Here is a 62,142-nt window from a genome sequence, read left to right as displayed (position 1 = left end):
GGAATATACCGCGTTTACCCTACTTCAGGTTTAGATTAGGTGCATCCAAAAAAAGGTGTTTTTTTAATTATATGTTTTTTGGGGTGTAGATTAAGAATCTGAAATCCCTTTTTGGCAGTCAGAATTGGAAATTTTTAATGGAACCTGTTCCTAACTCACTGGACCTAAGTCACCTAACCTGCGAGGTTTTCGTTGATTGGCTAGGTTTTTCCGGCTGCCGGATGGACTCCAAGGTCCAAACATAAAAAAACCTATTGGCTAGGTTGTTCCGGCCGCCAGACGGACTCCAAACATAGAAAAAACCTAGCCGATCAATGAAAACCTTGCAGGTTAGGTCCAGCTAGGAACAGGTTCCATTAAAAATTCCCGATACCAACTGCCAAAAACGGATTACAGATTCTTAATCTACATCCCAAAAAACATATAATTAAAAAAACACCCTTTTTTGGATGCACTTAATCTAAAGTAATAACTAGATTTCTAAGAATTTTCCAGAAGAAAATCTGCTCAAACCTCCAAGATTGAAAAATTACATATAAAGCATAAACTTGATAAAGCGTACTGCGGGCTGCTGGGGCTATACTGAGGCTACTGAGTACTACTTTACTGGGTAATACTTGTAAGCTGAAGTCGATGCCCTTGACCTTGAGTCCTGCGGCCTGTCTACAGACAAGTGGCCATAGTGGCAAAGCAGAGAGTTTTTTAGACTCTCCCTCAAGTTCATTTTTGAGTCCTATAAGTAGACAAGTAAAGTATCATGGGTAGATACCGGCATTATCATACTTAAGAAATTGGTTTAAATCTTGAGTTAGTGAAAAAATTAAAAATGAACTGATTCCAAAAAAGCTCCGGTTTGCCACTATGAAAGTGGCTGGCTGAGAGTGTTAACATGTTGACTACGAAGTGGTACATATGCATACCACGAAATGTATTTCTCCAGGGTGTAGTGGTACATAATTCAGGTTGCCTAAAATTGGGCAAATCCAAGAACAAAAAAGGCTTATAACTCAAAATATACTATAGTTTATTTGTAGGTGCCACTATAAAAATTCCATTCATTTTCTTTTTGCAGTATTTAAAATTTAATTAGGAAGTACCCCTATCATAAATATTAGCCAGCCAAGGCAGTTGAGAAAAACTAAATCACGGAATTTGTCTGGAAAAATGACCGTCTGGCAACCCTGTATAAAAACAGTACAAAAAATGAAATAATGGTACAAGATGAAGCAATCGTAGTCAATGTGTGAACACAACGCAATTGCAATCTGTACAACAAGGAAACCAGATCTGTACAATTAATTGTACAAAGCTTGAAGAGGGAAGCAAGGAGTAAAAATCAACTGGGTCTAAATGCAGCATGATCACATCTCTATGTTTTTAAAAAACCATGAAGTGTTAAACCACAGAAGCTGGCAATCAAATGTTGACAACTGTCAATCAAATATCAGCTCTGTCCAGCAGTCAAAATCAAAGTATTGCAAATGCAGTAAAGACAGTACTTACTAAATATACCAAAACTTTCTAAATTAGCAGATATACAATGAATTTCTGTAGAATTAATCAATTACTACAGTAAAGCCCAATTCTGTTACAAGTAGGAAAATTAGTACTTCAGTCAGGAAAGTAATATTTCCAGTTAGGATAAGCCATTCCAGAAATTAAGATCAAATGTTGAAAACATCTGATGAGCAGTTATTCCTGTAAAATTTAAAAATATTTTAGTTTGCAAATACACATATCATTTGTATTTAACATACTGTAAAATGGGGTAACTTAGACCACTTTTTTTTTAATAAATGATGCCATTTTTTTACTAGCTAAATTAAACTTGAATTGAAACATGCAAAATACAGGTCTATACTCTATCTTCACTCACCATAAATTGCTGGCTCCTGCCTCTCATAGTCATTATGTAATTTCAAAAAAAAGTGATGGTCTTTGTTACCCCAGCTCTTGGGGTAACTTAGACTGGGTGGTAAAATCAATTATATTTTTTGGTAAAATAACTCAAAGTAACTCCAGGTTTTGGTGCATTGTAGTAGAACTCTTCTAGTTACATATGCAAATGACAAACTTGAGGAAAGTGTCATAGTTTGCAAATGGGGGGCACTGCTCCATAATGAGGAAAATGTGACTACCTAATGGCAGCCCTGATGGGTAAATATTGACTGGCTTGGAAATTAAGTTGAAATTACCATATATAAGACTCTGTAGAGTCTGAAACATAAAGAAAAAACATAAATAGGCTGTCAAACATAAAATATGTTATATATGGTAATTTTATATCAACTTCCAAGCTGGTCTATGTTACCCCATCAGGACTGACATTAGGTGGTCTAAGTTACCCCATTTGGGGGCGGCACCCCCCATTTGCAAACTATGACACTTTGCTAAAATTTGTCATTTCCATATGTAACTAGAAGAGTTCTACTACAATGCATCAAAACCTAGAGTTATTTTACCAAAAAAGAATAGAAAAATTGGAGGGGGTACTCTGACAGGCTTTAAATAATAGCTCTTTTTTTCGTGGGTCACATTTTTAATTTTTTAACCTATTAGATATGCAAACTTTTTAAATCTTTCTATTGTGTTATGTAGCCTCAGTATTAGGCCTTTAATGCCCATTGACAAAATTTTTCTATGTCAAATAGTTTTTGAGTTGTAAGTAACAACATAAGATCTAATAAGCAAAAAGTAACACTTTTGTTACGAACGTAACACCTCTGGCTAGAGGCGGGAAAATGATGCGTTGTGAAAAAAAAAGTCGCACTAATCAAAACTGGCACCGCGTAGATTAAGGGTAGGTCGCAAATTTTTTTTCCGCGTTAATCAAAACCGTGCTAATCAAGGGATTGCTGTACTTATGGACTTGTTGCAATGCCCTGAAATGTAGATAACATACTCAAAACTGTTTCATGATAACCACTGGTAGGTTGTTGATAACATATGATAACAAACAATATGACCCACTGGTAGGTTGTTGCTGAGTTCCATAAAATTCCATTTGCTGCGAAATGACACTTGGGTGGGCCATTTGTTAACATGTTCAGTGCAGGACGACCCACGGGTGGGTGACAGGGTCTTTTTTCCGGATAAATTCTGCGATTGTTTTTTTACAATTGCGTTTGTCGACAAAAATTAATGATGGCAGTACTGCCTCATTAAAATATGAAATGTACAAAAAAAGGAAAATTGAATATTTGCACCTGAACCTACCTACAAATTTACTAGTATATTTTGAATTATAGGCCTTTTTAGCAGCGGATTTGGCCATTTTTAGGCCAGCTGCCAGCGCTGTGGGTCATTGCCGCACTCAACGTGTTAAAATAAACCCAATATTGATTGAACTCCAAATGTTGGTATTGCCATTTTTAGCACATCCTGTTTATAATAAAATATAAAGGTTTGAAATGAACAAAATGTGTTCAATGGTTATATTTGAAAAACTGAAAAAGTATATTTCTTATTTTTATTTGGAAGGTTCAGTTGGAATGCTAATAGAATCACACTAGCAGACAATTGGCAGTTTCAGGAACTGCATTCAACTTGTTAAAAGGCCAAATTTGTTAAAAGACTTTTTTAGCACTTCCTGGCAATACTTGTAAATCACAGCCAAACAAGTTTATTAATAGACAAAACTTTTTGATAAAAAATAGCTTTTTGAAGATTTGAGATTTTTTGTTCATTTTCAGACAAGTTGACCAAATTAAACTGAAAATTATGTGTACATATTAATGCAAATGCATACATTGAAGACAAAATGCTGGACCATAATTTTGATTATAATCACTTGTTTGCTTAAATCAAAAATTAACCAGGAATTTTTAAAAGCAAAGACAATATCACAATTCACCATTTCTTTACAACAGAAAACGTTTTGGAGTCCAGCTCCATCATCACTTCATAACTCAAGTCCGAGAAATTTAGATACAATCAATTGGTAAAGTAGAATCCACTATCAGGTATTAGAAAATAAACAAGCAAATTATGTCATGAAATAAACACTAGTAAACATGCCCATCTATTTACTATTTAAGGGGGAAAGGAGTTAAAGCAGCTTAAATATTTTGGCATTAATTTCAGGCTGCGCTATGCCCAGTTCGAGCTTTTTATTATTATTGGCTCTTGGCTGCAACTTTTATTGCTGTAGAGTGGTGGTTACTCTGATCCCACTTGAGGAAGAAATGCTCTTCCATTTCCTGGTTGCTCTATCAAGCGACCCATGCCCTGGTTTGTATGTTAGGTGATACCCGGTTGTTTGGTTAGGTTTTGGCTGTTACCACCCTTTGCTGATTAGGTGGTATTGATTTTGCTGTAAGATTTTGTGGCTAGGCTAGCTGGCCAGTTAGGTATTTTAGTTAGACTTCTGCTAGTTTCTGCTTTGATTGTGTTAGGTTACTCAATCAGTTAGTTCCAAGTTAGGTTTATGTTTGAAGTCCCATAGTAATTAAGTAATGTACTTGAGCAAAAATAAAATTGAACAAAAGAGAAAAAACACCTGGCAGACAGGGATGGCTGTAAGTGGAGTTGGGAGGACACTTTTTATTTAACCCCATTTGAATTTTTAAAGAACCCTGAATACCTTTCTTATTTTATTCAATAAAGACAACCCATTATATTATTACCTGTCAGGTTTCTTCAACAAATAAATTTAGCAATGTGAAATGAATACAATGTAGTATTTTGAACTCCCATGGTATCTGGTTGCTAAAGGGTTAAGGCAATTCTCGTTAATTGAGATAAGATATTAGTTTGATAAACTCCTGCATCTTGAAATAATTTTGTCAAAATGAACACGGACAATGACACAAGATGAGAAACAAGAAAAAATATATAACAAGATGAAGGGAAAATATTGTTCCAAAATAAAGGTATAAATGAGGACAGTTCTTGCATCCCAGAATTTAAAACTTATGTCCAAGATATTATGAAATGATGGGAGACAGATGTATAAAGCAAGATATGACAATATGTGATACATGTCCTTTAACATTTAAGGCAAAACTAGTTATTCCACTATAGTATGAAATGAAATATTTAAATTGTTTGAATTAAGGAAAACAAGTTAACTATTGATGAATGGCAATTTTTTAAACAAAATGATGTATTTGATCCTCTGTTCATCATTTGTTTCACTATTCATCAAGTAGTGCTTCTAGAGCATCCACAAAAAGCAGGATTTTATCTAAACTTCTTCTTTAAATATGCCTTACACTGCTTGAGAATGTCCTTGCTGGTGGTCCCTATAGTACTGATGATTGAGGTTAAAGTGTACATTAATTATTACCTATAGCAACTAAAGGTGAAAACATGTTTATTATATGTGGTCCAATAAAATTATTGCTGGAAATGTGCCATTTTGGTTGATTGGTATGGAGATCAAGCCAGTATGATGGATTCTGAGTCATAATTTGGCTCATCACTCTTAAATGTTTACCCAAATTTTATTGAAGCATATTAAAAATTGGGAGCAGAAAATTTCTAAAATTTATTGTTTGCTCCTATGTTTGTATTATATTTAAACTAGGAATTGTTTTACAGGTCATTGAATGCAAGCTATCTCTTCACCTCCTAATTTCCTTGCAGCTATTTCTTGCAATGGTAGGAGGAGCTGTAGCTACTGCCACTGTGCGAGCAGTGAAGAATAAAAGACTGATACCTACTCGTGCTGCTCTTGTTTTGGTGAGTATTTCTCTCCATCACTTTAAATTATTGCTTATGCCAGAATTTTTACTCATTCTATATTTTTTTATTGCTAAATTTAGGCTGAGTATATAATGTTTAAGGAGAATAGTTAGGTATATGCTTATTTTTTTATACTTTGCAGACACAGTCAGCAGTGGGAAGAGTGAAGCAGCTACTTCAAGACAAACCTGATGCTGTGAGAAAACTTTCCTCAAATCACAGTCCAGCACCAAAGTGAAAATGCTGGACACTGATTCTTGTTTCATTTGAAATTATTGGTATTTTTAAATTAATAGTAAGAAAATGGCAGTAATTATCCACATGCATTTTGCATATTAAAATGAGTACAGTCAGTGTTCTAAGTCTTGTATACTTCTTTGAAGATAATTAAATATACTTATAAAATCTACAAAATTTTAGTGAATTTAAAGATTTTTTCTACTTTAGAAGAACAATACGGTATATTTGCATCAATGCTCCTGATTGATAAAGAAAAAGTTTAATGTCATTATTGCAGAAATTTTGTAAACAATTTGGTTTAAAGTTGCCTTATATTGTTGAATCTGGAAGACATTTTTTTTCAGATGAAGACTTATAGGAATAATAAATAATTATTATTATTAGAATACACAAAAATGCACTTAATCAAAATAGCGATTGATATAGCTGCACTTTTCATAGCTTCAACACTTCAATCCCTATCAAACTTGATGTTCTAATTAAGTCATCATACGATAACTGTTTCCCAATTTAGGCTATCCTTCTTTATTCTCTTTTTAATCAGCTATGTGAAAATACTTTTACAGCTAGTAATTACATTCAAATCTATCAGAAGCAGTTTTTGTTCAACCTTGCTTGCTAGGCATTACCTTGGAAATTCCATTACCTGGTACAAAGATTTGCTTGTGAGGTGGCCTTCCATTAATCATTAATTTACATTATAATCATCTAATTTCCAGCCACTAACCAAAAGTGATTATAAAAAAGCTTTGATAAAAGTTTTCCCTGCTGTAATTGCTAACATTTACCAACATCTCAATTAGTAACATTGAGAGATGTAGTAATTGAGATGCTTCCAAGGAAAACTTAAGAACTCACTTCATCCTAGATTGCTTTCTGAAAAAGCTCAAACATTTGTGATTTCACAATTATGAATACTTATATTTTGGTGTTCTCACAAGATTGGCCTTCGTGTCGGTGTAAGGCAGCGAGGTTGCAATGGACTTAGCTACACCCTCGACTATGCCAGTGAGAAGAAAAAATTTGATGAAGAAGTTGAGCAAGATGGTGAGTCTCGTGCCAAGTTGCTGTCTAGAAAATTATTTTCTTGCGTGAATATCTCAATAAAATTCAGTTGCAGCGATATGAATTGAGTATAGTTATATCATTCTATTCATTCATATTATATTGGATGAATGTCAAATTGGCTTCTAAAACAAAATATAATAAACAGAAAATGTTCCCAATGTGGATACCTGTAAATTTTTACGCTATTAAAATGTATTCAAAACTGGACGATTTTGGTTTAAATTTAATTTTGGGGTATTTCATCTCGAGTCTTCATGTGGTTTATTATTGATGAGTTATAGTTATAAATTTGTTCAACAATTTCAAGAAATTTTGAGTCATGAGCTAACCATAAATATCCTGTAATGAGGAGCTTCAATTAACTGTATCCATTGGCAACACTTCAGACTGCTTGCTGCAACCATTTGTTGCACTAAGCATGTGTACTCTAATTTGTGTATTGCCTGATGTGCAGGTGTGCGGGTCATCATTGATTCCAAGGCTCAACTCACGTTGTTAGGCACAGAAATGGATTATGTAGAAGATAAGTTATCATCTGAATTCGTTTTCAACAACCCTAATATTAAAGGCACATGTGGTTGCGGTGAAAGTTTTTCTATGTAGGTCTTGTTAAGTAAGTTATTGAATTAACTAAACCTATAATGAAATTTAACATGGAGTGTTTAATTAGTATAATGGATATTGAATTTAAAAAAAAAAACGAAGATTTTCTAGTTGCGAATTATCGCTCGAGGATGTTTGTTGGGCAAGAGGCGTCTATTTTTTTTTATTGCAATTGTCTACCTAACTCGTATGCACTAAGTATGTTCAAGCATTGCTTCGACGGTTAAATATTTTACATTACTTCATTCATTATGATCAAACTTCATTTTAGCTAACTTTCCTCTGGATGTAAGTAAACCTACATAATAAACTTGACTTGGTTCAAATATTCGTGTCTTATGTTCGGCTTAGTAATTACAGTTGTTATGCAGCAATTATCACTAATGTTTCATTACGAGATTATATGATAACAACCGAGCGAAGTTCCAACTTCAACGTGACGATGTAAATATGAAATGTTATCTTTATTACAAAGAATATTAATATAATGTTTTCTGCTGTGCAACTTGTTTGACTAGCCCCATGGTGTGGTTTCAGATCCATGGTGTGTGGATACGTAGTTTCTTTCAAAAAAGTAAGCGAAACATTTGTCATCATTTATTGTTCACAATAAACAATGAATGAATACAAAACTCAGGAGTTTCAAAGAATGAATTTAACCTCATTGCAAGATTATCAACCCTCCTATTTGCCTACAGCTCAATGCAGAATAATTTGATTCTCCCTTGGAAATAAGATCATGCATAGGTAAAAACGAACCTATAAATTCGATTTGGGGAACGAGTATCATATGCTACTGCAGCATCCTATTTCTGTTGCACTTCCCGGCCAAGCTCAGCTCAAAGCTGTGGAAACTGACGCTGGCGTTACGACTGCAGCAGTCCGTTCCGGCGGAGGAACTCTTCAGTCGCCACAGAAAACTCGCGAGGGGCGGCGGTACAGGCATCGTCTGAGGGCAATGATCCCACAGCGTTGGCTCTGTAGAGGGAGAGCAACGATCCCACGCCAGTCGGTCCTGAGGACCGGTGGCCAGCAGGTGAACTCCTGAGTGTCAAGAATAAGACAAGGATTTGTAAAGGGATAAATTGTAAAATAATTCCATTTCTTTTATTTAAGCGCGAATGAAACTCGTTTCTCACAGTCATTCATAAGTATTATTCATAACTCCTAGTAATCACTTCTCTCGATCACTCAACTGATGAATGAATAATTATCTCAGCTTATAATAGATGAACAGTCGTTTCAAGCACCAGTGCCAAACCTATTCTGATGCCGAGGCTCCAAGAAGCTCAGGCCAAAATGTTGCAGCTGCTGCTCCAGACTAAGTACTTGCGTATCGCGGGCTGCCTCCTGCAAACAATATCAATTCATTACAAGGCGTTTGTTGAAAATTGTCTGATCAATGTATATGGATAAATGCAAGTAGCGCACCTCACCCATGAACAATCATGTGATGATGTTCACTTGATTCTTGAACAAATCAGCATTTTTTGGCGAGTCCTAGCTCATATTGCTGTCGGTCAGGTCTGATATGACGAAGTTGTAACACTTATTATGCGACCATGATAGTCTAGGTGTTTTGGAATTAACAACCACGTAATTGAAATTGCTGCCGGTAACATATCTTTTAATTTTATTTTTGCCTGTTATTGACATAACTTCATTTCATGTGTGTTGTAACACATGAAATGAATTAACTAATTGAGCGCATAACACCAAATGAGAGCTACAGTACTTTAATAAAGACCTAGTCTAATATAAAATTTTCGCCTTCCTTGTTAAAACTATTGCGTATGGAATATCGTGATTGATTTAGGGTACAGCTAGAGAACGCAGCGGCAGGAGAGGTTGTTACCAGCGCCCGATGATCCTGTTGCCGGGCGTGGTCGACCTGAGGTGCTGGCTCATTACCAAGCAGCTGCTCTATGTTGTTCTGCAATATTCAAATCGACAACAATAATTAGGAATTACCAAGTGTTCAAATGTATACGAGTGCAAACTTTCAGCGAATGCAGAGGTTTCCACAATCTTTACATGAACAAAGCAAAGTCGTTAGTGAATGACAAAGCTGCACTAGAAATTCACAGCTATTCCAACAGAAGGCGAAGATAAAAAAAAATGTACAACTCTGTAAATAAATTAACTTAATCAACAAGCTTATATATAAATACGAAATTCCTTACGAGACTATGAGGTTTAATCTGCAATAAATAAATTCATTCACATGGTCTCCTCTAAAAACTCTCAAAGCATATGAATAGATTAAATAGTCTTGTTATCGTCATTCCACTTAGGATTTGAAAGCAAAGAAAACATCACATTCTTTAATGAAGACGGTTCAGACACCAACTTTACCATCAGTGTTCGATTATACATTTGTAGAACCGCATAGGATTGGCAACTAAATTTATAAGATAAAATCGTATTTCGAATAGACCAGAGGCAAATAAACTCGTATTTCAAATCGACCAAAAACATTATTAATTTTTCGTCCTCTCACACTCTGGACGAAAAACAAACCGAACTTCTGAATCTCAGAATGAACTGTAATGTGATGTCAAAATTTAACAATACAGAGAAGAAAATTGAATTAGAATTGCTGTACGAATCTTTATGGAAATTATGAAATGAAAACAATTTTGAAATTAATCCCAACTTGAAAGATCAACTAAGAGCTGAAGCAACGAAACAACGAGGAACATCTAAGTCTTCAATTCTCACACCAGCTCTACATCAGGCTGCGAAAAATCTCAAGAGATAACGATCAATTTGTGATACGTAAAGCTGACAAAAGTAATTTGTTTATCATTTTGGACAAAGCTGAATATCTATCAAAAATGTGCGAAATTCTTTCCGATGACTCAAAATTTTGCCGCATCGCGCGTGACCTAACGGAACAGCTGCAAAGGAAAGCTAACAAACTGATCAGCACTGCCAACTCCGTTGTAGGATCTAGAAAGCTCATGCCTATCGTCGGGAGTTACTCTCCCGGATCCCTCTACGGAAACGTTAAAAACCACAAGAAAGGTAATCCGCTCAGACCCATTATTTCTCAAGTCACGTCTCCAATCTACAAAACAGCCAAAGAACTGGATACCATAATAAAACCCTATATCCCGAAGCAATTCTCTTTGAAATCTAGAGATGATTTTTTTGGAGATCCTCTTGCTGCACGCCCATCTGGCCTTCTCGCGTCATTTGATGTCACCAGCCTCTTCACCAACATCCCAACTCCCAGCACGTATATTCTCATCCACCTTTGCCGGCTCCACCAATACATAAGAAAACTCTCCTCGATCTTTTCGACTCTGCACTTCTGAATCACCTTTCCGGACTCCCGACAACAAAATTTACCGACAAACCAGCGGCGTAGCCAGGGGCTGTCCTCTTGGTCCTACTTTTGCTGAGTACCATCTGTGCAAAATCGAAAATCAAGTACTTTCAGATGAGCGGATGAAGCCCGAATTGTACAGCAGGTTTGTCGATGATATCTTCGTTGTCGTTCGAGATGAAGAACAACTGAGGAACCTACGAATTGCCTTCAAAATGAATTCTGACTTGAAGTTTACCTACGAGCTCGGAGAAATCGTAGTCCTTTTCTAGATATAGTCGTCCAAGCTAAAAATAATTCGTTCGTCACCAAAATATACCGGAAACCCACAGATGTCGTGAGAGTCCTGAACGCCGCCAGCAAATGCCCAGAGCGCTACAAAAGAAGCGCAATGCGTGCTCTCATCCAACGAGCTCTCAAAATCTGCTCATCTGAAAATGACTTAAATGCAGAGCTGAGAAATTGCAAAAGAATCTTAGTCAATAATGGATTTGCCAATAGAACAATCGACGCAGCAATCTCAAAACTTCGATCGAACCAGAACAGACTCAACAACAAACCAGAGACTATCGCAATCATCTCAACCATCTACTACGAGAATCACATGACCAGCGGTTATATAGCAAATGAACGAATCCTCCAATCCATCGTTCACATTAACATCGTGAACACAACTGACAATAAAATCACACTAATGATCTATTATAAAAATAAGAAAATACAGAATCTCGTAATGAGCAATAACCCCTGCAAAAAACAAAAGTTTTCTAAGAGACCAATGTAGTCTAAAAATTTTAATGCAATAGAGAAGGTTGTAGACTTCTCCCCAATATGGACTACATCGGGCTCACAACTACGACATTAAGTCGACGTCTCACGTGCCACCTTCAGTCTGGTGGACCAAAGAACCACCTGATGGGAGCCCACAACGAGACCATCACTCGTACGGTGCTGGAAGAATGCACCAGCGTCGTCATGAGATGCCCCGACGCCAACCGACTCATGATAGCTGAAGCCCTCATCATTAAGGATGGGACCCCAGCCATCAACCTACAAGCTACTGGATTTGTCAGAACCTTGAGACTGTTTTCGGAGTAATTTTGGTGTTTTGATTTTGTTCATCTTAATATTTTCGTGACTAGGCATTATTTCTAACCAATTCTATTTTCTGAGTAGTATCCAATTTACATGATTTTGTACTTATGTCGATCCAAATATCGTCACTCAATGCCTCTTTTAACTTGATAATGAATGATTGAAACATTCGAAACGTCGTTAACGAAATAAAAATGTCCATCGGTACCCTGATTTTCGATTTACCTGTGCAAATGAAAAATATTGTTCGATTTGTTGAAAAAACTAATAAGAAAATTGTCAATAAAACAAATTCTCTGGTCTTTAATGAAACCTGCCTAAATGATGTATTCATAGCTGAAGAAATTAAGAATTTGAAAATTATTGACTAATCGTAAGTGAGGTTTGGAATTCCTAAGTTTGTTTTGTGAATAAAAAGTCTAATTTACATGAATGCAGATTTTCATGCCAGAGCATCGAAACGAAAGTAAAATATGTTTTCAACATAAATATTGCAGATCCTCCATCAAAACAGGAAGCTCGTCTTAGTAACAATTTTAGCGTTATTCTGCTTGCATCTTGTACTAGATAGGCTTATCCGTTCATGTCCATTCCGTGTTAGTGCGTCTATTTAAATAAATTGAGGTACAAATTTACATTGTACGTTTTATTCCCCGATTTTAACATACCCGGCGTCTCCAAAGATGTTCTTTAATCTCTTTCATGTTCCTAGTACTACTGCAATCGTTACTGTGAGCATCCAATCATAATTATAATATTTTAAAAAGCGCAGTAACTTACAGAAAACGTGGTTACAGCTACATGTGTATTATCGTAGCTCCATTAATTTCTAAAATCAAGACATACAACTCTCACCATGACGTTGCGGTAGATTGTTACGCCAGTTTTAGGTTTGCCACACTGAGGAGCGTCTGAGGTATCCCTGCACTCTGCTGCAGGAGACGCCGACTTGAGCGCTGCGTGGTCGCGGCGCAAGGGAGCGTCAGGTCCGTTGTAGCAGCCGCGGTTTGGAGCGCCCGCAAACTTGTGAGGCGTGACAGCGTTCACAATTTGTTCCGCTCCTATATACAGATTAAACAGTGAATAAGACAATGCTGAATATTTATAATGAATGATATCTAAGTAAACCGAGATCTTAAAACGTGAGCTGTTTAACTGTTTATGAGCAATTTACTTGCATGCATCGCAGCAGCAACGAGCACCAATAGTGATCACATGAATATACACACAAAAAGGCTATTAATATACAAATCTTGGACAAAACAAACAAGATCGTCAATAAAACGTAAAAAAATCATTAGTCAAATATCTAAAAAATTGCAAATTTACGGAATAAGAGTTGAAGTGCTCGAGCCAAATCTTGAAAAATCTTGTAAATCAGTTTCAAGAGAGCTATTGTTTTCTTAAAACCACATCCAGTATTAACTCAGTTGAGGACATGTAATACCGCATTTGAGTTAGCTGCTACGCACATTTGTTTGCTGTCGACGTGTCACATTTGCTCAGCAATGTTATAACATAATAAGATAGATGGAAAAGTTACTCTAATCCACTCCACACTAACACCTCGGCGTTGAGGCTTCAATCACCCACTCCAGCAGCCTATCACTCCTCGGCTCTTTTAGAGTCAAACTCATGAAGAACAAAGTTCTTCATTTCGAAACTAAAATCGAAGGTCAGCCAAACTACAAAGTAATTATGCACGAGATATATAATGAAATGACTCACGTCGAGCCGTCATGGCAATCTTGCCCTCAGGCCTGCAGTCCCAGGCTGCCCTCGCTCCGCCCGGCCTACGAAGTTCTGGGTTGCTGTGAAGAGAACTGTAGCATAAACAACTTACGACTGCAAATTGTTCTCTTAACTGACAGATCAACGCTCGAGATCATCCACATAAATCGAATGTGAAGCAGTGGTAACAGCTGATTATATGATACATTTTATATTGCCAAAATGGAATGCTAAGTTAAGAGTTCAATTGTCTACTAAGAGTTCAATTGTTCAATTAATGAAATGAAAATTTGAGGAGATTTTAATTTAAAGTAGTCCAAAGAAAAATAATTAAAGCCAAAAACTTTGTGAATCAATGACTATAAGAAGATAAAAAAAAAAGCCCATCAATTGATAGAGGAAGATTTTTCAAGAAAAGTGGTCTTGAGTTCCTAAGAAAGCATATATATTCTCACTTGTGTGCTGGAGGCAGAATTGTGTCACCGGGGTAGTCGGACAGATCGAGATGGAGGCTCTCTTGCGGACTGCCTGGGTCCTCCTCTATTGTTGTAAGCACGACTTCCCTCAGAGTAAGCGACACCTCCCGGTGGTTATTGCCATTGTAAGCACAACTGTTGCCATTGTTTCTTGCGCGAGGCGCTCCTCGTTCAGGACATTCAGAATCTGTTTTAGAATTCGAGTGAGTATATTTCGGGGAAGAGTTTCCCTTTTCACTGGCCTGCTGGAGTCTTACATCGTTTTTTAATTCATTGCGGTTAATTGCTTGCTCCTGAAGTACATTAACTTGATGTGTTTTGGTGGTTGTTACCGTACGTGCATTGTCCCTAATGCGATCGGTGTCAGTGTCAAACCGTACTGATGAAATATTGGAACTTTTGTGCATCAACATTGATTTAGCAGAAGTTGAGTTTTTCAAGATTGTTGAAGGTCTGTCTTCACCTCTTAAATGGTCTTCTCTCTTCAGATACTGGCTGTTGTGGAGCAACTGCAGCATATCTGATAGTTCAATATCAGTATTTGTTGCCACATCACAGTACTGTCGACCTTTTTCAAAACTACATTCAGTTTGTGTTGAAATTTCTCGGTACACAAGAGATTTGGGTGAAAGTGACACAGAAGAATTTTGACTGTAGATGCGATCACGCGTCTCATTCTTCGACAAAATCGTTTCTAAAACTTTGTGCAGCTGAAAAATTTGCTGATCTTTACCTTCGATGATTTTTTGGAGGAATGGGTCAGGACTGTTGACCGCCATAGGTGACAGTTCTGTACGGCCTCGATATGGGATAATTTCGTACTCATTATTTCTTCCTTGTTGGGCAGTGGAGTTTTTGGAATAGTTGTACCTGTACTCAGGAGTGCAGTTTTCTTGGTTTGACCTCCAGGAGTTTTGGCTTTCGACGGGGGAAGCATCAAAATCTACAGCTCTTGGCACGATTGTTCTAGGCCCAGCGCGTGCTGCCACTGGAGTCGAGTCACTAACTTTGTAACAATAAATATTTCTTTCCTGTAAAGGTTTCTTTTCCGAACTATACAGAAGAGGATTATAAACAGCAGTTTTCTCTGTAGTTTCCTTGAATTTAGAATTCTGAAAATGTAGGTCGTGAGCATGCATTTGTTGATTTTCAGCTTGAAGACTGCTTTGCTGGATGGGCGGTGCCTTGCAACGTTCCGGATTATAAATTTGATTACCTAGACGTTCAGGAAGTCGCGGTCCAGTGGCACCGTTCATGCAATCCATCTTTTTATCAGACTCTAAAGAATGCAGGACTGTGGGGTTGGAATTTTTGCCAAACAAAACTCCACAGGCTATAGAATTCGGATCATTGTCTCTTTTTGAAGTATTGCCCACTGAAAAACCCGTACCACCCACAGCCGAGTTGACAGAACAGTTGTATGACGAGGATACGGCATTGGAAACATGCACATTTTCCTGGCCAGCGGTTGAGTAAATGCCCATAGGTCTTGATGTAACAGGTAGACAGCTCCTAACGGGTTGTTGTACTTGGATTGGCATTTGATGCTCCAAGGTTTGGGGAGCTGTAACCAGGTGTTGTTGATTAGCTCCTATATCATTGAAGGCCTCAGGTTGTTGGTTGTTTCTCGAATTTGCCTGAACAACTGTTGCAGTTGCCTGGACTGGAGGAGGTCGTTGATTTATTGAAGCAGCAAACTGAGGTCGATTGGCGATAGTAGCAGTAGAATGTGAGTGAGGGACTAGCAGAGGTAACTTGGTGTGGTCTGCTGGATGCTGTGCAGATTTGCTTCCTGGGGTGTTGGGTTTCCAGTAGATGCTATCCTCTCCTTCCCACAGGAGGGTAACCTCTGGCACCACTGGCTGCGGAATGCTGACCTGCAGTGCAGAAATCTGGTAATATTTCAACTTCTTAATAGTATTAACTGTGGCCTAAAATTAATTTTAAAAGCCACCCACTACTGGACAAATAATAAACACTGACAAATGGCTGTTGAGAGTTTGTAACTTAGTCACTGAGTGATAACGTATGTTTTCTTTGAAAAACAATAAGTTTACAATTTAGTCCACTTCGAAAACACCTGAAACCAGTCTAATTGTTTCATTCACCAATGCACCAACCAAAATAAGGCCACCATCCACATATATATAACCTTAAATCAAAAGATTTTAAGAGGTTTTTTCTTGTCTAGAAAAAGTAATTACCACCATAAAATGATGGGACTTGCCTACTATAGATGAATTTGGTCAATACATAAATTATAAGTGTCATTTTATGGATTGAGTCATAAGGCTGACTGCTATTTATTACCTTGGACCAGGCTGGCTCAAGTTAAACTGGTCTCCCCAGGATGCAGCTAAAAATCTATCCACACATAGTTTGATTTGTTTTTAATATTAGCCAAATGCAGCAAGTGCATGATATGCAAGTGAGAACTCATTAGAACCCCCTTATATATTTTTCGTTTATTGCAGAACAGAGGAAAACTTCTGCTTGCCAGGTTGTAAATACATTATCATCTGAGCTCTTTGTAGTGGAAAATGAGGAATTAGAAGAAATTTTCTTGAAGTATTTATGCTATTATAAAAAATATCATTAAAATCTGTAAACTGCAATGCAACACTGATTCATGCCCATGTTTATGGCCGGACTGTAAGGCCCTGATGATGTTCAGAAGGGCCATACCATGATTGAACTATACAAGGTTGACCCACGAGGATTTCCCTCTTCCAGTTCAGCTTTCTTGTTATGTCACTCAAATCGAGAAATGTAAACAATCCTGTCATTCCCATGATGGATTGGTTGACTGGTTTGATCCCATTTTTGGTGATTGGTTAATGCCCAAGACGTCACTGAGATCATTGATGTCACAGGCAAACAACAAACTACATCTGCAAAAATGAGCTCCTCATGGGTCAACCTTATACTAGTTCAACCATGAGCCATGCAACACTCCTTAGCAAGCATCAAATAAATCGAAGTGAAAGGAGGTAAACAGTAAAAATACAAGTTAATTCTCAGCACAGATAACTATGGTTGAGGAACTTCCATGGAAAAACTGTCAATCTTAATTGTAGGTATGAATTATATTTGCATTGAACAACAATAAATTAACAAAACATAAAAACCTACTACTCTGGCCTTCAGGTGCCTCTCCTTCTAATATCTGCAGTTTGATTGCTTACAGCTTCAGCATGAAATGCTGAGCTGCACAGGCTATCCAATTTAATCCAAATATTCAGCCAAATTAGCTCCATAGTAAGAATAAAAACTTTTTGCACAATGCACATATTTTCAAATTATTCAAATCATTTTAAATAAAATTTTGCTCTTGGCCAATAAATGGTTCAATTTTAAATGTGATTTTGTACAAAGATTACATACATATATAAGCTATGATTTTACAACAAAATCTGCAGGGTCAAATCAGTGAATAGTAACCTGGAGAGCACTTGGCTGAGGTGGCAGACGACGAGGGCCTTCATCATCCGCCATGTTGCTCCCAATTGTTTCTTCTTCAAAATAATTAGGAGGACCTGGGGAAAAAAAGGATGTAGATACATATAATGATATAATGGTAAAGTAGTTTTTAATTGAAATCTATCCCATGAGAAAATAATCTAACTTGACAAATTTATTTCTGTTTCAGAACCATAGAACCATACATTTGTAGGTTCTTTCACAAATTAATGCTGCATTGATACTTGCATAGACTAGCTCATCTTCCTTAATACATAGTATCAGGAGCAACTTCTTGCTTTCCTATGTTATCAGAGGCATTTGCTCACTTTTATTGTTGCACCTTTTGCCGACTATCTTAAATTATTTTTGTTCATCAGAAAAGTCTAGATCGCTTACTTCTGAAAGCCATTCTGGACAGCTAAGATAGAGATATGTGTAATATTATCATACATGACAATTTACCCTTACTTGAGTTTCATCACTTTCATGGATGTTCTCTCAGGTTTTTTTTCTCTTTCAGACTATGTGCTCTAGCAATGCTGGCGTTTGGTCTGTGTCTAATGATTGAATGAGTGAAATTTCCAAAACAAGGGCATAGTGCCAGAATATATCAATCCATGTGATTTTGATCAATCATTGGCAATAGGACCAAAAAAATCATCTATAAATATATAAATAGCACCATGGACTAAACATAGATGCCTATTAAGCCATTAAGGGTCATAATGGCTTGATCAGCCTTAATGAAAAGTTTGAACTTTGACAAGAGGTCAATTTCTCAAGTAGAATTGTTGAGTAGAATTTTTTGCTAATTATATATAAAAACGTACTGACTATTGTTTCAGGTTTCATAGGCAATTTACAAAAATTTTAAAACCATAGGCAAAATGATATTATTGATCATAAAATAAAATAGGCTTAGGCCATAAAACAGGTGAAACAGACTGCAAGCGTTTACAATTTTATTTCATCCATATTTTTGTGGCTTTCACACATAGGTAGCAACTAGCAAGAATTGACAAATGAGAGATTTTTTAGAAACCATTTCATTTTAATTTCCCTGAGGGCTGAGCCTCTGAGGCAGTGAGGCCTGATCTAGGTAGTTCAAAATTTTATTCACAACATCTTACATCTACCTATATGTTAATGCTGGTACCGGTATCTATTATAGGCGATCTACCGTAGATCATAATGACCTAGGTACCATCAACGCCACTACAGTCGCCACGCTGCAGGGAAAAGGTAATATTTATAAAAATTGACCCAATAGGGTAAACGCGGTATATTCCGTCACATTAAGGACGCATCGAGAAATGAAAAACTATAAAAAAATAACCGTATGCTTTTAATTTTTGTACACAGCTTGGAACGATCTGTGTGTGTCCAATTCAAGTTGTGATGGAATTAGTTTTCATGTGTCTAAATCCATTTCTCAACCTAATCATCTACTAATTTATTTACCACTTGAAATCAGCGAATACAAGTATACTTAAAGGATTCCTAATATATTCACAGATGTATTTAAAAGTCTCAAACCATAATATTCTTCCTATACAAACAGTTATTCACTATTTGGTAGAGCAAGGTCAACTGTCAAATTTGACACATTTTTCGATGATCTCACAGTCTCACTGGGTAGCATGCATCGTCTCTCTTTGGATCTCAATATTTTCCCACTAGATGGCCAAGACCTAGTGTTTTGGCATTAGTTCGACTCGCAAATGTATTGTATGACGTCACCATTTCAACCATCAACAAACGCATGGAACTAAAACAAAGTTTATTTAGCTTAATATAAAGCATAGCATAGTGGCAAACCAGTGATTTTTTAGAATCAGTTCATTTTTAATTTCCTCATTTACTCAAGATTTTAACAGATTTCTTATGTATGCTAAATGCTAATTCTGGTATCCAAGATACTTTACTTTTACTAGTAGTCTACTTATAGGAGTGAAAAATGAACTTGAGGAAAAGTCTAAAAAAACTCTCTGCTTTGCCACTATGAATAAAAGGAAAAACTAAAGAGGTGACGGAATTACTTACGATGACTGAATATACCGCGTTTACCCTAGGCAATAAGCCGCAATACCTAGCTACAAACGTTTCATTATCATAGGAAAATAAAATACTAGAACATTTATTAACATTGCTTTAAGATAGTAAAATGCATTTCGGACAATTAATTTGTAATTAGTTTTAAGATTTCAGATCAACATGACAAAAATTAGTTGAGCAAAACGATATTTTCATTCTGATGACAGTTCAGAACTTCAGCTGTGGGGCATCAAGGTAAACATTTAAATCGGGAAGCTTATCCCTAGACTAGAGATCGGCAATATTAACATAAAATAGATTGCCAATAAAATTCTTCTCGTAAACGCATTGCTGTTTTCCCGAACAAAGCAAACGAGTTAAAGGCCGTTGTAGATAACCGTTTTGAAGAGACTGATTTGCCTGCCGTTTCTGAAGGTTGCATTTGTTTTTCAAAGTTACCGCCGGTTGAAGTAAAACGGATTGGCAGTCTGCGGAAACATGGATGAATTAATATGTATTAATTCAACCTCATGTGCGGAAATTCTTCCAGGTAATTTTTCTGAAAATTGTTGTTAATGCGAGATAAAAATGGAAAGCGATTCACTCTAAATTCTTATATCCAGTCAATATCATGGTTGAAGTTCAACCATGAGTCATGACTCTCGTCTAGTCAAACGATTTGCACTGCATTTTGTACCATATACGCCCTGCATTTTCTGTGGTATTGATTTGGTCTTTCTATTTTACAACACTTCTCTTTAACTTCACTTCTTGTTTGTTTGTCTGTCTGTCACCTCCTGTCTCACGGCCGTGCCTCAAGAAATTCATCGTACATGGAATATCTTCCATACCACTGAACCGATTTCAATGAAACTTGGTATATAGATTTCTGACCACCTAAAGGTGATGTCTAGCACCTCCTGGACAAAACGAGGCCTGTCTCATGGCCGGTCTCACGGCCGTGACTCAAGAAATTCATCGTACATGGAATATCTTCCAAACTACTGACCCGATTTCAATGAAACTTGATATATAGTTTCCTGACCACCTAAAGGTGATGTCTAGCCCGTGTGAATTTTCGCGGTTTCGCCCGCGTTCTCGATTTATACGGTAATACTGGCAAAAATACGCATCGTACATGGACAAACTACTGAACCGATTTCGGTGAAACTTTATATATAGATTCCTGATCACCTAAAGGTGATGTCTAGCCCGTGTGAATTTTCGCGATTCCGCCCGCGTTCTCGATTTATACGGTAATACGGGCAAAAATACGCATCGTACATGGAATAGCTTCCAAACAATTGAAACGATTTCAATGAAACTTGGTATATAGATTCCTGACCACCTAAACGTGATGTCTAGCCCGTGTGAATTTTCGCGATTTCACCCGCGTTCTCAATTTATACGGTAATACGAAGGTCTCGGACAAATTTACGGCCGGACCCGCGGCCGGTCTCGCGGCCGGTAAGGTTTCTTAGTGTTTTATGGACTTTCTAGGATTTTTGTGTTTTTAATGGAACCTGTTCCTAACTGGACTTAACCTGCGAGATTTTCGTTGATTGGCTATGTTTTTTACGTCTCGGAAAAAATTTACGGCCGGACCTGCAGCCGGTCTTGCAACCGCAGGACTACAAACATAGAAAAAACCTAGCTAATCAACGAAAACCTCGCAGGTTAGGTCAATATTAAAGGTTCAATATTAAAGGTTAGGTTCAATATTAAAAAACTGGAAAAATAATTTTGATTAAAAGATAAATTAAATTAATTATAATTAAATAAATTTTGATTATAAGATTTTTACAAATCTTATAATCAATATTTAGCACACTTCTAGCTGTCCAATCTATTTGAAATTTTGCAGAATTGCGTAAAGTCGGAGACAACGCACGAATCAATTGACCGAATAAATAATTTTGAAAATTTAACTTCTTTTATGTATTAAAACCAATAAAAAATAAATTTTTTTCATATTCGAAATTAAAATCAGAAATTAATTGTACATGTTTTACATTGGAGACACTGGATTGTTTAGAAGTGTTGTCTTTAAAAATTAATTTTTAAACGTATATTTTAATGGCTCATATTTTATCATTTTATTATTATAAAACAAAAATAGCAAGTAAAATGTCACCAGTATCAATTGCCTTGCTAAATTCGTTAATTTGAAACGTTAAATATTCGTTAATTTGAATATTCTTCCTCGTTCTGTGCAAGAGGAGCGCTCCAGTTAGGCAGATCCCATCAAGCTGTAACATCGTCGATTGCTGGTTGATTACGTCGTAACAAGTCTTTAATGACGTTGAGTCGACGTCCAATGATTGCTGGGACTCAATTTTAATGAATAATGATTGACAATGTCGTTCAAAAAATTCATTTTAACAGCGTCAAAATCAAAAGAACGGAAATACTTCTGCTATAATTTTGTCGTAAAAATTTTCACGCTAACAAATGAAAGGCAGGCAATGGTAATGTTATTCGCTGTTTTCCTGCGTGATTTTATTCCATGAACACTTGACACGTCGATAGTAAATTATTGTCTAACACTTGATGATTCAAAATATTTAGCTATGTTCTTGTTTATAACATATTTTGATACCACTAATACTAGTGCTGGAAGTGCACTTCCACGCTTTACAAATCGCATAACATGGAAACGGAAAGCTTGAAAAATTGACGTCGTTAAAAATAATAAGAAATTCATCGATAATGTGGTGGGAAGTGAGATGCTATAGACATTTAATTAAATGTAAAATGAGAATTCAATTAAAATTAATGCCCTTTCAAGGCAATAATTGAAGTTATCGTGACCCAAAATGAAATCAGTGCAAAAAAGTCACCCTTTCAGAAATAAAAACAATTTTCAGATTTTTTCAGACCCGTGTAATCAAAGTTAAACTTGTAAGAAAAGAAGACTGGGTGGGAGCGCAGCCGTGGGTAACGAAATTGACTCGTAAACAGGCCCTGGGCCCAACGCCAACCATCAGCATGCAATATCTACACATAACCTCAGATCAATGAGCTGTGTGTAACTCCGGCTAACAGTAAATCCGCTTTGCACAACAAAGCCACTGCTTCAGAGCGCCGGAACACAACTGGCCGGAGCGCAAACAGGCCCTACCGCAGCAGGCGCAGGTTAGGTTAGGTTTTGTTACGTTAGGAGTGCGCCTGTTGCGGTAGGGCCTATTTGCGCTCCGACCTGTATGCGTTCCGGCCTGTGACTGAACGGCGCTTTTTGTGGCGGGCGCTCTGTGTTTAAAACCGTGAAGATGCCCGGCTGCGTTACGCTCGGGAAGGTATATGAATCGCACTGTGGACTTGGGCTGTGCTGACCTCTAGCTATCCACCCGACTGGGTTACGTTTTTCCCGGTGCATTTTTGCGGTCATTCCTGAGTGACGGATAAATGATCGTTATACGTGTACGTTTGTATGTGGAGAATAGTTGATTGATTGGCGAATAGTTGACGAATAATTGATCGATTGCGGCGAATAATTGATCGCTTGCAGGAGGCAAATAGTCGATCGTATATATACGGCGAATAACTAATCGTGTGCACGTGGCGGATAAGCGATCACTCACACATGGCGAATAATTGATCGTATGTAAATGGCGAATAATTAATCGTGTGCATGTGGCGATTAAGTTATCGCTCACACGTGGCGAATAAGTGATCGCTTGCCCGTGGCGAATAATTAGTCGTATGCGTATGGCAAATAATTAATCGCGTGCATGTGGCGAATAACTGATCGGTTGCATGTGGCGAATAAGTGATCGGTCGCATGTGGCGAAAAAGTGATCGTTTTCTTGTGACGAAAAAATGACCTGTATGATTGATATAGCCTGCATGTGACTGATCATTTGCATCTGGTGAATGTCGTATGTATGTCGTGTATGTGAGGCTCCGCTAATTTTGTTTATAGAGACCCAATCTACATGCGGTGGACGACGTCAGAGTTGCCCATCCTTTGGTGCGGAATTAAGATTCGAAGTCACCATCAAAATGAGGGCACCACACATGAGGGCAAAAATTGCTCTTTTCTTTTCATGAATTTAGAACACATTTTAAAAATCAGTATAGCACATCCAATCATTTTGGTCAACGTGGAAACTATTTAGTCCTCTTTTCGATAAATATTTAGGTAATGCAAATTTATTCTATGTTTTATCTACCCGAAAATCAGTCTACGGCCTTCTACAAAAAAAAATCTGAGCTGAGAATTAGACTTTCCTCAGTCGGACTCATAAAGCATTAATCATTGTTAGAAGAAATGCAGTAATGAAGGTTTGGTCAATGCATTTATACTCGTTCGATGCTTTATGAAAATTTGACAAATTCTGCATAAATTCCAAAATTCTAAATTGTCACAGTTAGATAAAGTGCGGGTTGTTTTCAAAAATATATGCAAAGTCAATTCTACTTTAGATTAAGAAATGATGGATTCGTTGCAACTTGTCATATGAACTAAGCATTTAAATCGAAGAAAACGCCAAAAACTCATTTTTTCTGCAGTGAAAACTTATCGGAGTCCAGCTCCATCATCAGTACAAAAACTTCATTAATACGATTTTGACCAAAATAGGACCTACAAATTGCCTAAGGAATGCAGAACCTATTGATTAACGGTTTCAAGTGGATACGAACTCATAACATCGTTTACTCAGGTGACGTCATAGTTTAACACGTTGACTCCGATTGCTTCAACTTGCACTATTATTTCATTTTTTTACTGTTTTTAAACAGGGTTGCCAGACGGTCATTTTTTCCGGACAAATTCCGCGATTTAGTTTTTCTCAATTTTCGTTGACCGGCTAAAATTTATTATAGTGGTACTTCCTAATTAAATTTTAAATACTGCAAAAAGAAAATAAATGGAATTTTTATAGCGAAACCTACAATTAAACTTGTATATATTGAGTTTTCGGCCTCTTTTGGCCATTTTTGTTCTCCGATTTGGCCGATTTTAGGCAACCTGAATTCTGTACCACTACGTCCTGGAGAAATACATTTTGTGGTACACATATGTACCACTTCGGAGTCAACGTGTTAAAGAAGATGAGAGAGTGCCACGGGTAGCTATCGCTATAAAAGTTTCACCACGATGGTATGCTGCTAATCTATCCACCGCAGCTATTTATAACCGTCCAATTGTCAAACTCCGAAGAAGAGGATCAACAATGATTCAACCGTAACCGATGACGTGAGCTCTAGGTACAAGAGCAGCCACTTAAAGTGCTACTTTCGAGGTGCGACTTCAAGATCCCGAATAAATTTATCGAACTGAAACGTTAAACGCTTTACCAGGATTTCAAAGTAGAAGCCGAGCCAACTGCCACAACCAAATATGATTGAGGCTGCATCTTTCCATCACAGAAGACCCGGTACGGTACTCAATAGTTCCCTTAAATAATATAATTATTAGAAATGATACATGAACGTGCGTTGATGTACAATGGCATGTGCGGATCCTATGTCATCAAAGTTCGTTGATGCATCATTGCAAAACAAACAGTTTTTGTATTCTTCAAAGTTCATCTTATTAACAAATAATCTATAAACTCGATGAATCGATACTGAACTTTTTTTCACCGCGACATTGACAAATATACACGTCAAACTGTTTAAACGTTATTAAGGCCTCAGTAAACTTTATTTCTTTTATAAATGTTACGAACTTGTTCAGTCGGAACAAATTGATGACAGATGTTGTGTTTTGGTGAGAGCTTTCAAAATAATTGGCTCCTGGCCGTGGAAAATTTAACCGATTTGCGATAGCTATACGAAACACATAACGGTATATTTTTGTGTCAGAAACTGGTGATCATTTTCTGGATTAATAACAACAGGTTAGCCTCAAAAGTCAGTTTTTTCACTTGAAAAGATTTGGTTAAGTCGACGTAAAAACATTAGAAAAATTCAATTTTCACCAGAAAGTACGGCAATTAAGCTTATATTAATTGATTCACATCTGCAAATGGACACGATCGCGTTCAATATGCAAGTTTTTATTACATCACTTCTCTTTACCTTCACTTCTTGTTTGTCTGTCTGTTTGTCGGTTGGATAGCTAGAGGTCAGCATAGTCCAAGTCCACAGTGCGATTCATATACCTTCCCGAGCGTAACGCAGCCGGGCATCTTCACGGCTTTTGACACAAAGCGCCCACCACAACAGCGCCGTTCAGTCACAGGCCGGAGCACATACAGGCCGGAGCACAACTGGCCGGGGCGCAACAGGCCCTACCGCAACAGCTACTCCTAACTTAACCTAACCTAACCTGCGCCGCCTGTTGCGGTAGGGCCTGTTGCGCTCCGGCCAGTTGCGCTGTGGAGCAGTGGCTGTGTTGTGCAAAGCGGATTTACTGTTAGCCGGAGTTACCCACAGCTCATTGGTCTGAGGCTATGTGTAGATATTGCATGCTGATGGTTGGCGTTAGGCCCAGGGCCTGTTTACGAGTCAATTTTGTTACCCACGGCTGCGCTCCCTCTGTCTGCTACAAATCTTATAATCGAAATTTAACACACTTATACTTATCCTATCGACAGAACTGGGCAGTAGCGCGCTACATGTAGCGGTAGCGGGACGCAGTATAGACCCCTACATTGTTTTTGCCTACAATTCAATATCTATTCCTTTCCGCTCGTAATCACGCTAGAGGGCATATTAGCCTGTGTGATTAAGTGCCTAAAGCGCCCATAGGTGCCATTTCCTTTCCTGGAAATGAATCAATCAGCCAGATGACATCAAGCCGCCGAAGCAACAGCCGTGGGCAAATAGCCAAACTGTTGTGTGCTTGTATTAAACACAGCCTGGAGTCTTCGCGACTTTTGAAAATAAGCGCCCGACATAACAGCGCCGTTACGTCACAGCCATTGCTTCATCACGCTCTATTCCACAGGCAAAAGCGCAAACTGCCGTCCCTATGACGCCATGCCCCGGCTCTCCCCCTTCGCAGCCAGCAGAAGGCTTTTCTCGTTGCCCGATCAGTAATGCGCCTGGCGCGATGGAGGGACCTAACCTAACCTAACCAAACCAAACCTAACCTAACCTACCTAACCTATCCTGGCGCACAACTGATCAGCAATTGAAGAAAGCCTTATGGCTGCGAAGGGGGAGAGCCGGGGCATGGCGTTATAGGGACGGCGGTTTGCGTTTCTGCCCGTGGAGTGCGGCGGGATTACGCCAGTCCTGCAAATAGCAGAGCAGGTTTACGGTGATCCGGCGTGGTCTGCGGCCAGTAAGGCTTACGGCATGTGTATGAAGTGATAGCATGGGGTAAAATTCTGTGCAGTAGGACCTGTTGACAATTGACTATTTGATTCAGCAAACTTTGGAGTGAGGTAGGTGTTGCTTAAAGTTGGTGTGGGGAGGTGACTCAGTTACCTACAGGTTTTTGGGTGTGAGCTGAGTTTAGTTATTGCATTATAGGGTAGGCGTTAGCGCTAAGGCTTATTTACGAGCTAAATTTGTGGTGCAAGGCTGCGCTCCCAACCTCAGCCTATTACTAGTGTCAACATGTTAGTTGTTACTAGTTACCACTTGTGGGTCGCCTGCCAAAGACCACCACTGCCCTGGCTGTAATGGACCATCAGGATTCCTGCCTTCCGGAACGTAGCCTTCAACACTTCAAGCCGTCCGTACCTAGGCCGTAGGTCGAACCAGCCCTCGGTCGAACGGCCACTTGTCGAAGGACGATAAATTTAGGAACAGAACTATGCTATCTGAAACCTAACCTCAGAAGGCTCAGATGCTGTGAACGTAAAATTACGTAATTTAACTATGCCCGGAAGTCAGATTCGATCCGCGGCCTGGTGGTGCACGGCAGGTGGTGGTCAAGGCCGGAAGAGGACAAAGCCGAGTGGTGCACGGCTGATTGTTGTAGGTCCGGAGAGATCCAAGGCGTTCGATTCAGGGCTTATTGGTGCACAAAATTGGTGGTGCACGGCTGCGCTGGCCGTGGGTCGAACCAGCCCTCGGTCGAACGGCCACTTGTCGAAGGACGATAAATTTTGGAACAGAACTATGCTATCTGAAACCTAACCTCAGATACGGTGAACGTAAAATTACGTAATTTAACGATGCCCGGAAGTCAGATTCGATCCGCGGCCTGGTGGTGCACGGCAGGTCCTATGCGAGGCCGGAGGAAGACAAATCCGAGTGGTTCACGGCTGATTGGTGGATGTCCGGAGAGATCCAAGGCGTTCGATTCAGGGCTTATTGGTGCACAAAATTGGTGGTGTACGGCTGCGCTCCCGTCTATGTCAGTCGGCTCACCTACTAAGGCTAGTACAAGTATATTGTACTAGCCTTAGTATTGTAGCGGCTAATGTAGCGGCACTACATTTTACAACACTTCTTCAACACTGCTTGTTGTTTGTTTGTTTGTTTGTCTGCTACAAATCTTGTAATCGAAATTTAATACACTTCTACTTGTCCTATCGATCTGAAATTTTGCACACATGTGTAAAGTTGGAGACAATGCATGAAACAAATGTCAAAATAAATGATTTTAAAAATTACAAATTTTTTTTTTTAATTAAAAAAATTGAAAAAATAATTATGTCAGCTACAAATCTTATAACTGATATTTGACACACTTTTACCTGTCTAATTGATCTGAAATTTTGCACACTTGTATGAAGTCAGAGGCAATGCATGAATCAATTAACAGAATAACTAATTTTGAAAAAATTTAGATATTAAAAATTTTTTATATATTAAAAAATGGAAAATTAATTTTTTTAAATATTCGAAAATTAAATGAGAAATTCATTGTGCATCTGTAAGATTGGAGACACTGGATTCTTTGGAAGTGTTGTCTTTAAAAAGTGATTATTACTGTAGCGGTAGCGGTAGCGCCCGCTGCAATCTAGTGGGTGTAGCGGTAGCGGTAGCGCCCGCTACATTTAGGGCATGTAGAAGTAGCGGTAGCGCCGCTACATTTCAAAGTAGCGCTGCCCAGCTCTGCGGCTATCGATCTGAAATTTTGCACACTTGCGTAAAGTTGGAGACAATGCATGAATCAAATGATAAAATGAATTATTTTAAAAATTACTTTTTTAATATTGAAAAAATTTAAAAAATAATTTTGTCAGCTACAAATCTTATAACTGATATTTGACACGCTTTTACCTGTCCAATTGATCTGAAATTTTGCACACTTGTGTGAAGTCGGAGGCTGAAGTCAATTGACAGAATAAATAACTTTGAAAAAAAATTATATTAAAAAATTGAAAAATTCATTTTTTTTAATATTCGAAAATAAAATGAGATATTCATTGTACATCTGTAACATTGGAGACACTGGAGTCTTTAGAAGTGTTGTCTTTAAAAAGTAATTTTTGAACGTATATCATTATTAATTAAGTTAAAGAATACTTTAGAATTTTATTTACTCCGCATTGGACTGATTATCTGATTACAATAATTTTTGAGAGATTTAGAGGCAAAGTTTATGTGATTTCAACGAATCTTTGAAGTTTTAAGGGGCATAGAATAACTGAAAGCTTGCTTGCACAAAGTTTCAAAAAACTTTGTTTTGTGAGAAATTACCTTACCCTGTGCATTGGGCGAGGTACTAGAAACAATCGAAAGATCTAAAACTAAAAGGCTGGCGACCTGACAGAGACTACGAGAACATAAACATTAAAAATAACAGCAACAATAATATAATAATGCTCATAATAATAATGTAAATGATACAACTACTTGAGTTTCGAATCTACTGTAGTTACTCCAATCTTGTAATTACTGTCCTGAAGCTCCCACAGAAAATCCTCTGTTGTAGATCAACTGCGCCCAGCCCTCCATGTCCTAGCATAATCTATTCATCTAACGACGTTGCTTCAGAATATTTGTTTCTAAAGCAGCTTTCACACAGGGCTAGAAATACCGCGCGCGTCAAAAATGCCGCGGCAGGATTTACCGCGCAATCTTTCGCACGAGGCGGTTTTTACCGCTGGGATCTATCAGTCTTGCAGTGCTTTATGCACCATCAGTCTATCTCTATGTTTATCATATGTAACAATATTTCTATATGGAAATATATCTCTATGTGAGATAATGTAAATACATCTCTATGGAAATACCTAAATATTTTATGGAAAATATATCTTTCATGAAATATATCTCAATCACTTTATGGAAATCTATATTTAACAATGTATATCTTTATGTTTATGTAACAATATTAAGCAAGTTTTGTTAAAGACCAGAGAATTAGTTTTATTTATTAGCTTCTTGTAGAAGCTAATAAATTAAAGTATTGTAGTCTATAAATTTTCTTGCAATAAAGAAGGTTGTAGACTTCTTCCTAATATGGACTACATCGGGCTCACAACCACGACTCTAAGCCGACGTCTCACGTGCCACCTTCAGTCCGGAGGACCATGGAATCACTTGAAGGAGGCCCACAACGAGACCATCACTCGCCCGATATTGGAAGAATGCACCAGTATCGTTATGCGATGCCCCGATCCTATACGACTGGCGATAGCTGAGGCCCTCATCATTAAGGAGAGGACTCCAGCTATCAACTTTCAAACCACAAGCTTCGTCAGAACTTTGAGATTGTTTTCCGAGTAGTTTTTTGCGCCTGTAAAATCTTCCTGTAGTATCACATTAACGAAATTTTAGCATTATTTGAATGGTATCCAATTTACTTGATTTCGTTCATATGTCAACCCGAATTTTGTTACTCTATGCGTCTTTAACTTGAAAATGAATGTTGTACATTCGAAACGTCGTTCAATATTAAAAATGTCTATCGGTAATTTGATTTTCAATCTTCCAACACCTACGAAGAATTTAGTACGACTTATTGAAAAAACTAACAAGAAGCTAATAAATAAAACTAATTCTCTGGTCTTTAACAAAACTTGCTTAAGAGAAGAAATTCTGCCAGCCTATACTAATAGTAACAATATTAATGTACCGATATTTATGTTACAATATCAGTCTATAATCTATCTGTCTAGCAGTGCTGTTTATTATGCACCTAAAGTACTGCCCCCACTGTCTGATAGGATGTGGCGTCAAAAACCGCCCAGTGTGAAAGATTTCATTGAATACCATTGCAAGCTGAACTGTCGCGGCAAATCTACCGCCGCAGTTTTAGCGCGACACAAGCGGGCGTCAGGCGTCAAATTCTCCGCCGCGGTAAAAGCAGTCGTGTGTGAACAGCAGTGCTCATTTCTTATGTCCGCTAAAATTCGGCGGTAAATACCGTCGGACGCTGGCAATATTTACTGCCCTAGTGTGAATGGGGCGTAACATGCTAGTAGTCTCATACCTCAAAAGACAAATCACATCACGGCACGGTGGCCGATTGGCCAAACGTTACCACAGGCACAGCTTACCCGCGGTAAGCTGTGAAAATTCTGTGATGCTCAGAATCAACGACTGGCCTTATTGCCTAATCTCAGACACTGACAGCGCTATTATTTGTTTTATTATTAAATGAACATAACCGATCAGCTCACAGCAAAAAGCCAGGAATAGTGTGGACCAGCATCTTCCGTCACCGCATACATCTATCTTGGTAATAATTTTAGTGCTTAGTTTAAGTCTAATACTTTCATCACTAAAAACCAGTATTATGATTCTTACCATCTTTTCAACTTCCCTTATCTATTCATTACTTGCTTATTGCACAGAATTTGACAGTGCAAAAATCGCATTTATCGCATTGTTCTCTCTCACCAACTAACAACAAAGATTGCTGCTTAGATTGTGAGGCTTTCAGTATCATTCGAGAATTCCACTGAGAGTTTAAAGTTTTCTTGATTTTTATTGCAAATTAGGACAACGATTTGAGTGAGGATCGTGTCATGTTGTCTCGAATAGAAATGACAAAACGCATGTGTTTATCGCTAACCATGAGACGCGTCACCCCTCCTATTGTAAAGGAAAGGATCATGTGGTAGGAAGAAGCATAGGAGGCTCAAATCCCAAAGAGGTGGGGAAAAGTATGACTGCTCAACTATAGGTCATTAAATGGGCTCACGGTAGTCTAGGGAGTTACACCTGCCTGTTCAGACTTATTAACCTTCATATTGTTTTCTCTCCTAAAAATGGACGTTTGTGAAAGGTAAGGTTTAAAAATACTCATCTGCACCTAGTTATTTTTTATTCGAAACGAAAGTAGACGCTCCTCAAAGTATGGTCGCGGTTAGCGATAAAAATCGAAGCAATTTTCAATGCTCCAGTCCTAAGCGGACACGCATCGTAAGCTGATTTGTACGTGCATCGCTCGCACAAATTTATAAAAAGTATACATTCGCGCGATTACAAATGCATTGCCGATTCATTGGCTATAATACTTACCATTAAAATTTTGTTTGCCAAACGTAAAGCCAAACGTTATAAGAGTAAAAGGTACACGATACTGAGAGGAAACAATTGATGTTACGGACAAAGAGAAGTAACTTAGCGTCTTTGTAACTGGACAAACAAGTCAGTCCTAAATAAGACATTTAAATTGAGAATTAAATCAAAACTTTTTAATTGTATTTGGTCAGTTTTCAACATTTCAAAGATGTTAATAAGAAAATGAAAATAATGCGTGCTGAGAGGCAAATCAGCCGCGAAATAATTCTGCCTTCCAAGCATCGCCAAGTCAAGGACTAGCTAGAACTGCAGGCTGTGTTAACCGCTTTAACGGAATTGTTCTTCCCCTTGGAGAAGAGCAACGACGAATGAATTTATAAAATTCGTTTTCTCTGCCAAGGAAAAGGTCACAGGCGCCAATTTTAGCAAACGTCAAGCATAAATTATTTATCTCCGGTATGAATTGAATGGCAGATTAGTCTTTTAAATGACTAACTGTAATATAAGTTCTTATATATTTTTAGTTTTATTTATGTAAACTTGAAAGCAAGCGATTGGTGAATGCTGCCTTATCTGATTGATCGTCAAAACGTGAATGGCTTGTCTTGTCTCATATTATAATGAGATATCTGGTTTCATCTCGTACCTCGATAGAATGTATCGTATTGTTATGTTACGGTTCGTATTTATCTCTAAGTCCCGTAACATTTTAAAATATCTGGGACACATTTTCAATATTCCAGGATACAATTATTATTGCCCCAGCTCATAACTTTACTCCGGTAAATTTTTCCTTTATCTCGATCCATTTTCGTGGACTTTTCCCGTCTTACCTTGTTGTCCCGGTTCGTTTCGAGAAAATGATCCCGAGATACAGGAAACTATTTATATATCAATAGAAAATATATTGTAAGTAAAGTTTTGTAAGTGAAGTTCCATAGGATAAACTCAGCAAGTCTGGAGGTGCAGTCAGGGCGAGCGACAGAGCGCAAACGAAATGTTCGTACACAACCAACCATTCGAACAAGTTACCGAAGCCAGTAATGATCAAGACAAATACCAACGAATGAAAAATGAAACAGTGTGCACAGTACACAAATGTTTAAAATTTATGTATTGCTATTTAAACGATAATTATAATATCACTAAAAATATACAATATTTATAATATTTGCTTTTATAATATGTCACTAATTTATGTGTAACCCTCTTGAAGACAAATTTAATGATGAAACTGAGAATAACAATAAAAATTGCTATGTACATATGGCCTTTCTAGTTGGCAGATTTTATATTTACGTTTACAGGTGCATCATTTTGAACGATCCATGTATTCACAATACGATTTTCTGTCTTATCTGTCGACTCGTGGGTCGTTAAGGTCATGTATAGTGAGCAGCTTAGAATTGAACACCGACCGAAATAATGTACCAATTGATATATTTGCGTTCCTTTATATCAAAAACATTGAATACTTGTAGAGGTGCGTGAAGCAATACTGCTCATTTACATTCGTCAAACATCAATTCTGAAAGTGATTCAGTAGCACGTTTAGAGTTCACTAATGCAGCGTCGTTTCCATATGAAACAGGCGAAGTCAAATAATGACTATCTGAACAAATCGATGATCTAAAACTATTATCTTAGAACTTAATCAGATTCATACGCTTTATTAACTGTGCCGTCATTATCACCTTTTTCTTCGTTGCTCTCGAAATTTTCTTCTTCGCTAATATCTTTGCTTATTCCTTCGTCCGATTTTTGACGTTTGGCGTTCTCCTTGGATTCGACTGACACGGACCATCCAACTTTGCCGTTGACAGAGCGTTCTTTCCTGGCTTCGACGTTCTCGGGAACGTCGCGTTCTTCTGAGTTTTCTCGAGATCCTTCCCCGATGATGTTCATTGGCTTAGTTCTTTCGGGCCTTTTATTGACAAGGTTAGATTTGCGCGATAAAGTTCTTTCCATGAGAGGCACCTCAATGCTGAAGTTGATCGCGGACAAGAGGATGGTGGAAATACGCATCTTATAATTGTTATAGTCATCGTAGAGCCAGTTCGAGTCTGTGTGAACGACAAGGTTCTTCTCAACCACTGGTCCGGTCGGAGGAGCTATTTTCGCTGTTTCTACATCGTACTGCTTGGTTTTATCCGATAAAATGATGAATCTGAAAAAGAATACGTTTCATTCATTTGATACAAAGGAGAGACATGTAATTTCAATAAAAATTTAATACCATTTGCTCTCATCTTTATACAGGCTAACTTCTACAAATCACATAAACTCACGCAAAAATAAAGGCCATGAGACAGTTGACTGCTGCGCCGAAGTAGAACTGAGCGCCGGGGAAGACCGCGACGGTCGAGTGGTAAACGGCCGTGTAGAGGGAGAAGCTCAGCATGGGCATGACACCGTCAAGCGCCCCTAGCACGGCCGACACTTTGCCTGTGTGGCAGACCAAACTCGTCAACACAAGCTATGCATTGCAACATCTGTACGGGAAAACTTAATTAGAGATAATTTATTTATGACCAAATGATTAGCCAGCATTTCCTGCCAGGGAGTTGAAAGCCATGGAGAATATATGGGATTTAAGAACCTGTTTAATGAAATTTTAAGGTTAATTCAGTTTGAACATGAGAAGAAATCTTACTTGTGAATTAACCTCAATGCAGCTATGCTTTTTATAAAATTGTTTGCTCCGTTTCGTATGAGGATTCAACTCGAAAAAGTTAAAAGTTTAAGTAGGTCATGTTGCTGAATTTCGTACCTTATTAGACAAATGAATCGATAAGTCAGCTCATTATAAGCGAAAGGATAAATATTCTCTCCTTTGCGTACAACGTTCGCGTAAGTCGGGCTATAAATTTTTTTTCGTATGAATGAACTTGAATTTTTTAAGGGCAGGCCTTCTAAGCAGCGTGACCTTGTAGCTCTGGCTGACTGCAGGCGCATAGGCGGGGTCAGTGCAATATTGCAATATTCCAGCACAACGCATGCAGGCGGCGAATGTGGTGCGCTTGACCACGAGGGAATATGTTTGTTATGCTCGTTCCTTTCTTTCGCTGTTTTGAACGCGAATATAATCTTTACATTGCAAAAATTTTCTTATGACAATATTAAAACATAATATTTTTCATGCTTGTTTTTGAACTTTACCAATGAAAGTGATTACTAACTATACCTCAGATAAAAAATCTAATATTGTTCTAGCAATTAAAGTAGCTGAATTCACAGTTAGATAAATGGTCATTTGCACTGAATTAAGTTAAAATTCAATCTATGTAAAAAGACTTGAACTTCACTCTTTTAAGAGGCTCGATAAATACCAAGGAAGGCCATTAGTCAAAATTTGTGACCATATCAACACTGCCTACATAAAAAGTCTTAGAAATTTTTATTTTTCAGCACTTATCCCATATTTCTATGAGTATATAAGCGTACTCGGCTGCACTAAATAATTGTCGAAATTAAATGCGTTCCGGAATAATTCGCATGCTTCCTCAACTACGAGTGTGTGACGCGTGACACATGAATGTGCCTTCGACGACTCAGTTGTAGCTAAAGAAATGCCCTGTCTCAAACTTGCCGCAGGTCTTCTGACAAGGTAAAACAGCTGCCGCAGATTCGGTATTTAGCGCTCGTTCAAATGGTGTCGAACAATTGTTCAACTTGCAGCTCAAGTTGAACAATTGAACATGTCCTTCGCATACAATATCAGCCATTCTATTCTTTATTAAAACTATAGAAGATGAGCCTGCATGATTATGTTGCAGCGCAGAGATGTTAAATAACAATTGAGAGCAACTTCACAAATGATACGCAGACTCGCTTTGTTCAACTTACTAAATTAAATCGTATTTTAACTACGACATTATATTCACCTGCACATATTTTAAACTAAGGTAAATATCATAAATTTGGCTTGATTCAAGAATGAAATACTATTTAGGATGTAATAATTTTTCCTAACATGATCCAATATGGTATGCCTGCCCTATGGGAGTGATGCCTCCGTCACACTAGCCAAAACCAAGATGTATTAATATCATTCGCATTCAACTGTCTATGCGTATAGGAATACAATAATATAGGTACTAAGATGTACACTCATTTTTGTCAGACGATGACATAGGAGAATTTAATCTAGATGCTATTTTTGCGGTTGGCAAAGTGAGATAAAAATTAAGAAACTTCATTCTGTCCATGAACATAAGCTTCGGCATCCGAAAACTAACTCAGTTGCACGCAAATCATTTTTTAACTTACCTAACTAAGGAAAAGGCCTGCATCATATAGAATGTTATTTACACAAATAAAAAATGAAAATCCACTCTTCGGTGACCGAGTGCGATGAACTTCTCGTTCGATTGCCGAAACTTGGATCGTGACTCGGCATTTCTTGTTAATTGCCAGTCTGCGGTGACATGGCCGGAGGATCATGGATTACTCAGGTTTGAAACAAAATAGCTTCGAACGAGGGAAAGAGAACCGGAATACACACTAAGATATCGAAACTAAAAGACGGGGAATTGAAATCGACTTTATGGTCTAGATGCTGCAATTTGCTGATAAATACAAAATGCCTTTCGATTTATTTATTGTCCTTATTATCTTCAAACTCTTTCGTATATTGTTCTATTAAGCACGCAATTTGAACGAACACACAATTTAAAGCGGAAACCCAATTGTCAAATTTCGAACACAATTCTAATACTAATCGACATGAATTAAACATTTCAAACCAAATGAAATCTGTAAATCATAACGGACCATACGAGTTTGCAAGCAGAGAAAATGAGCGTTAAATTAATTACATTGAATATATTCCCGTAAGAAATACAATTTTCTCCACGAATAAATTAAAAATTTCGCGAAACTGCGCTGGAAAATCTCACCGAGCTCGTCAGGGGCGACGTATTTGGAGAGGAGGGCTCGTATGGCTATGGCCCCGGAGTTGACCAGCATCGCCGAGATGGGCGCTGTAAAAGTTGATTGGTTTTCATCAATATATTTATTAAACAGTTTAAATTTATCCTCTAGGAAGCCATTGATCAAAATGAACTAGGATTTTTATAATGGTTTTATCATTTGAGCTCTTAATTTGCAAAATATTCTCAAATTTAAAAGAACCTCAAGAGATCCACAGTACTGTCATTGAAAACGTATTGAAAATGTATTGAAATTGAACTTTGTGTGCTTTCTTTGCTCTAAAATTACTAGAATCGAATTTAAGTTGTGTTTTGCGTGTATACTCACCAAGCCAGATGAGGAACTGCGCACTAGGCGACACGAGGCCGTAGAGGACGTAGTCGAGGACGGACGACAGCGCCCCCACCATCGCCAGGACGCTGTCCGACACCTGCAGCCCGGCACTCAGCACGGGCACCGCCACCAGCGAGCCTGGGTTGTGATAATAAGCTTGTTTAAGGGAAATTTGTGCTGTTTTCACTGCTGTCACAATGACAAAAATGCTTATTTGAACATTAACTAGAGCTATGTTTTCGATCCCACCATATCAGTAGTAAATTGATCTAATAGTTCTCTCTTCTTTCGGATAGGGTCGATGCTATAACGTAACTCACTCAACAATATTTTCTGGCCGAGCTTGAGGAATCTTGCCATCTCGGCAGAGACCGGGAGCATACCACACATTGAGCACCGACCTCAGCTGGCCTGAGGTCGGTACTCAGAAGTTATGTCGCAAATAGTACAGCAACATGTGTACAGTACATAAAATGATAATTTATACCATGCATCTATTAGAGCATTTTACCCATCATAATTGTTTACCTACAAGTGGTTTATCATTGAGGTAAATGATTGATCGCTATGAAAGCTAATGTTGAGCGACCACTTCATGATTTTATATTATAATTGCGATTCCTTCCACATTATATTCTAAAAATTATATGCTGGTTTTTACGACTGGGAATCTTTGTTTAGGTATGTTATTTTGCATTAACCATAATTGTCAATTTCGCTTGGTTGTTATAAGGGAGCATTTTATGCTAACTTTATTATATTTCTGCCCAAGGCTGGCAATCGACAACAAACAAAAAAAGACGGCGATCTTTTAGAGAATGCAAACGAAGTCGGCTAGTCTTTTTGCTTTTTGTTCATTAAAAGGGCATAGATAGAATAATTTACTTGAGCTCATTTATAGATGCCGACAAGGTTGCATTTGCCAGAATTAGCACAGAATTCCGGTATAGTTTTTATTATTATTCAGTGAACAGACGTTCGCGTTTTATCTGATCGCGTTTTTATCTGAATGTTACTTGATCCATAAGCCCATGCACCGCGGACCGTTCAGCACGTGAAGCCCACATGACAAATGTTCTGATAATCGAACACGCCAAAAATGGCTTGGTATGAGAAGTGTGCCTCTTGGCGACAATCAAAATATCTGTGCATTGTATTGTTAATTATATTATTTGTTTCACGATATGCAAGCCGATAAAGTTTAGTTTCTCTTTGCGTCTCGTTATTGTTTGAGATGTCAAGTCCAACTCCATTAAACTAAGCCCTACCCGAGCATTCATTCCGTGATTAATTATTCCTCAAATTGGTCCAAGCTAAAGTTTTGCTCTATAAGTATATAGCCCGACATGCCTTCAAAACTATTTGCGCACTAAGCGTGTTCAACAATACAAAAAACAGTGAAGCAGGTAGTCTGACTGCGCAGCACCCCTCAAAAGGTTAACATTATGAAGGCGATCCTAGCGAGGCGAGTAGACCGCATCTATGGTTGAACTAGTATAATGGACCGCATCAATGCTGCGTACTTATTACGATTAGAGTCTATCAAATATTTCACGCGTTCTAACCTTGCAAAGCACTTGCTACTACAACATGTAAAATGAAGCAGACCTCGAAAGAAATGTAATGTTTTTAAATAGCGTGAATTAGTGTTATTTTATCGACTTAGCAATAGAATATAAACGTGGTGTTGCGATGATCGCTTCAAGTGCAGCAGGTCCCCGCCCACATCGTCCAATAGCGGGAGATAATTTGTTGCCTACCCCAGCGTCTACATGTTCGTCGGGCAACCTAGACTACCTTCGAAATCAGAGCCCATTGTTAAGTTAAATTAAGTTGAGTTCTTTTCATGTATTTACAGCTGCACTCCCATGAAATTACCTTGGGAGGACCTTGGACCGACAACAGTGACATATTGGATTCAACCTCTAGCAGTCAGGCTCTGTCTGAAGACTGTAGACTGTCGGTTTAAGTTTTCTGAGACAATTTTTTTCTGGCATGGCACGCAAAAGATCAAACCCTTTAACATTGCCCTGGAAACTATTAAGGGTAATATGATAAATCAAGCTATTCTTAATTCACTGCAAAATTATTGCGTTTAATCTAATGTGGATAGAGTGAAATAAAATGATATAAAATAATTTTACAGATACGTAAAAGAAATACGTTAACGTACGCTTTAAAGGTTTGTTAAATTTAGTGTTTGACACGATGAAACCCTCATATTAAAATTCAGTTAAAAAACACATCGCCATAATAAATGAAAATCTATGCCTCGTTTATTGAAGTCTTAGATGCTCTTTTAAGGAACGTATCAGTTTAGAGCCTGCCAGCTCTAATTGCAATTCTTCGCAATCGGCGTGTACCAACCCAATATTTATTTGATATTGTAGAAGAAGGCGATCGAGTTATACTCCAATGCAAGGCTGCAGTCCAATTTAAGAGAACTGTTGAGTTCTCGACGAAGGCGGATGAGACCATTAAAAACAACTATGTGAATTATATATTGACTCATCTGTCGCTGAGCAAGATCCGAACAAATTAATCTTCTTACTAAACAAAAAACAAAACGTTAAACACCAAATTACATTTTCGTTTCCCCAGGTGTACGATCAGATGGCTATTCGGATGTTTACCGACCACTTCTGAGACTGGCAAAACCAAATATCCGAAGAAACAGAACGTACAATATCTAATTCATAAAATTAAAAACGTCCCTCAATTAGTTATGGCAATATAGGTCATGTTGCTGAAAGTGTTTGCCCTTATATAGATGGAACAAAAAACATGCATATAATTCATTTATATGACCAGCTTCCTCCCACGCTACGCTCTCCGCTTCATTGTTATGAAGCAGCGTGGGATGTTTCATATCATAAACGATCTCCAGATTACCTTATACGCATCGTTGGCCTGCTTGTACAACGTTACGTTCTAAAATGATTCATAATCTCTAACGGGTGAACTTAGTGTGGTAAGTAAAAGTGCAGTGCAGTTCAGTCCAGTTAAATATGCAGATCAGTAAAATAAATGGAAGTGCTCAGCTGCTGGTTTCATTTCCTGGAAGAATTTCCCACGTTGTTATGCATGAATTTCAACGAAGATTGAGAATACCGTCAAAACCACATAAAAATCATGGCTGACATCCAACTATGAGGCTTATTTAAGTAACATCGGTTTGGTAAGGCGGCATAGAATTGTTCTGTTTGCCTTCTATTGCATAACTTTATGCCCCACTTACGGGTATCACAGACTACAATGCAGAAACTCAAATATAAGCTACGATTACTTCCCAAAGGCACTGTTCGTATATAAGGAGAGAAGAATTTCCTTTGTAATCAACATTTTTTTCTGAACATTAGAGTATACAATTTTTAATAAGATTGGTTTTCGCACGTTCTTAGTAAATATCCTTTCCGAAATAGTTGACTACGTCAATTCGCCCGAGCGATCCGCATGCAAAGTGCAGATGGTAAATCCGTGCGGCGTGGCATTGTGCGGACAACGAGGGTGGCCTCTCGGCCTTGGGAGAACCTCGCTGCGGCGCTGGAGGAGAGCGAAGCGAGCGATCAACTCGCAGCGCGTCTGGAGAATCCGCGCCATGCGCTCGTTGAATGCTTGACATCAGCGCGCTCTAGTGTTGCAATTCTAACTTGTGGTTTTTAACAGTTTTATATCATTAAGATGAAGAGGAGTTTTCTACAAACAACAATCATATCATTGTTTTCAATTCCTTTCCTATCGTAAGGACCATGCAAAAAATTCGATTACAAGTGGCAACGCGGTTTATATAAACAAATGTAATTTTTAAGAAAAATGTTCAAAAACTAATTTTTACCACAATCGAAGCTCATTAAGCAAAAAGCCCGTGACGGTTAGTTGAGCTGCTGGAGTCTAGCCAGGTTGTTAGATCCAACTTTCAAGGTCCAGCATTAGAAGGATTGGCAAAGCCACCTACCTTGTGTTGCTCACATTTATTTGCACGCATAAAATGTAAGTTAAAATAGTTAATTGGCATTTGTTCGCTACTTCTAGTTGTTGTTGTTCGCTACTTCTATCATAGGAAACTTTGTTTTTAACAGCTAGCTTGTGATATTGCGAAAAGGATCTTCTGGGTCTCCATTAAAGATCATCGAAAATCATCACAGGAGACAGCAGAGCAGCGTTTTATCTTCAATCATTGCTTGAGAATAAATATAACCCCCATATGGTCTAAAGACTGCGCCTTTTTAACCAGCAAGTTTGCCTGAGTCTTGGGCATACGGTTAATGCAGACTGAAGCGTCGTTCCGCAAGCAAACTACTTAGCGAGCACGTCGCCTGGAGGTGTCTGCAGACTCGTGTGATCAGCCGCCATTCAAATTATAAGTTCGCTACTCTAATCCAGCCATAGTACTTAGAGGTCATCACGAAAGTCCCTTGGGAGATTTAAAACGTTCTATTTGGTCATAAACTGATGATGATGATGAGAACTAATATTTTGCACCAAATAATTATTCTATTGACCGCGAGAAAAGAGTATTGGTAGAAAAAAATTTTTTAGAATTTCAATAGTTCTTCACCCATGTTTTTTTTCCACTCGATCGTTTCCATGCATTAGTGAAGTGAATTAAGGCATCATTTGCTATCACAAGCATCATGCTACCATATATTTGACTTAGATACTAAGTATATATTATTGCAGCGTCCTGCAAATCGGAACGTACAAATAGAATCGCTCAGCTAACCAAATCAACACGGCAAATTATATTAGTTAATCCAAACATCTTTTGGTTTTTATCCATGCTTTTCACGAACTAGTGAGAGAGATTACTGCAATATTTCTCCGAATTGATGGCTTGTGATCAGCAACGAGCAGACGACGCCCAGGAGCTGTAAACAATGCTCGTGTCGTGCTTGCATCATGTCGTGTCGGATCGAGTCCGACGAAATAGAAAGATCTTCACTGAGCTTACCGTGAAGCCGCGGCGGATGAATCGAGACGCAGAACTCGAAGACATTGTCACGAAGCGATAAATTCGCAATTTGAATTTGGCATAATCAATCTTTCCACGCTTGAAAAAGTGTACTCTGTTTGAAATCAAAAAGCTATCGACGATATCGATTCCGCATAAAATAGCATATATTGAATACAAAGTTTTCAGTAGTCTTAAAATGAATGCACGTTTTTACTGGAAGCAATAAGCGTGTGAAGCCCGTCTGAAGGCTCACTATGATTGCTTTACCGCATCCGTCCGTGCGCATCCCCAAAAGAAGCAGTCAAAAGACCTACGTCAGCACAGGGGAATTGCCGGCAAAGAGGATCCGCTTCACGTATAGAAGCGACGAACTTCCATGCATGGAGCGTGCATGGAGCAGACGGGGAATTCTCCCTGACTAAAAACATTGATATGATTGAGATTTAGGGTAATTTTCCAGACAATTGTAGCCTAATCAAGTATATCAGTCGATTGGTGAAATCTAACGAAATAAAAATACATTCATCGTGTTGCTTTTCTCAGGATTTCAATGAATAAACTGCCGAAAATTGCAAATAAATTATTTTAATAATTTTTTACTCGAAAACATTCACTTATACAAATGGAATTTAATTAACCACCGGCGATTTATGTTCGAAGTTACCCTATCATTAGACGTGAATATCAGACCTTTTATATTCGAAGGTGCGCTCTATCACTAGAGTTTGGAAACGTTGTGTGGTCACCGAGAATTGAAAAGGACAGAAATTTAATAGAGAATGTTCAAAGACGTGCAACAAGGATAATTTATCAGATCTTTCATGTTCAAAGATGCCTTTCATAAGATATGAATATCAGGCCTTTTATATTCGAAAATGCTCTATCATTAGACGTGAATTTTATGTTCGAAGGTGCCCTTTCATAAGATGTGAATATCACACTATTATGTTCGGAGGTGCCCTATCCATAGACGTGAATATCAGACCTTTCATGTTAGAAGGTGCTTTTCCGTAAGATGTGAATATCAAACCTTTTATATTCGAAGGTGCCTTTCATTAGGCGTGAATATCAGACCTTTTTTGCGTCTAGCCATTTATGGCCTCTCAAAGCCTTCTGCAGGGCAAGGAACTACACGGGAAGCGCCTCGTGACCCGATGCTGCTAAACTTCCTTGTCACAGCGAGCATTTGTTCGTGAGCGCAAAGGTCTCCTATATTTTCGCGCCAAACTTCAGGCTTCCCAAGGCTGTTAAAATGCAGTGAGCAAGCAGACATTTACGAATTTTTGGCATACCGTGTTGGCTGAAAACGATTGCTAAACCCTGTAAGGAAAAATATATTCTAAAATATAAACGAATTCTTTAATTAACATCGAGCACTCAAGTTCAATGAAACGAAATCGTAAATTATCTGAATTGATCAGCAATCTAGAAGAAATTGTGACGACGATGTTCTTGTACGTCACCCACACGTCGCAGTCATCACTCACCGACCGTGGCGACGATGTTCTTGTACGTCACCCACACGCCGTAGTCAGCAGGCCCCCAGTCCAGCACCGTGCGGGTGAAGAGGTACATGTAGGCGCCTGCAATAGAATTCGACATCTTAAATTTCATGCACATTGCAATACAATGCAAATATAGAGATTCAACTCTCCTTCTAATACCCAAAGTCTTTTTTCAATTTGTCCTCAGTTCACAATTTCCGTGCACATTGGAAATAATTCGGTTTTAAATAACCGCTGGCAATAGCCCATATAATATTATTTTGTTTTTTTCATTGGTCTTCCATTACTTGGAAAGAATACTAACCAGTTTTATATCGTCAGTGAGGTTCGTATAGGCTTGAGATATCAGCTTAGGATAAAAAAAAACATTTCGAGTATCGTTGATTCCTGCATAAACTCTTTTTGAAATTTAAAAAATACTGTTGCTTTATTTTTCACCACCTGTTCCACATCATTAATAATTCATGTCTGCGGTGCCTTGCCACGCCTGTGTTTTAGTGAAGACTTTATTCACTTTCCCGTCTCGTGGCGAGTGGCAATGACTTTTTTCCTGACTTTGAGGTCTCATCTCATGAGGTCAATCATTGATATATCATTGCGAAGCTTTGATCTCATGAGGTCACTCACTCATTACGAAGCTCTGACCTCATGAGGTCACTCACTCATTACGAAGCTCTGACCTCATGAGGTCACTCACTCATTACGAAGCTCTGACCTCATGAGGTCACTCACTCATTACGAAGCTCTGACCTCATGAGGTCACTCACTCATTACGAAGCTCTGACCTCATGAGGTCACTCACTCATTACGAAGCTCTGACCTCATGAGGTCACTCACTCATTACGAAGCTCTGACCTCATGAGGTCACTCACTCATTACGAAGCTCTGACCTCATGAGGTCACTCACTCATTACGAAGCTCTGACCTCATGAGGTCACTCACTCATTAAGGAGCTCTGACCTCATGAGGTCACTCACTCATTACGAAGCTCTGACCTCATGAGGTCACACACTCATTACGAAGCTCTGACCTCATGAGGTCACTCACTCATTACGAAGCTCTGACCTCATGAGGTCACACACTCATTAAGGAGCTCTGACCTCATGAGGTCACTCACTCATTACGAAGCTCTGACCTCATGAGATCAGTTATTACGAATATCACTGCAAAGTCACCGCTAATATTACGGAATATCACAAATCACGTAATCATTCGGCGTAATTAAGTTAATATGAAATATAATTCAATAATTTTGATTCGGCTGAAGTCGGTCAATCCCACAAACTCACTTTGCACCAAAACAAAACCACTCTATTGTTCAACATGCGAAGCAGACTTTAGAAAATAAAAAATAAGGCATTGAAGCGCACTAAAAAAATATTCAAAAAATCAACACTTACTTCCTATTTGTCATTGTAATTATGAGACGTACAAAAAAACTTTTCCATATCATCGAGCAGTATCAAATGAATCAAGGAGCTCATCAACAACCTTTATTAAAAATATTTAATATACAAAATAATCAATGGCCGTGATCAATCTAACAACCAAAACAAAAAGTTTGAATATCTACGTTTTTGTCTCGCGAAAAACGCTTTTAGAACAAAAACACAGAAATCACTGAGCTTCTTTTGCGCAAAAATTTTCTTGTTGAACAAATTCAGCTCTCAAACGCCACCAAATCTTATTGTTTTACGAACAACTTTGCCGCGTTTGTGAGCTTGTGAGCCAGATTGTGGTACGACCTCGTTTGTGCAACACTCGGAAGCGCAGTGACTCTTCTCAAACGCGATGATAGCAGCGAGATGCTGGAATAAATTTCGTCCAGGAAATGCGTCAGTTTCACCTCTGGACCCAGGGAATCTCCCCAAATCCAAAACTCAAGTTGTGGTAATAGTCTTGCGCTGCAAGCCCGCCTCAATAATTGTCTCTCCAAAAGGGTCGGCGGCCGATATAGACGGCTGATGATCAAGCGCCGATAATAAAGTTTAAATTTTTCAATGGCAATTACTTGACTTCCAATCTATCAGTAAAAGTCAACGCAGTAATTTGAATTCAGCCTCGCTAATTGAAACATTGTTGAATTGCAATGTTTCATAGGAACTCCGACCCAATTACTATGGACGAAAAACTGGAATTGTAAGAGATCGATAAATTGCAAGTATATCGCGTGTCATTGAGTAATGTATTAATTAATAATCCTTATGAAAGGAGCATCATGACTCCATTAATCAGGGCGCGTCAAGTCGAAAAATGCGGCAAAATGATTTGAGATCAGCTTAGCTGTTTATGGGGAAACGAGCTATAATATAGACCGATTTTTTATTTTACTATGAAACTTCATTTTCTAAGATGGCAAGGAACATCGCTAGTATAGAATGTGAATGAAAAAATGTATTCGGGCACTCGTCAATAACGTTTAATAGTCACTACCCAGCTCATATAGACCTAATCAACATTGTCAATTTATACTAGATTTGTTGATATATCAAGACAACATCTTTTTTGGTGTCTTTTCTTCTAAACTTGCCGACCGATGAACACCATTTGTCGAGAAATCAACGATATTGGGAGAGAGAATTAAACTCATGCTGAATTATCCATTCTGGTGTGCATAATGAAGAGTCGTTCTCGATGAAGGGTTCATTTCGCCGTTGAAGCTTTTGAAGTTCGAGCAAAGCATGGGAAATAAATGTACTTATGGCAGTGGTGATGAAATAGCTGTGGTCCACGAAAATTTGCTCGTAAGGTCAAGTTCATGCTCAGTGACCTCGTTTCGAAATAAGCTTCCTTGGGTATGCAAAGATCGGTCCTATAGATCGCAAGATCGATATCTTTTCTGTATTAACTAATTATCACTTATTAAGGTTCTATTTACTTAGATGATATGCAAGCCAACTTATTTGTGAAACTGTTGAGTCTATTGTTGCAACACGGATCGCATAGCTAATGTTTTTGGTGTGAATATAAGAGTTAATAATTAAAAATGCCGAAGGTTGCTTTTTGACTCCAGTCGTAGATCCATGGATGGCGTAATTATATGAAATTTAAATTAAATATACAATGATATGATTGTTTTAAAAACGATTAAACGTGTTCTTTTTAGCAGTACCACTGCGAAAATTGAATGAAGGCTACTGGATAATGAACGGAGCGAAGTCAACGACGTCTTGGAAATATGAGCCTAGGAAGGCAGAAGTCATACGTGGAGAGGAGAAACGCTGCGTGCGTCGTGCAGCAGCCCGTTGCGTATAGGATAATTTGTTGGCCATTTTAGCAGCTCTGGCATCGGTACGCTCTGTGACCTTCGAGCTCATTCTGCTGATGCGTCGGGGACGAGGAACGGTAAAGTGAAGGACTTATCAACCCTGTGTCCCCTATAACTGATCATATTGTTTCCTGTGATGGAACTGGAATGAAGAGCAGCTTCTAGGTGTTCAGTGCTCGAGTACAAATAATAGAAAGAAAATCTTCTATGAATAACAACGGTCATGGGCTTTCAAATTGTTCTCTATGTGAGCACAAATTTTAAGTGAAAATTCAAAAATATATTTTCCTCCTTTAGGCCATAACATGCCAATGCAGGTCTCGTTTTCACTTCAGAGAAACAGATTTGATGGACATGCACCAACTGCAACAGCCTTTTTAGCGCATTTACTCACTTATGAAAAAATGCACTATTGTGCTCGCCATGCCCGTCCGTCTGTCTGTCTGTCCGTCCGTTTGTCTGTCCGTCCGTGACTTGACTGACTTCACGTTTTCGTCGACGAGAAAATGCGCCCTCTGTCACTCACTGCAGTGAGTACTGAGTTATATTTTTTTTATTCTTTATGCATTTGTCAATTGTTAACCTAAGTTAGAGAATGCATAATTAATTTTAAAGGCATCATTTACAGAACTTTTAAGTAATCAATAAAAGGCTTGTGGTACTGGAGAGAACCCTCTTTGTGAGGTAAGATTTATCAATTGAAGGCTATGTTGTATTATTTTTTGCAAGTCTTAAACTGTAATTAACTTTACCTCGTCGACTTACGGTCACGCTTGTTGAATAAGCGGTTTACATAGACACTATATCTGTCGCCATAAAAAATCTATTAAGATTATTTACGTTGTTTTCAATATTGTTAACGTTTTATGTTTAAACGGATAATATAATGTGTTTGATTAACCATCGTTAGCATTTATCACTCAAATGTAGTTTAATTATGAGCGAAAACCCAGTATAAGTAATGAACCGCACATGACACTAGACGAAACAAAAATACAAAGGGGTCCTCTCATCCCCCAGCAGACATCTCATTGGAATACATCGTTGAAACTATGACCTTGAAACGTTTAGAGTTTATAAGAAGATAAATAATATATCGAACAAACATACGTCTCCAGCATTTCGTTTATAGCCGATAATGGTTACTAACACAATATTGATACTGCACAACTAACAAAATAATGCAAAGAGCCTCAAATAACTTTCAATTTTTCCTTTGTTTGGTGTAGAAAAAAATATGAATAAGAAGCTGCTCGCCTTGTTAGGCGACCGTTAAATGTTCAGTTGCAGCTATAGGACTGCCGCGTTTGTCGCTGGAGCGTCGCGAGATGCCAAGGGTAGCAAGCTTGCTTGCCTTGCTCTACACCGTCAGGTTTCGATCCATGAGAGTTCCAAACGCATGCGGCTAAGCATCGTAGCATTTCAGATTCGACGTGTCATTCGATATAACGTGTACTCGAACGAACACTAATTGAAGATTACAAAGCCGTTGAAGGAAAATAAATATATTTGTTTCAACTGCGTCAAATTGTTGATTTTGTTGTGCGAATTGTTGTTCAACTGTTTTTCAACTGCGAAATTGTTGATTTTGCTGTGGTTCTATAATCTAAATTTAACTACACACAGATTAATTGGTCATTGACATGAAAACAAAATTGTGGGCGCGGCTCAATCCAAGTCTGTAAAAAAAATTCGTCCGTTGTATGGAGGATGCATTAAAAATACACGTTGTGAATTCGATGCGAGTCTCGTATAACGCGATTTTGGCTTAAAACGAATAATTCGTTGACTGAATTTGTTTGTTCTTACCTCGCCCAATCTTCCTGAGGAGGTTTGCAGCGATCAGCAAGAGGATGTAGATCCTGACGTTTCCTTCTCTCTTGCGGAGAGTTGATCGGAAGCTGTCGATAAAACGTTGGGGATTGAAGAAGTCAAGAATCATCTTCTTTACAGTGATCTCATCGAGCGCTCGTTGCACTTCACTCTCAGTATTTTTTTTCCTTCTGCTTAGCCCATAAACTTGAATGATGCTGTGCCTTAGTTTATAAGTTGGTTTAGGAGCAAGGACTTTACTAAGACGTTTCTTGTCCGCGAATGGACCGTGGCTTTCCGGCAACAAGAAGATAATATAGAGGGTGGCAATGATGTGCATAAGGAGAGAAGTCCCGAAAAGGACTTGGTATCCAGCAGCGCGGTAGATGTACGTACCCATCAGCGTGCCGATGGGTCCGCCTAGGAACCAAATGCTGTTGGCGAGCCCCACTCGTGATGTTCTCGATTCTTCCGTCGTAACGTCACTGATGTACGAGTTTGCAGCTGTCAGGAAGGACACGGCACCTCCACCTAACGATTCTAAAAGCCCAACCACCAGTAAATATTCCACCGGCCAATGCCATACCCAAGAATTTAGAAGGTACCCAGCGGAGTACATAGTGTGGCCTAACATTGCTGCGCAGAGAGGAACTTTTCGTCCGTATTTGTCACTCCATGCACCCATGAATAGAATAAAGAATAAAGGAATAACGGACATGATAATTGCATTATACATGCTGAATATGCTCACTTCTTGCTGCTGGGCTTTTCGCACATCGGGATACTGAGAGATATTGGCACATACTTCTGCAGTGTGGTTTAGCGTGATATGACAAATTTTATCCATTTGCAGATTTTCAACTAAAACTACCATGTTTGAAAATGCTAAGCCATCTAACAACATTACTGGCTCCACTGATGTGCTGGCAATCACGTGGATGACACGTTCCTTCCACGTGGGCTTCCTCTCCTCCTCTTCGCTTCTAGTAGACATCGCGAAAAACGTAGGTCGAAATTTGCTAAAAAACGAAATTTTATCCAATTTATCTTAGCTCAATATTACGCAAGCCTTTTTTAAATAATGAATTCTCTTGCTTGATTCTTAGGAGAAGGCTGACTTTTCAATGTAATACACATATCATGTCATTTTCCAATGGATGCAAACGAGAACTCTAGGACGCATCGGTAAGCGGAGCGGCACGCGCTATCTCAACGATATCGCGTGAAGGACTGTGGCCTCCTGGACGTCGTCTAGCAGCCAACCCTCAGAACAGGTCCTCAATTACCTGCGTACCTAGCATCGTTTTCCGCCACATTCCTTGCGAGTGACAAACAGCATCTTAATTCAACGTTATCTTGTCGGTGACTTCTCTAGTCTTACGAAACAGCTGTCAGGAAGTGACATGCAATAGCACTGCCATACTAATTAAAGCAGTTAAGTAACCAAGGGAAAATATCAACACAATGTGCCTAAAAATTACAAATAAATGTTTATTTTGCTTCATTAAAGCAGCATATATACGTATTGAAAACCTCTATGAATTCTTCTCCCATGTCTTCATGGTCAGTGAATGCGAAATTTAATTTAGGTTAGAAATTGTCGAAATATGGTACTATAGTCATCTCGACAGGATTTAAGATTTCGATAGGAAAAGTAAGCATGCCAAACATAGTTCACTTCTTCATATTATATTTGTGTGAGTCTCATGCAATCTTCCTCGTTTACAAAGCGTAGTGACGGTAGTGTGTCCAGCCGTCACATCTGCATGCCCTTAACCTTGATCTTCACTACTGCACGTGGATACTTCCAATCTTAGCATGGGAAATAATGACGGCAAGAAATATCTTTTCATTCAAAATCGTTAACCTTTTCATTAACTGCTCACGAGTTTGCAAGTCAACGGAGCAAACTTTCGCATAGCGTGATAAACGTGATAAATAAATGAGATGTCATACTTGTGAGATTTGACAATACAACGTTTTTTTTTTTTTTTTAGGATAAAGTGAATGATGATGTAAGGAATCTCGAAGCATGAAAAATTCAAAAGGAAGTTAAAACTGCACAGATATCCGTCCATGGTTGAACTAGTATATAGTTCAACCATGCATCCGTCAATATCGGTAGCAACATTGGTCATGCAAACATTTTAAATTGCGAGAGGAATTTTACCGGAGTTGAACGCCTTCTATGTTGAATTTAAGAACTTACATGATTCGGTGCGTGCAAGTTTGCTGGTATAGTTAGATTTGGAAAATTCAATTTATAACTTGACAATTGGTTCAAAAAAGAGTTGCGACGCTCAAGGTGCGTCCATGTAGCTCAAAGTCAATTCAATTTCATGGAGTAGCACCCGCAGACATACCTGATCAATGCTTAATGCGCATCACTTGAGCTCACCACTCCACAGTGATAGTTTCCATGACAATCAAAAAGCTGAAAGGTATCTCCTGTTTGGATAATTCAGCCATCGTGTTTCTGCATTAGTTACGAATGACTGGAGAGAGCGTGCTTGACATCCCGCATCCGCTCCAACACAGGGGAACTGACCTCTCCGCCTACAGGGCCTCGCACCAACGCAGGCTCGCTATGCACTCCCATATAAGGTATTGAGAGTGCGACTGCGTTTATGACTTGGCTTAGTGTTAATAAATATCATGACTAGATATTTTAGTGAGGTTCTTTAATTACCACATCATACATGCCATTGTAGTGAGGCCTCTAAATTCCGTGTTGAATTAGTTCGCTAAAACGTAAGTAATGTAACCCTCAAAATCATAAAATGTATCGTATAATTATGAGTCGAAAGCGTAAATTTCGAATGGTTTTCTCTCATTGTGCTGATTTAGCTGGAGTATGAAGCAAGTTTAACTGGAGTATCAAATTCACCGGTTTTAACGCTTGAAGTGTTATCTTGCCAGAAGTTTGTAAAGATACGAAGTTCATACTGAGCGTTCGAGCTTTCGCCTTCTGCCCAGAGAAAATGTCGCGACCTTTGCAAAGCGCTCGCTAGAAAGGCTGACCGAGCTCTTTCTCTCCCAGCGGCTAAATTATTTATTTTTACCAATACCGTCGCAGGCAACACGATGGATTATGCTATAAATTCGCTTCATTTTTTTTCGAAAAGCCAAGGGGCAAATAAATGCCAGCTTACAGAGAGCATTGATGCTAGACAAAATATCACTAGCGTGGTAAAATGACTTACCAAGGCACAAACTGTCAACACTTTTCATCGCAGGTCTCCGTAAATAAAGTCGTCAGCACCAGGCAATTGAAACAGAACAGGATATATAATAATGTGGGCGTAGGAAATAACTAACTACCGATAAACGATTATATGTTTGAACTATAATCGCCCAGGCGCTCCCACGACACAACTAACTTGGCAACTTTTTCAGTCACACACGCGCCGCGACCTGACGAGCACAGGGTGCGTCAGGAGCCGTGACGTCAGGCAGGGCGCTGCTCACTACTTCTCAGGACTTTTCCCTACGCGGCTGCTGGAGACCTAACCTAACCATTGCCACACCGCATCGTGTAACTCTCTCTAAACATTTTCCATAACTACGCACTCATATTTAAGATATGTTGCTGCACTTTATGTATATATCCAAGACAGCGTTCAAGATTATTAGTTCCAGGAAATAAAGTAGGTGATAGCAACAGACGAACTTGCTGGATTTATTTGCATTTAAAAGGCGCACAACCTTAATGTTATCACTGAAATTTCAAGTACTCGTGGAAGAATATTACAGTGAAGTAATATTGAAGATAGTCATGCTAGGTACACAAGGACGAAATCAACAGGTTGTATATATCAAGCAACCATTCATAGCTCGAAGAATGACACTGCAAAGACCAGCAATATTTCATGAGCAAGTTTCGCACGAATTTTTCATGTATTTGCTACACGTTGAAGGGTAGGAAGAGAGCGGGGAATTGTCAGTCGTTTATACCTCACACCTCCGTACAAAAACCAGACATCAAATAGTATAACACATGGAAGGAAAAATCCCGAAAAACGCGCGTTGGAGCACTGGGCAGAAAACTCTTGCCTATGATAATATTCTTAGGAAACTGAAAATAGAACGAGAAACTGGCAAAAAAACACACAAACAAAATGAATCATAACAAAATAATTTAAATTAATAAAAAGAGAATTTCGTTATTCAAATTGCAGAATGTAATGATGTGAAGCCTTTATATATATTTAGTCTCCATGAAGTGGATAAATTGAACAAACAAAAAGATGGGTTAACATTGACGAACTCCATCAGCATATAGTAGCTGATGTGTGGCCACGATGCAGTTAGTTTATGATATTAACCGATGTCGCAGAACACAAATTTTCACTTGTGTTAGAAATTGTCGTCTGATTATTTTGAAGAAGTGGGCGCCAGGATTTTGGGCAAGAAGCTACTTTTCGTTTTGCGTGTCTCCGTTCTTGCCATCCTCGGTGTTGTCTTCCTCCTCAGACTCGAACGTGGTGTCAGGTATATCATACAAGTCAATTACTTGCTGCAAAGGGAACAAATAGAGAAATATTTAATGTACGAAATTGGAGCGCACAATGCCTTCATCATCTGATCTACCTGTTAGTCCTCGATTATGTAGTGGTCACTGTTATATCGTTTAAAAGGTACAAACATGTACCAGGTTAAAACTTAAAATCTGTCGGCCCACATACGACACGAATTGCTGAAAGAAATTTTGAAATGAGTTTCTGAGCAGAAATGTTTTCACATTTGAATTCCACAATAAGTAATCAAGCATCTAAATGATTTGATGTGTATATTGACAACATAAAAACAAATGTTTGAGATGGGTTTTTATAAAAAAAATATATTCACATCAGAAGCCAACAATAAAGTTATTAAGCATTGAGTTGACCAGGCACAGAAAAATGATAGTAACTGATTGGGCACCTTGTTGGGGTTCTTCATGATGAGATATTTGCCGTCCTTAAGATTCATGCAGATGTCGATGATGCACCGCAAGATGCCCCAGGCGTTATCCATGCTCAGGTTGATTTGGTTGGCGAACTCGTGAGGCTTGAACTGCTCCGTGCCCAAAATCACGTGCTTTGAGGAGTCTCGCACGTTCACACGAGACACATATCTGTGGTGGTACATAGAAAACTTGTTATGAAAAGTTCATGTCATAACAAATCTCAAGTTCAACAAGAATTCAAGGTTAAACAGATGCCAAGGATATTCACCACTTCTTTATTGAAAGCGTTTCACAGACTATTGACTGTACTTATTTTCTCTGTATTTTTAAACTTATGATGCAGCTGGTCTCCAGCCGTAACATCCATTTATTAATATTAAATACATACCTTTTATGATACATCAAAAAAACATAGTAGATATTGGTTCACACATGCCCCATTACATTTATACAGTATGTTATCACAAAATACGACGAATGATTACATTCCCGACGATTCTCGTCACTAATATTGAATTTACGAAGGCTCACTAAGATTTTTCCAGAGATTAGTGAAGTTCCTCACCCGAATTTGATCTGGTCGGAGCCAGCAAGCAGGGCTTGGCAGGTCCACTTGGCGAGCTTGAAGGCGTTGCAGCGCAGCTCGTTGGCCAACACAGCACCGCGCTGGCTGTCCAGCTTCTGACGCCAATCAACGCCGTTGCTTATCCTGCTGTCCCACTCGTTCAGGGTCTACAACGTAATGGGATTTAATTCACTGCACACATTTACAAAGCTCAGTAACTTTGAAGAATTCGATAAAACATTCATCAGCAAAGACAAATTTTGAAAGAGACCCCTAAAAGAGAATCACAAGAAGAATGACTCGTTTTCAGAATTATCGTGTGTAAACAAGCCTCCCAACCACACTTCGTATCACACAAATGATGACATGAGCCAAATGATGGCATTCAAATATCTCTACACGCGCAATAACCAAATTGCAAAAACGTCATTATTATCAGGTAAACAATGGTAAACTTGAGATAGAATTAATGCATTGCGAGTCCAGCAGACCTTGATGTTGATGAAGTTGACCTCGCCGGACTGCATCTGTAGCACGGCGTCATGCTCGGTCCTGGCCACAAGCTTGATGTTGTTGCCCAAGTCCCAGCAGCGGTAGCGGTAGCCCACGGGCGCCACTTCGTCCTCCTCGTCCTCGTCCAGGAACGGGCTCTCGTTGGGGAAAGTGTATCGCTTCTTCTTATCCTTGCGACACAAACAAAAGTGTATTTTTACTTATACATATCTGTTTTATCACCGATGTAATTAGTACTATATGATAAAAAATATCAATTTTCAGTTTTCAGCCTGATAGATAATAACTTTTTATCGAAAATGCCGAGTTGCCATTATGTAAGCACATTTAGCAGGAACATTTTTACTGTTTTACATTTTTATTATATTAGATTATCAAACAAACAACAATCGTGTTTCAAGGCGCGCCTATGCCCTTAACGTTCGAGCTGGCAATGTAAAAACTTGATAGGACTCAACCTCACCTAATCTCAAAATAAATATTACATTTCACGAACGAATTTATCTCAACTTGAAAAGTTTGAAAATTGCAGGAGATATGCAGTCCAAGTTATTCACACTTCACACATTCACACTTCAATCCAAGCCTTCACACTTCACACAACATATAAGTTAGGCCAATGAAATAACGATAACTGCACTGTAAGGCTATCTATAAACTATAAAGACAAGACAACTTGCTTACCGAGACCAGAACTTGCTGCGAAAAGTTGTGGTTGATGAAGGTCGCCTCCAGGGATAACAGGCGCGGTGAGTTCAGTGAATTGCCTTCGTCCTGAGGAGGCTCGATGGAAGTTTCACTAACCGTCAGCAAGTCTGTGAGTCAGGGAATACCAATGATCTTGAACAGGGCATTTACAATCATTGTTAAAACAGTTGGTTGTCAGAATATTAGCAATCAGAAACCAGAGTGACAATATCAAGGTGTCTACCCACCAAATTCCGAGTCATCGCGCTTGTCAAAGAAGAGCTTGTCGCCGATCTTCTGCACTACGATGTCCCAGGAGTAAACGGAGCGCGTGCAACACATCAGGGTCGCCAGAATGACGTCTGTGGCGAAGACGTTGCCTTCGCTCTTCGTCAGCTGCAAACACAAAAACAAAATTAAACACCGTGATTCAATTTACATTTTGAAATGATACCGAAATTTGAAATATTTTAATGCATGTTATTTTCTAGCAAAAAAAAGTTGTATTAGCAAATATAGCATCATACTACGTCCACATTATTGGTTGTGTTATCTAACTCTGAAAGTGTACTACCCGGAGACTTCTTGCAGAAATTTCACAATTTATTTTTACTTAAGAACTCTTTATCCGTGAAAGTTGAAGCAGAGCGCAGAAACGAACACCTACTTAATCACAACTAACTTAACTTAACCTCTTTAACTTCACTTCTTGTTTGTCTGTCTGCTACAAATCTTATAGGTAATCAAAATTTAACACACTTCTACTTATCCTATCGATCTGAAATTTTGCACACTTGCGTAAAGTTGGAGACAATGCATGAATCAAATGGCGAAATAAATTATTTTGAAAATAAAAAATAAAATTTTCAATATTAAAAAAATTGAAAAAAATAATTTTGTAAGCTACAAATCTTATAACTGATGTTTGACACACTTTTACCAGTCCAATTGATCTGAAATTTTGCACACTTGTGTGAAATAGGAGGCAATGCTTGAATCAATTGACAGAATAAATAATTAAAAAAAAAATTTGTATACATATATAAAAAATTGAAAAAGTTAATTTTTTTAATATTCGAAAATAAAATGAGAAATTCATTGTACATCTTTAACATTGGAGACACTGGATTCTTTATAAGTGTTGTCTTTAAAAAGTAATTTTTAAACGTATATTATTAATTAATAATTTCACCCTGATGCCTGACCTGTCTGATGATAGGGTCGTCGGTGGTGGTGACCTTGTGGAAGATGCGATCGACGCGCTCCAACTTCTTCTCGTTCTTGACTGTGACGCGATCGTAGGTCTTGTCGTAGTACTCCATAGCACCGCACAGCATCCTGGGGTCATTGATATCATACCATGGTCATTAAGGGGGGGCAAACTTCATAGCTGGCATCATTAAATGGTCATTAATTAATGTCACTACTAATTTATTGGTGCCATTTAATGATCATTAATTTAATGGCGCATTGGACGCGCCATTAAATGGCGCCGAACATGATAACTGATACAATTATATACATTATCATTTAAGGTGCTAAAACACGATAACTGTCACCATTACATGATCATTACAATAAAATATGGGCCAATTGAGAATGTGACGCAACTGGATTCCCAATCTAAAAACCAGCAAGGGCTGCAATGGTTAACAATTACAGAGGCATTAAATATTAAAGCACAAGATAATTGTTTTGTTAAGTTAATCATGTTTAGTGGAACACTTGATCTTCATGCAATATACAAATGACGAGCGGCAATACGTATAGGAATGACGAATGCAATACCTATACGAATGACGAACGGCAATATATCTTCATGCAATATACAAATGACGAATCCATTATCTCACAGGTCCTTGGGTTCAGCGACAGTTGGGAGCGAGAGCTCCTGCAGCCTAGGGAAGTCCATTTCCTCGACGATCTTCCAGTCTGGCCGCACGGTCACAGACGCGTCCCTGATCTTCTGTTGCTGCTGGTAGCGGGACGGCCAGCGCCGCTGCTGCTGGTTCTGTTTCTGCCACTTATTACTGAAACAAATGTATTCCCGTTAATGTGGTTGTTTGAATCAATAATTGCTTTGCACCAAATGTAATGAAGGTTGATTAGGTTTGTGAGTTTGCAATGATGATAAACCCAAAATTACATGGAAGCTTTTCAAACAGTTTCTCTTAGGACTTGAATCAGCTGGAATAGACGTACATATTTCCGCTGATCAAAACAACCTTTCAGTAGTTCCTCTCATTAATAATTTAATGCACAAACGATATCCATATGGACACAAAATTTAATTTTTTGAAAAACTTAAATAATTTTGAGAGATGCAAGAAAATATAATTGTCCATTGCGTGAAGGTTAACATACTCTCCTCTCTTGTTGCCTCGGCCCAGCACTTGCAGATGGCTGTCACCTCGCCCCGCCCCCATGCCACGCCCCCGCCCGCCGCGCATGCGCGCATTGCGCATGTAGCGACCACGCTGGTAGGGAGGCTTGGGCACGTTTGCCTTGAACACCTGCAAAAATTACATTGGGGTATGAATGGTTAATAGTGGACTTTGCTGATATTTTTTCCAATGGTTTTGACCTCCTATGCCAGAGACATATGATGAAGACAAATTACTTACCAGCCAGCAAATTACAAACAGGAGTTCATATCCCCCTTCTCTTTTTACAACACTTCTCTTTAACTTCACTTCTTGTTGTTTGTTTGCCACAAATCTTATAATTGATATTTAACACACTTCTACCCGTCAAATCGATCTGAAATTTTGCACACTTGCATAAAGTTGGAGACAATGCATGAATCAATTGACAGAATAAATAATTTGAAAATTAAAAAAAAAAATTTCAATATTAAAAAAAATGACAAAATAATTTTGACAGCTACAAATCTTATGAATGATATTTGATACACTTTCACCTGTCCAATTGAACTGAAATTTTGCATACTTGTGTGAAGTTGGAGGCAATGCATGAATCAATTGACAGAATAAATAATTTAGAAAAAAATTTTATATATTAAAAAATTTTGAAAAATTAATTTTTTTTTAATTTTCGAAAATAAAATGAGAAATCCATTGTACATCTTTAACATTGGAGACACTGGATTCTTTAGAAGTGTTGTCTTTAAAAAGTAATTAACACGTTTTTCTTAGCTTAGCTTCGCGTTTGTTTGTTTGTTGTTAACATTGACAACGAAAATTAGCCCACTTCTGATTGCTCTAGAGATCTGAAATTCGGCATGCAGGCTATTTTCGCCTAACAATTTCAGATACAATCATAAAAACTAGCAATTAGAGACTTAAATTAGCTTAATTGAGTAATGTATATATAAATAGTGTATATATAGTATGATGTGAGGTCGCTGACGTTATAGACGAGCAGGCGCTTACGCTGTGTTTCATCGATACGTACATCAAGTCAAGTAAATTGGCTCGCAACAACGTTTTTATATATTAAAAAAATTGAAAAATTAATTTTTTTAATATTTGAAAATTAAATGAGAAATTCATTGTACAATGTACATCTATAAGGTTGGATTACTTGGATACACTGGATTCTTTGGAAGTGTTGTCATTAAAAAATAATTTTTAAACGTATATTATTTTTCTCAAGTACACTCAAATAACAATGAGGATTATCAGACAATCTTCAACAAATGAAGTAATGAAGATTCGTACTGCATCCGTTAAAAATTATTAACAGATAATTTGTAATCAAAGTGAATACATATGATCAAATTTAACAGATAGAATTTTACAAAATATACAAGTAAAGTGACTTTACCTGCTTGAAGGTATTTTCATCATCTTCATGGTAGTAAGCATACTGCTGTTGGCTGCCAAATGTTGATGTATACTTGGCTGAAATTAAGAGACAATTTAAAAAAGCAGTTATTAATTTCATTGAGTAACAATTGGCTACACATAAACAAGTAGCAACTTTGGTCAATATGGAAAAATTCAACATCTCACAGATGTAAACAACTGGTAACATTTTCCAGTGAATATTTCCACAAAAAATTTCAATTAGCCTGGATAATTGAAATAAGTTAAATCCAAGGCTAAGTTCTGTTTGTTTTCAGTAAAATTATTTTGCTCACTGTCAACTCCCACTTTCTGCAATTTCAATTGAAAACTTACTAGCATAACGTCTGTCTTGGTAGGTAGCACCAGTCCAATCTGAGACCTGCACACAGATAAAAATATTTCAAAGGAATAAATGAGGTTGTGAGGAATTATGAACAAAAGTTATGGCCTGCAATCAGAGCAATGTTTGCCTTGTCCTGTATGTCGAAAACATGAGCAGGAATAAGCCAAATTATATCAGGTTACATATAGGTTATTAGGTTTTTAATATAAGTTATTGTTTTCAGTATTTTCTCAGCCATGAATTCCATTGCATGACAATCTTGCCTATCAAGTGTCAACATCATACAGTGGATTGTGCCATCATTGTGGACATACTGACATAGTGGCAAAGGAGAGTTTTTTAGACTCCCTCAAGTTAATTTTTGAGTCCTATAAGTAGACCAGTAAACTATTCTGGATACCAACATAGGCAACATTATCATACATAAGAAATTTGTTTAAATCTTGGTTAAATATGGAAATTAGAAATGAACTCATTCTATTCAATTCAATTGCTGATAATGCATCATTGGAATTTTAGACCATCACCCATGAGATTTCAAATGTGAAAATTTTTCACTTTGGAGCCACAAGCTTAGTAGTAAGTTAGAAAATTACGATACTATTCAATTTTTTCAGTTTGTTTTTGGCCTTCTGTCCAATTTTCCATGATGGACTGTTTGATAATGGATAATTCTCGAAACTCGCTTGTGGAACAATTGTTTTTACCAGCCTTTTTTTTTAAATTTGGTCCAATTTCCATTTTTCTCTCAGGACTTCTTCATTTGTTCCATGATTAACTGCTCTACCGTAAAATGGGGTTATTTTGACACCCAGGGTAACTTTGACCACTTTTCATTTTTTTGAACAAAAACCCCAAAAACTCAAAAACTATTTGACATAGAAAAATTTTGTCAATGGCCATTAGAGGCCTAATACTGATGCTACATAACACAATAAAAATATTTAAAAAGTTTGCATATATAATAGGTTAAAAAATTAAAAATGTGACCCACGAAAAAGAGCTTATTATTTAAAGCATGGCAAAGTACCCCCTCCAATTTTTTTATTTTTTGGTAAAATAACTCCAGGTTTTGATGCATTGTAGAAGAACTCTTCTACTTACATATGCAAATGAAAAATTTTAGGAAAGTGTCATAGTTTGCAAATGGGGGGCACCATCCCCCAATGGGGGAACTCTGACCACCTAATGGCAGCCCTGACGGGGTAACATTGACCGGCTTGGAAATTAAGTTAAAATTACCATAGGCACCTATATAACATATTTTATGTTTGATACAGGAGCACAGCCGTGCACCACCAGTTTTGTGCACCAATTAGCCCTGAATCAAACGCCTTGAATCTCTCCAAACCTACACCAATCAGCCGTGCACCACTCGGCTTTGTCCTCTTCCAGCCTTGACCACCACCTGCCGTGCACCACCACGGAGCGGATCGAATATGACTTCCAGACATCGTTAAATTACATAATTTTACGTTCACTGCATCTAAAGTTAGGTTTCAGATGGCATAGTTCTGTTCCAAATTTATCGTCCTTCAACAAGTGGCCGTTTGACCCACAACCTAGATACGGATGGCTTGAAGTTTTGAAAGCTACGTTCCGGAAGGCAGGAATCATGATGGTTCATTACATCCAGGGCAGTGGTGGTCTTTGGCAGCCGGCAGGTGACCCTTTGAAACACCTCTCAATGTTTTTTCTTTATGTTTCAGGCTCTACAGTCTTATATATGGTAATTTTAACTTAATTTCCAAGCCGGTCAATGTTACCCCATCTTGGCTGCCATTAGGTGGTCACATTTCGCCCATTGGGGGCGGTGCCCCCAATTTGCAAACTATGACACTTTCCTAAAATTTGTCATTTGCATAGGGTAAACGCGGTATATTCCGACATCGTGGGTAATTCTGACACTTCGACTTTTTACCTTTACATTAAGCTTTTTCTTAGTTCCAGGCATTTGTTGATGGTTGAAATAGTGACGTCATAATTTTGCGCGCCATACTATTGCCAAAACACTTGGTCTGGGCCACCTGGTGGGAAAATGTTGAGATCCAAAGAGAGACAGTGCACGTCACCTAGCAAGAACATTGAAAAAATTGTCAAAGTTGATAGTTAACCTTGCTCTACCAAATAGTGATACACTGTGAATGTAGAAAGAATATTATAGTTTGAGACTTTTAAATAAGTCTGTGAATATATTAGGAATCCTTTAAGTATACTTGTATTTGCTGATTTCAAGTCGTAAATAAATTAATAGATGATTAAGTTATGAGACGGTTATAGACACATAAAAACTAATTCCGACACAGCTTGGAATTAGACACACAGCTCGTTCCAAGCTGTGTGCAAAAATTAAAATTTTCTTAAATAAAAGCTTGATAGCTCTTAATTTAAAGCCTAAATGAGTAGTGTTCCATATTCAAT

The 62,142-nt window shown here is 38.2% G+C and overlaps 4 protein-coding genes across 5 annotated transcripts in view; 1 reads left to right on the top strand and 3 right to left on the bottom strand.

Annotated features, from left to right (window-relative positions):
* The first annotated feature begins 5,513 nt into the window (after nucleotides 1-5,513).
* Nucleotides 5,514-8,098, top strand: LOC108667645 (iron-sulfur cluster assembly 1 homolog, mitochondrial). Its single transcript, XM_018154686.2, has 4 exons — nucleotides 5,514-5,682; nucleotides 5,828-5,881; nucleotides 6,867-6,972; nucleotides 7,448-8,098. The coding sequence occupies exons 1-4, from the start codon at nucleotides 5,599-5,601 to the stop codon at nucleotides 7,594-7,596; spliced, it is 393 nt and encodes a 130-aa protein (XP_018010175.1). The 5' UTR covers nucleotides 5,514-5,598; the 3' UTR covers nucleotides 7,597-8,098.
* Nucleotides 8,099-8,178: 80 nt separating this feature from the next.
* Nucleotides 8,179-20,173, bottom strand: LOC108667647. Of its 2 annotated transcripts, none has more exons than XM_047881118.1 (8): nucleotides 19,735-20,173; nucleotides 17,671-17,765; nucleotides 14,209-16,106; nucleotides 13,751-13,833; nucleotides 12,878-13,083; nucleotides 9,452-9,529; nucleotides 8,858-8,946; nucleotides 8,179-8,640 (listed from the first exon to the last, which is right to left on the bottom strand). In XM_047881118.1, exons 2-8 carry the CDS (start codon nucleotides 17,722-17,724, stop codon nucleotides 8,463-8,465), a joined length of 2,586 nt encoding a protein of 861 aa, XP_047737074.1. In that variant the 5' UTR covers nucleotides 17,725-17,765; nucleotides 19,735-20,173; the 3' UTR covers nucleotides 8,179-8,462. The 2 variants fall into 2 exon arrangements, with proteins under 2 accessions (XP_047737074.1, XP_018010176.1); XM_018154687.2 differs by lacking the exon at nucleotides 19,735-20,173 and adding an exon at nucleotides 18,160-18,961.
* A 13,023-nt stretch (nucleotides 20,174-33,196) lies between these two features.
* LOC108667644 (proton-coupled folate transporter) lies at nucleotides 33,197-50,073 on the bottom strand. Its single transcript, XM_018154685.2, has 6 exons — nucleotides 48,854-50,073; nucleotides 43,759-43,854; nucleotides 37,312-37,455; nucleotides 36,951-37,034; nucleotides 34,341-34,497; nucleotides 33,197-34,219 (listed from the first exon to the last, which is right to left on the bottom strand). The coding sequence occupies exons 1-6, from the start codon at nucleotides 49,848-49,850 to the stop codon at nucleotides 33,703-33,705; spliced, it is 1,995 nt and encodes a 664-aa protein (XP_018010174.1). The 5' UTR covers nucleotides 49,851-50,073; the 3' UTR covers nucleotides 33,197-33,702.
* Nucleotides 50,074-52,791: 2,718 nt separating this feature from the next.
* The window catches only part of LOC108667642 (eukaryotic translation initiation factor 3 subunit D), a 13,149-nt gene continuing 3,798 nt past the window's right edge, over nucleotides 52,792-62,142 (bottom strand). The window contains exons 2-12 of the mRNA XM_018154683.2: nucleotides 59,712-59,757; nucleotides 59,356-59,432; nucleotides 57,934-58,082; nucleotides 57,423-57,599; nucleotides 56,775-56,907; nucleotides 55,818-55,965; nucleotides 55,567-55,697; nucleotides 54,861-55,052; nucleotides 54,370-54,536; nucleotides 53,780-53,972; nucleotides 52,792-53,372 (exon numbers count right to left, since the gene is read on the bottom strand). Of these exons, the coding sequence (XP_018010172.1) occupies nucleotides 53,271-53,372; nucleotides 53,780-53,972; nucleotides 54,370-54,536; nucleotides 54,861-55,052; nucleotides 55,567-55,697; nucleotides 55,818-55,965; nucleotides 56,775-56,907; nucleotides 57,423-57,599; nucleotides 57,934-58,082; nucleotides 59,356-59,432; nucleotides 59,712-59,757 (1,515 nt within the window). The 3' untranslated portion in view covers nucleotides 52,792-53,270. The remainder of the gene's footprint in view (nucleotides 53,373-53,779; nucleotides 53,973-54,369; nucleotides 54,537-54,860; nucleotides 55,053-55,566; nucleotides 55,698-55,817; nucleotides 55,966-56,774; nucleotides 56,908-57,422; nucleotides 57,600-57,933; nucleotides 58,083-59,355; nucleotides 59,433-59,711; nucleotides 59,758-62,142) is intronic.

The sequence above is a fragment of the Hyalella azteca genome, unplaced genomic scaffold, assembly GCF_000764305.2.
Source record: "Hyalella azteca isolate HAZT.00-mixed unplaced genomic scaffold, Hazt_2.0.2 contig923, whole genome shotgun sequence".
NCBI classification, from domain to species: Eukaryota; Metazoa; Arthropoda; class Malacostraca; order Amphipoda; family Hyalellidae; genus Hyalella; species Hyalella azteca.
This window is presented reverse-complemented; position numbering and strand designations above follow the sequence as displayed.

Excerpts from the sequence above, each read along its gene's own strand:
- LOC108667645 (XM_018154686.2), top strand. The coding sequence starts at position 5,599 with ATGGTAGGAGGAGCTGTAGCTACTGCCACTGTGCGAGCAGTGAAGAAT. Across the intron at positions 5,683-5,827 it reads CTCGTGCTGCTCTTGTTTTG|ACACAGTCAGCAGTGGGAAG; the intron begins GTGAGTATTTCT and ends TATACTTTGCAG. Across the intron at positions 6,973-7,447 it reads TGAAGAAGTTGAGCAAGATG|GTGTGCGGGTCATCATTGAT; the intron begins GTGAGTCTCGTG and ends CCTGATGTGCAG.
- LOC108667647 (XM_047881118.1), bottom strand. The coding sequence starts at position 17,724 with ATGGCGGATGATGAAGGCCCTCGTCGTCTGCCACCTCAGCCAAGTGCT. Across the intron at positions 13,834-14,208 it reads ATTCTGCCTCCAGCACACAA|CAACCCAGAACTTCGTAGGC; the intron begins GTGAGAATATAT and ends TTCTCTTCACAG. Across the intron at positions 9,530-12,877 it reads CAATCTACCGCAACGTCATG|AACAACATAGAGCAGCTGCT; the intron begins GTGAGAGTTGTA and ends TGAATATTGCAG.
- LOC108667644 (XM_018154685.2), bottom strand. The coding sequence starts at position 49,850 with ATGTCTACTAGAAGCGAAGAGGAGGAGAGGAAGCCCACGTGGAAGGAA. Across the intron at positions 37,456-43,758 it reads GAACATCGTCGCCACGGTCG|GCTCGCTGGTGGCGGTGCCC; the intron begins GTGAGTGATGAC and ends ATCACAACCCAG. Across the intron at positions 34,498-36,950 it reads CGTCGCCCCTGACGAGCTCG|GCAAAGTGTCGGCCGTGCTA; the intron begins GTGAGATTTTCC and ends TCTGCCACACAG.